At 44.3% G+C, this 72,089-nt stretch overlaps 1 protein-coding gene across 1 annotated transcript; it reads right to left on the bottom strand.

The window, feature by feature from the left end:
* Positions 1 to 36,591: 36,591 nt before the first annotated feature.
* On the bottom strand, positions 36,592 to 67,118 carry LOC143935729 (amine oxidase [copper-containing] 3-like). The gene is made up of 4 exons (XM_077459812.1): positions 65,420 to 67,118; positions 49,341 to 49,626; positions 41,547 to 41,676; positions 36,592 to 36,955 (listed from the first exon to the last, which is right to left on the bottom strand). The coding sequence occupies exons 1-4, from the start codon at positions 67,017 to 67,019 to the stop codon at positions 36,671 to 36,673; spliced, it is 2,301 nt and encodes a 766-aa protein (XP_077315938.1). The 5' UTR covers positions 67,020 to 67,118; the 3' UTR covers positions 36,592 to 36,670.
* Between the last annotated feature and the right edge of the window lie 4,971 nt (positions 67,119 to 72,089).

Genomic DNA, 72,089 nt, shown 5'->3' with positions numbered 1-72,089 from the left:
AGATCCATGCTACTTAAATTTTTGAACTATAAAGATAAAGCAGCTTTGCTCCGTAAGGCCAGAGAAATGGGAAGCATCACTTATAAAGGGGCCAAAATCTCATTTTACTCTGATTTTTCTCCAGATCTGCAGAGGCGCCGAGCAGAGTTTACCGAAACCAAGCGCAGACTTCAGAAACTAGACGTCACATATGCTCTGCTGTATCCAGCCCGGTTACGGGTCGCAGCACTGGGAGATACCTTATTTTTTGATTCTCCAGCTGGTGTGGAAGCTTGGGTGGAGGAAAGGGGGGATCGGTTGATGAGGAAGTGATGGGTTAAAGGGGAAGGAGGAAAACTTCACCTCCCCTGTCTCCTGTTTTTTTCCTTTTTTTTTTTTTCCTCATCTTTCCGCCTCTCTTTTCTCCCCCCTAATCTCCCCTTTTGTAGGGGGGGGGGACATAATGGGTACACTGCACTTGAATTATAAGCACAATGTATATGTTTTGGTGGGCGGTGGGATACACACAGTATAATGGAATATATGAATGAGATTAAGAATGGGTAAAAATAAGATACAGGTTGAGTTTAAGGGGAGAGTGGGGAGGGAGAAGGTACGAGAGTGGGATGGGAGGGGGGGAATGAAGGTATGGGTGGGTATGTTTCGGTCACAGAAGAAGCCCCTAGGGGTAACCTAGAATGGTACAAGAGGGGGGTGGGGGGATGGAACAAGGAACACAGGGGGATACAATGCACAGGAAAAGGACGAAGTTTGTACAGGAATTGAAGATAAATCAAAAATAAGGTTTATAATATATGAAAAGTTAAAAAAAAATTTTTTCACAGATGGGAAGTTCAGGATGGAATGTTATTATAATGTATGGGGATGTACAGAGTTGTTATGATTTTTATTTGAAGCTGATCCCTCTTTTTCCTCCTGTCCTCCTCATGTCTCAGCCTGCTAACTGGGGTGCAGAGAAACGTCCTAACGATGCCAAGGAAGATTAATTATAACCTTGAGATTTCCTCTTCTTCTCTATCTCTTCTGCCCTTCTTTTTTTTTTTCGTCTTTTTCTTCCCTCTCTGTTAAGATATGCAGGCTAGAGTTTTGAATATTGGTTCATGGAACGTGCGGGGGTTGGGTACACCTGTTAAAAAAGCAGCGGTATTTGATGCCCTTGAAAAATGTGATGTAGGGCTGATCTGCCTACAGGAGACACATCTAACTGAGGACTACAAGTTGGAGAACTACAGTAGGAAATTTCAAGCCCAGTTCCATTCAGTGCACACCTCTTATTCAAGAGGGGTGGCCGTGTTGGTAAGAAGAGAAGTTGCGTTTACCTGTCGGCAGATCAGTATTGATAAAGAGGGGCGGTACGTGTTCTTGCACTGTGTAATTGAAAATCGGGAGTATGTTGTTGCAAATATCTATATTCCACCCCCGTTTAAATTAGATGTTTTATACTGCCTAATGGAATTTATAGTGGATAAATCTGGGATCCCAGTTGTAGCAGTGGGTGACTTTAATGAGGTTATTAACAAAAATCAGGATCGGTTTCCACCAGGAATATATATGCAAAGGGAGGGTGAGAGCCGGCTATCTAGGTTTATGCAAGAAGGGGGACTGTCTGACCTGTGGAGAGTTCGGAACCCGGACCTGTTACAATACTCTTGTTTTTCAAGTTCCTACTCCTCACTCTCAAGAATAGATTTAGTGTTGGGGAATGAAGAAGCTAACCAAGTAGTAAGGGAAATAGTATACCAACCTAGGGGGCTGTCAGATCACTCATTGGTGACGGTATCAGTAAATTTAGAGGGGATAAGACCTCAGAAAGTATGGAAAATGAATCCAGTATGGTTTGAGATAATTGGAGATTCAGATAAGGTGCTATCTCAGCTGGAGGAGTTTATAGAGTTTAATAAAGAGACCGCCACAAGAGGAGTGATATGTTATGCACTAAAGGCCTACCTTAGGGGTATCCTTATTCAGCAGGTAGCAAAAATTAAGAAAACATCTAGAGAATGGGAGAACTTAGTTAAAAAGGGAGTTAGCAGAAGCAGAAAGAGAATATGTGGTAAACCCCACCCCAGAGAAACAAAAGATATGGTTGGATAAACAGCAGGAATATAAAGCAGTGATCAGAAACAAGTGGCGTATGGGGAGGGGGAAAGTCGGGAGGATGCTGGCATATTTAGTGAAGACCAATTCCTCATCATCTACCGTCCCCGCGATCAGGACAGAGAAGGGAGAAATCTCAACACAGAGTTCAATGATTATAGATACTTTTAGATCATATTATGCAAAACTGTATAGATCGCAGGGGGCGTTGGGAGACGAGGAAATGGATACATTCTTTAGAAACATTAAAATTCCTTCCCTTACTGAGGAGGAGAGAGAGATAATGAAAGCACTATAAACATTAGAAGAAATTCAATCTGCAGTGGCAGCAATGGCTAATCAGAAATCCCCAGGACCAGATGGTCTCCCATTGGAAACCTATAAACATTATGGGAAAATATTACTTCCAGAGCTTCTTAAAGTATTTAACTGGGCAAAGGAGGAAGGGAGATTGCCCACCTCAATGACAGAAACAACGATAATTGTTCTGCACAAAGAGGGGAAGGACCCATTGGAAACTAAATCTTACCGACCTATCTCCCTTCTGTGTACAGACGCCAAAATATTAGCCAAGGTATTAGCGGACAGATTGAATAAAATTATCTCCAGATTGGTACATCCCGATCAAACGGGATTTATCCCTGGCAGATCCACCAGCGCGAATATTAGAAGGCTCTATCTTAACCTGCAGATACCAACGGAAAATGTAGGCAAAAGGGCAATTATGGCTTTAGATGTAGTCAAAGCCTTTGACAGTCTAGAATGGAGACATATCTGGCGGGTACTGAGCGAATTTGGATTTGGTCCTATATTTATTGCATGGATAAAAACTTTGTATAATGGTCCTAGTGCTAGAATTAGGGTTAACAATGAGTACTCAGATAAGATATTATTAGAGAGAGGGACAAGACAGGGTTGTCCATTGTCACCCCTGATCTTTGCCCTCGCAATGGAACCATTAGCCATCGCAATAAGATCCAATATCAATATGGAAGGCTTTAAAAGAGGGTTGAGGGAAGAGAAGATCGTGTTATACGCGGATGACATTCTCCTTTTTTTGGGGGACTCAGAGCAGTCCTTCAAGCAGGGGATGAAGGTCCTTGGGGAGTTTAGTAGTTTCTCGGGATTAATTATAAACTGGGAAAAATCAGCTCTGATGCCTGTAGATGCATTGGGGAGTCAAGGTACTCTGGCAATCCCGCAGTTGGAAGTGGTGGAACAAATAAAATATCTAGGAATATACATACAAAGAGACCCTAAAAAGTATATAAGTGATAATGTAGCCCCACTATTAGTTAAATTCAAAAATAAAATAGAAATCTGGAAGAGACTCCCATTATCAGTTGCAGGAAGATGCAATCTGATTAAAATGCTGTGGATGCCTCAGTTATTGTATCTGCTGCATAACTCTCCGATATGGATAGATATAAAGTGGTTAAAAAAAAATGGAAACATTATTTCGAGAACTCATATGGAGAGGAGGTATTTCAAGGATTGGTTTACAAATCCTGCAGCTACCAACAAGGAAGGGAGGAATGGCAGTTCCACATCCAAGAAGCTATTTTTTAGCTGCCCAACTGCAGCATCTGGGGACGAGCAAGGAGATTAGTGGAGGAACAAACATGGCATTAATGATTATAGGGACACCTCATAAGACTATAATAGAGGCTCTGGAGGCAAATTCATTTCCCTATAGAATGCCCACAATAAAACTTGCTTTAAAAGTATGGAAGGCAGTAAAGGCGATAAAAGGCTTGGGAGGGATGACTAAAGAAACCCCCCTATGGAATAACTTGAATTTACAGGAAATGGAAATGATTGGAAGACACAAAGACTGGGAAACTAGGGGGATTGACAGACTGGCCCAGTTGTACGAAGGAAACACAATAAAAACATTTAACGCGTTGAGAGAGGAATTTGATCTACCAAAACATTCATTTTATAAATACTTACAAATTAGACATGCCTGATGGAAACAATTTGACACACTAGGGCCAGTTTGGAGTAATTCCTCCGTTTACAGTAGATTAAACCCCCAAGACAGAGTAAGAGGCTTTATAGCAGAAATGTATCCATATATATGTGAAGGGAGCATAGAAAGCCCAGGAAAACTTAAAAGTAGAAGGAAATGGGAGGAGGAATTAGGAACATTTTCAGATGAGCAGTGGATGAGGATACTTGAGGGGGGGCACTCGATATCCGTTTCGCCTGCCCAGAAGGTGTCACATCTGATGCTGATACATAGAGCATATTACACGCCGAAGAGATTATTTAGTTTTGGGCGAAGAGCGGATGATGGGTGCCCAAGATGTCAGGAGACTGGGGATCTGACACATATGTTCTGGTGGTGCCCTAAACTGTTTCGCTACTGGTTAGAAGTTATTGCCGATTTAAATGAAATATTCAGAGTGACGGTTAACAGGAACCCCAGAATGTGTGTGCTGGGCTTAAATGAAGGAATAGGAGGATCGGCTTGTATAAACAAAGCAGTAATGAGGTGTATGTTTCAGGCAAGAAAACTGAGCGCAGAGGTGGCAGGCAGAGAACCCCCCGTCGGTAGTAGAGTGGAGGCAGTTAATTACAGAGACGGTTTGGAAGGAAAAGGTAGTATATGTAAGGAGAGGAAATTTTAAAGAATTTAGAAAAATGTGGAAACCATGGTTGGATAGTTTGGGATATCCAGTGTAAGGGCTTGGAGTGACTGGGGATGGGGAGTAGGAGGGGCAGGAGGGAGAGAGAATTTTTTCCTGAATAGGCGATAAGAAGAGCGAGACATTAGGAGAATCATGATTATAGTCTGTGTGCGAGGGACTTTCTGACTTGTCCGGCCATGTTCTTAAAGGGGAGGGGGAGGGGAATGGGGAGGGAAGGGAAAAGGAAAGGAAATGTTGATTTGTAAAATCGATTATGTAACTGTATAAAGTTTGTCTATTGTAAAATTATTATGAAAACAAATAAAGATTATGAAAAAAAAAAAAAAAAAAAAGAATTAAAAAACAAAAAAAAAAACTAAAAAAATAACAAAAAAACTAAAACAAAGCATGGTGGTGGGAGTGTCATCGTCTGGGGCCACATGAGTGCTGCCAGCACTGGGGAGCTACAGTTCATTGAGGGAACCATGAATGCCAACATGTACTGTGACATACTGAAGCAGAGCATGATCCCCTCCCTTCGGAAACTGGGTCGCAGGGCAGTATTCCAACATGATAACAACCCCAAACACACCTCCAAGACAATCACTGCCTTGCTAAAGAAGCTGAGGGTAAAGGTGATGGACTGGCCAAGCATGTCTCCAGACCTAAACTCTATTGAGCATCTGTGGGGCATCCTCAAACGGAAGGTGGAGGAGTGCAAGCCCTGTGATGTCATCATGGAGGAGTGGAAGAGGACTCCAGTGGCAACATGTGAAGCTCTGGTGATCTCCATGCCCAAAAGGGTTAAGCCCCTGTACACACGGTCGGAGATTCCAACAACCAAATCCGTCAGATTTTGTCTGTCGGATTTTGTCCGACGGATTTTGTCCGAAACTGTTGCATACACACGGTCGGACAAAGTTGTCGGAAAATCCGACGTGATGACGTTATTTCGTTACGACGGGACTATGTTTACGCTAGTAGCCAATAGCTTTGGTGTAGGAATTTGATCTGAGCGGGCGTGGCACTTTGTCCGATTGGAATTCTGTACACATGATCGGAGTATGTCCGATCGGAGCATTTTGTCAGAAAATATTTCCGGCAAGTTGGAAAAGTTGGTCCGACGGATATTCCGACGGAAACAGTCTGATGCAGACCACACACAGTCGGAATATCCGACAATATGCTCCGATCGGATACATTCCAAAGGAATCTCCGATCGTGTGTACAAGGGCTAAGGCAAATCTGGAAAATAATGGTGGCCACACAAAATATTGACACTTTGGGCCCAATTTAGACATTTTAACTTAGGGGTGTACTCACTTTAGTTTTCAGCGGTTTAGACATTAATAGCTGTGTATTAGTGTAAAGTATTCTCGCGCCACAATAAATGGACAACCTAAAACAGAATAGAAACTATGGTTGCAGCAAAACAGACAAGACAAGAAGGGGAAGCTCCAATGGTGAAGTAAGTCGCTAAATTTCTATTTTATTATAAAAAGGACATAGTCCTGGGTACTCACATTTAGTCATATAAGAAAAACACACAGCATACAACAACCGAGCACCGCGCTCGTACTCCGGACGTCACTTCCGGTGTCCTCTCTCTCCTATAGTGTTCCTGTATTCCTACGCGTATCGTCACTAGTCATGTGACTTCATCAGGGAAGTACTTACTTCACCATTGGAGCTTCCCCCTTCTTGTCTTCTATGAAAATTGCCTATGGTTTATGGCTGAGCGCCTAGAGGGAACTACCTACAGTATCTATACCAGCTGATAGCAACACTATACTTGTTGGAATTAACAAATGCTGTTTACCTTACAGCAGTAAGGTAAGGTAGCCATTGCACCTAGTGTGTGAGCACCTTATTATTGAGGATTCACAAGAGCACCGGTGGAATCAGCTCATTTCACGTAGCCTGTTTATTTTATAGCACTGTATGGATTCACAAATTGCATGATCAAATACCTAGTGGTTCTTCCTGATGCTGTAGTTCTGAGGCACATTGGATATTGTTTGGACTTTGATTATTTATTTACTTGGCACTCAATGCACCTTATGGATTAAGACACTTTGGACTTTTATTGCATTGTATTTATTTATTTTGCACATTATTGCACTTTATTTTTATGCTTCTATGCTTGGATTATTAATCATTCACATTGCACTAGATTGGATACTGCTAGCACCGAGAAGGTGCACACTTTTGAATTAATTAATTGTGTGTAGATATACACCATTATTTATAGTTTTGTGCACATATGCATTTACTGGCACTCAGTTTTTTTAATTAGTTTATTTATTTATATATCTATTTATTGGCACTTAGTTATTTTATTCAGTCTATTTGCTTATTCATATATCTATTTATTGATTATTTATTTGGAGCGCAACACCACTTACTAATCTAGTAATGGCTGTGTGTTGAGTTATTTTGAAGGGACAGCAAATTTACACTGTTCTACTTGCTGTACACTCACTACTTTACATTGTAGCAAAGTGTCATTACTTCAGTGTTGTCACATGAAAAGATAGAATAAAATATTTACAAAATGTGAGGTATTGTAAATAACTGTTAACGATTCTTTATATATATATATATATATATATATATAGATATATATATATATATATATATATTGTAAGGGATCTTCCCGGGGTAGGGTGAGTTTGGACACAGTTCACATCAGACTTGGAATTTATAAAGCAGACCTTGGCGTTTATTCGTGGTACAAACAGTCCAACAAACAAAATATACAGCAACACCGTGCTTCTTGTGTATAACAGGAACAAAATAATAACAAAACAAAACAAAACAACCTAGCCCGGCTGGGCGCTTACTAACAGGTTCTTCTCACCTATCTGACACTTATAAACACAGCGTCTTTCGCCTGGACATCGCAGGGTGGGTTTTAGCTCCAGCAGTGGCTGTGCTTGCAGCTTCCTCCAACACACAGACTGTTCATTTCCCTGGCTGAGAGCGAACACCTGCAGGCCCGCAGAGCCTTTACCTTCCCAGGCTAATTAGGATCAAAGCTCACCTGATCCAAAACCCAGAACTGGATCGAGGGATGGGGGGTGTGGAATGACAGGTCCCTCTACCAAACCTACCTGCCATTCCATATAAACCCAGGCCCGGCAAGATTAAATAACAACTTAGCAGCATATTGCTGCTGAGAAACTGATCCATCCTGGACTTACCATCTCACACTGTGTAGCAACCTAGGTGAGATGTACACCCCCTCAACCACTTCTCCAGTGACCTGTCTACATATCCCCCCCCTCTTTTTCAGACCGGAGGGCTGAGCCTTTTGTCCCCACAGACAACTCACCCTCGACAATGCGTCAGCATTTGCCTGTAATTTCCCTGGCCTGTGTTCCACAGTGAAATTAAAGTTTTGTAAGGACAGAAACCATCTAGTCACTCTTGCATTTCTCTCCTTGTTTAACTTCATCCATGTTAGGGGGGCATGGTCTGTCACCAACTTGAATTTCCTGCCTAGCAAGTAATACTTTAAAGATTCTAGGGCCCACTTCACTGCCAAACATTCTCGCTCCACAATGGCATAATTTTTTCTCGGCCGGGGTTAGTTTTCTACTCAAGTACATCACCGGATGCTCCTCACCATTCACTACTTGTGAGAGTACTGCACCTAAGCCTGTTGAAGAGGCATCTGTCTGGACCAGAAATTCTCGCCTGAAATTGGGGGTAACTAACACAGGTGGTTGGCACAAGGCAGACTTAAGGCTTTGGAAAGCCTTCTCGGCCTCTGGGGTCCACGTGACCATTGCTGTCTTTCCGCCCTTTGTCAAGTCAGTTAGTGGAGCAGCAACTGAGGCAAAGTTCGGCACAAATCTACGGTAATAACCCGTAATACCCAGGAAAGCTCTAACCTGTTTCCTTGTCAGGGGTCTAGGCCAATTCTGTATTGCCTCAATTTTATTTAGCTGTGGCTTAATCAACCCTCTCCCAACAATGTAGCCCAGATATTTGGCCTCTTCTAGGGCTAGAGCACACTTCTCGGCATTTATGGTCAACCCTGCATCACTTATGGTATCCAATACGGCCTGTACCTTACAGAGGTGACTTTCCCAATCAGGGCTAAAAATGACCACATCATCGAGGTAGGCGGCTGAGTAATCCCGATGTGGTCGCAGAATCAAGTCCATCAACCTCTGGAAAGTTGCAGGCGCTCCATGTAACCCGAATGGCATCACTACATACTGGAATAGCCCATCAGGGGTGGAGAATGCAGTTTTCTCTTTAGCCTCGCCAGAAAGTGGAATCTGCCAGTAGCCCTTTGTGAGATCGAGGGTGGTTATGTACCTGGCGTTACCTAACTTCTCAATCAACTCATCTACCCTGGGCATAGGATAAGCATCGAACTTGGAGATCTCATTCAACTTTCTGAAATCGTTACAGAACCTCCAAGTTCCATTGGGCTTTGGGATTAGCACAATCGGGCTGGACCATTCACTCTGTGACACCTCAATTACCCCCAGATCAAGCATACGTTTTACCTCGGCAGATACGGCTTTCCTACGTGCCTCCGGTATCCTATAGGGCTTTAGGTTTACTCTGCTTCTAGGCTCAGTTTCAATGTGATGATGGATGAGGTGGGTACGCCCTGGGAGGTCAGAGAACTTGTTTTTGTTTTTCTGTAAAAATTCCAGAGCCTCCTGTTTCTGTGACACTGATAGAGCATCACCTACCTTGACTGGAGGGATTGGTGGTGACAAATTATTAACAGTATTTGTCGCCACCAAGGATTCCCTGTCTTTCCAGGGCTTGATCAAGTTTATGTGATAAACTTGGAAAGGCTTCCTTCTACCTGGTTGGTGCACCTTGTAGTTCACCTCACTGATCTTTTCAACAATTTCATAAGGACCTTGCCACTTTGCTAAGAATTTACTCTCAACAGTGGGGACTAGTATAAGAACCCTATCGCCTGGGTTGAATGTCCTGATTCTTGCGGACCGGTTGTAAATTCTACTTTGGGCCTCTTGAGCTCTCTGGAGGTGTTCCTTTACCAGGGGCATTACAGTGGCTATACGGTCCTGCATTTGTGCTACATGCTCAATAACACTCTTGTATGGGGTGGACTCACTCTCCCATGTCTCTTTTGCAATGTCCAGTAGACCCCTAGGGTGACGACCATAGACCAACTCGAATGGTGAGAACCCTGTGGACGCTTGGGGCACTTCCCTAATAGCAAACATGAGGTAGGGTAATAAATGATCCCAGTCACGACCATCTTTTCCCACCACTTTCTTCAACATATGTTTCAAAGTTTTATTAAATCTCTCCACCAATCCGTCCGTCTGGGGGTGGTATACAGAGGTACGGATGTGTGAGACTTTAAATAGTTTGCATAATTCCTTCATCAGTTTTGACATAAATGGCGTACCTTGGTCAGTTAGGATTTCTTTGGGGATCCCAGTCCTAGAGAACATATAAAACAACTCACGTGCAATTGTTTTAGATGCAGTGTTTCTTAAGGGTACAGCCTCAGGATAGCGGGTCGCATAATCTATGACTACCAAAATATACTGGTGTCCTCTAGCTGACTTTACAACGGGACCCACTAAATCCATGGCAATACGCTCAAAAGGCACCTCTATAATAGGGAGCGAAACCAAAGGACTGCGAAAATGTGACACTGGGGCACTAACCTGACATGTGGGGCACGACTCGCAGTATTTTTTAATGTCATCATATATCGCCGGCCAAAAAAAACCTCTGGAGAACCCTCTCTCGCGTTTTGTCAGTCCCCAAGTGTCCCCCAAGAACATGGTTATGTGCCATGTCAAGCACCTGACGCCGGTACGGCTTAGGTACCAGAAGCTGTTCCACAATCTCATCCTTAATCTTATTGACTCTATAGAAAAGATCATTAGTCACCGAAAAATGTGGAAATCTTTTTTCAGCCTCTGGTTCCTGAGGTACCCCATTCATAACAGCAACCTGCTCTCTCGCATTTTTGAGAGTGGGGTCCTGTAATTGTGCAGCGCCAAAATTATCCCTAGACACCTCTAAGTCTAGTATATTTTGCTCAGTGGGAGGGGCCTCCTCCTCCCCAGCCAGGACCTGCAAAGGAGAACAATCATTTTCATCCTGCACACTTCTATCATTCACAGGGGACAAAGCAACCCCCTTAGAGGTATCCCCACTCCTTTTGGGGATTTTCCTTTTTTCCCAGAGAGCCCAGAATAATGGAAAATCACGCCCCAATATTACATTATGCATGAGGTTTTTCACCACACCCACTTCATATTGTACGGTGCCTTGTTCAGTCCCGACTTTAGCCAGCACTATAGGGTACACTTTTGTATCACCATGTATGCACACAACACTCATATGCTTTTTAGACTCTAAGTCCCCAGCCACCAGGCTAGCATGCACCAAGGTTACGAGGCTTCCCGAGTCCATTAACGCCTCAACGGGAAGGTCATTGATGGTAATATTGCAGATTTGCGGTTCAGTCTCTAGTCCAGGAACTGCAGCACAAGATGGTTCCGCAAACAGCGACTGACGCCGGCTAGCGTCACACTCCATGGGTTCAGTGGTAAGAGGGCAATGGGCAGACACGTGTCCCGCCTCATGGCATCTCCAACACTGGATAGGGCCTGGTCTCTTTGGCAAGGAGTCCTTTTCAGAGCCCCTTAGCCACCCGGGACCATCACCAGTCTTTTGTCCCTGAGACACCACTTGAGCCCTTTTCCCTCCATCAGCACCCCTCCACACTCCCCCAATAGATGGAAGTCTCTTACCAGCTGACGGCACAGATCTGGTGCTCCGGGGAGGTGAAGATGCTGCAGGAACATCAGGGAGGTAGTCCTCAGTCGCCTGGAACCTCTCCACAAGGTTGACAAGTTCGTTTGCATTCTTAGGATCACCTTGTCCCACCCAGCATTGCAGGTCAGTAGGAAGAGCTCGGAGGTAGCGATCCATCACGACCTTCTCTAGGATTTGTGCAGGAGTAGAAGTGTCTGGCTCCAACCACTTTCTTGCCAAATGGATTAGGTCATACATCTGGGACCTCGCTGATTTGTCCAGACTGTAGCTCCAGTTGCGTACCCTCCGGGCACGGACTGCAGTAGTAACTCCTAGTCGGGCAAGTATCTCCTCTTTTAGCCGAGTATAGTCCTTGACCTCTTGCTCACTGAGGTCATAGTAGGCCTTTTGAGGTTCACCTGTTAAATAGGGCGCAATTACCTCTGCCCACTCAGCGGCTGGTAACTTCTCTCGCTCAGCCACGCGCTCAAATACTGTTAGATAGGCCTCAACATCGTCCTCAGCAGTCATCTTTTGCAGCGCTTTCTGCACAGTCCTTCTCCCAAAAAAAATCTCTGGAGCGGCTCCCATCACTGTGGGTGGATTAGCAACCACAGGCGCCTCTCGATTTACTATCAGGTGCTCGATAAGTTGTTGTTGGCTTTGGCGCAAAGCTTGCAACTCTTCCTTATGCATCTGCTGTTGTGCCGCCATGGACTGTTCATGTCGTCTATTGGCCTCTGTCTGAGCCTGCTGTTGTTGCAAACTCACTTGCATAAACTGCTTCAGCATCTCCTCCATGTTGCTGGACTGTTCTTGGAGTGTAGTTGCAGCTTTCACCCAAGACATAAGCAGCTGTAGCCAAGTCTGTCCACACCGTTGCCCCTAGCAACCGTGTTGCCCGAATTCTCCACCAATTGTAAGGGATCTTCCCGGGGTAGAGTGAGTTTGGACACAGTTCACATCAGACTTGGAATTTATAAAGCAGACCTTGGCGTTTATTCGTGGTACAAACAGTCCAACAAACAAAATATACAGCAACACCGTGCTTCTTGTGTATAACAGGAACAAAATAATAACAAAACAAAACAAAACAACCTAGCCCAGCTGGGCGCTTACTAACAGGTTCTTCTCACCTATCTGACACTTATAAACACAGCGTCTTTCGCCTGGACATCGCAGGGTGGGTTTTAGCTCCAGCAGTGGCTGTGCTTGCAGCTTCCTCCAACACACAGACTGTTCATTTCCCTGGCTGAGAGCGAACACCTGCAGGCCCGCAGAGCCTTTACCTTCCCAGGCTAATTAGGATCAAAGCTCACCTGATCCAAAACCCAGAACTGGATCGAGGGATGGGGGGGTGTGGAATGACAGGTCCCTCTACCAAACCTACCTGCCATTCCATATAAACCCAGGCCCGGCAAGATTAAATAACAACTTAGCAGCATATTGCTGCTGAGAAACTGATCCATCCTGGACTTACCATCTCACACTGTGTAGCAACCTAGGTGAGATGTACACCCCCTCAACCACTTCTCCAGTGACCTGTCTACAATATCTATATATATATATATATATATATATATATATATATATATATATATATATATATATATATATATATATATATATATATATATATATATATATATATATATATATATAATTCTACCTGCATTTAAATGCTATTATTAATGTCATTTTTATCTAATTTTTAATTTATTAGTAAATAAAATTTTGTAAACACTGAAATAGGGTTTTACCCATGGCATGATCTATTACAGTTATATGGAGGTTTATCAATTATGAAATATATTTTATTTTAATTTATTAATAAATTCACATTTAAATATATAAGTATATTGTGCAGGGCCATCTTTAATATTGATTGGACCCTGGGCAAATGTTTTCTTGGGCCCCTCCGAAATACAATTTTGCGCTCCACCTGCTCTAAGACATAGAATAAATAGCAGCTAGACTTAGAAATAGGTTTCCTGTATCAGATCAGGCAGCAGTTGCGATTGGTTGCCAGAGGTTACAGTGTATCATTACCACTTACTGACTGGTTCCTAGAGGTTACAGCACACATTACGGCTCACTGATTAGTGGTTAGAATTAGAGATGAATTATTAATTAGAGATTACTGTACAGTAATACTGCTCACTAATTGGTTGCTAGAGATTACAGCACATCATCTGCTCACTGTAGGGGGCATGATATACATATGAATGCCGCCTTTATTTACATATCTATGCCGCCGGATGCCGCTATTTACATATGATTGCCGGTTATTTACATGTAAACACAGGGTTTGCAGGTGAGTCATTTGTACAAAACAACAGGGCAGAGCTGGGCAGCATTAGTAGCAGCACTCCACACTGAGATATCAGGACACAGTACGGGACTGCAACGTCAAGGGGCAAGGGAATTTAAACTGGGATAGTTGGCAAGTATGAGGCAGCTGCTTTGGGCCCCACAACAATGACAGGGCCCAGGGCAGCTGCCCCTTTTGCCCTGCCTTAAAAGCGGCCCTGCGGTCAGCAAGCAGTTAAAGTATGAACATAAATAATTATAGCTCAGGGGGTTTAGTACACGCCCCACACTATATAAGGCCGCCAGCGCGGCGGCCTTGTGTAGTGTGTTGCGGCGTTCATAGAGAGAAGGATAGTCAGGGACAGTGTCAGCTGTGCTTTACTTCTTTAGATAGCTCTGTTACAGTGAGTGTAGTGTTCAGGGAGAGAGCAGGATAGGCAGGGACAGTGTCAGCTTTGCTTTGCTTCCTAACCTAGCGCTGTTACAGTGGATGTATTGTGCCTCCTGCACAGCATACACCTGAATCTACCCCCCCCCCCCCCATTGCTGGTGTTGTGTAGTTCATTTGTGCAACACAGGCATCTGCCTAATAGTCAGTCAGTATAGTGTGCCTCCTGCACAGCATGCACCTGAATCTACCCCCTCGTTTCTGGTGTTGTGTAGTTCATTTGTGCAACACAGGCATCTGCCTAACATTAACATAACATATTTTGGGTGCGGGGTTCCCCTTAATATCCATACAAGACCCAAAGGGGCTGGTAATGGGCTGGGGTAGGGAGGCTGATGGGGTAGCCATGGCATTTTTTTCAAAGATTTTCATCCATATTGCCAGGACAAGACATTACATTAAAGCCGCAAGCAGTTTTAAATGGCTTTTTTTCCTTTACAAATGTCATTTTGTCCAGGGACTGTTCTAAACATGGGAAACACATGCCACTTCACAGGCATACTTTAGACACCCCCCAGGTACGATATTTAAAGGAATATTTCACTTTTTTTTCACTTTATGTATCATTAAAATGACCACTTCAGAAAAAACGTCAGTTTTTGAAACTTCTTTTTGCATTGATACATGTCCCCTGGGGCAGGACCCGGTCCCCAAACCATTTTTAGGACAATAACATACATATTGGCCGTTATAATTAGCACTTTAGATTTTGAACGTTCGCGTCCATTGTAATTAATAGGGTTCTAACATGTCATGCAAACTTTCGGTCTGTTCGCAGGTTCTGGTGCGAACCGAATCGGGTGTGTTCGGCTCATCCCTATTCAGGACTCATTGAATAGACGTGAAGCAGCATAGGCAATGTGTATCAGTATCTTCTGGAGAAGGTAAAGAATACAGGGTAAAATGTTTTGTTTAATTATATTGCATCCGTCCATGAGGAACCTTTCATGGCCCAGGAGCCCAAGTTGTTTCAAAAGGTGGAGATAAGGGGAGCAAAGTTCAGTGCAAAGAGTTGAAACCTCAAATCAAATTAGGTTTGAGCCTGTTAAGGCCCCATGCACACGAGGCTCTGTTAAATGCGCGTTCAGAGGCAGTTGGACACTTTTTTCAACTGCCCCTGAACGCATGCAATGTTATCCTATGTGTCCATGTACACAGTCTCGCTTTTTTCCCCGTTTTTATGCAGTTGCATTTAACCTTGTTTTTTCCAGAAGCAAAATTAATGGGTTTTGCTTTTCCACGTTTCAGATGCAAAACGTGGCTAAACGCGACACCCGTGTTTATAAGCGTTTTTAAAGGAACCCAATTTTTTGGGCCAGAAAACTCAGAAATATGATGGTAAACCATAAAAAAAAAAAAAAATAATGCTAAAAAAATTGGTTTAAAATGTTATTACTTTAGATAGTTCATAGAGCATATATACTCTACTGATGCAATGCCATAAAAAAAAAAAAAAAACACGTTTTTTTTAGGTAGCTTAGACAATGAAGAATGCCTCCACTTCTTTGCCCCAACCCTTCATCCAATTTCTAATCTAATCAGTGACTCCACCTAGTCTGACCAAAGCATAGCAATGTCTTTTTTTCATAAAGAAAAACCTGCATACCAAATGTCTAGTCAGCCCCAACCCCCCACCATGTTTGTGAAACATCGGAAAGGACATTCGCTGTGCCATCAACGGATGGGTCCAATATCGATGAGCTCTGACTCTGGACCTCTCACGCAATTTGCGACGACGTTGCTGCCTCATCAAGAGCAACATCAGGAGCATTTCCTGACATATATTCAATATGGGATCCATTTCCAAAAAAAAAACAAAAAAACACAGAAAGAGAGGCAAATGCAAGTATACAACTGCTCTCTCTGCTGCTGCTCACTCTGATCAAAATGGCAGAAATAGTTATTAATACATGCTTTCTGAGCTTGGGGAGGGTTTATATGATATTATCTTTACAAACGCTTATAGACGCAAACGCGGTATGAAAACGCGGCAAAACACGTGTTTTTAAACGCAGGTTTCTGCTTTTTAAAACATGCGTTCAGCAGAGTTTGCATCGGCGTCTTGTGTACATGGGGCTTTAGAGTTGCTCCTGGGAGGGTCAGGTTCAGCACCTCCAATTTTTCATACTTCATGTGAAAATTGGAGCTTTCCCAATACATTGTGAACTCTGCAATAAAGTTTAGAGTTGTAACATTAACCACTTAATAACTGGCCTATAGCCGAATGACGGCTACAGGTCGGTTTGTTATCTCTGAGAGGCCGTTATATCCCTGAGAATTGTTCTGTGCTCGCTGGGTTCACGGGACCCGGTGCAACACGGATCGCGGTAAAGGGCCAATGGCAGCGGCCCTTTACCATGTGATCGCTCTGTCCAATGACGGAGCAATCACAAATGTAAACAATGCAGCTAGCAGGGGTCATCATAAGTTCATCGCTCTCCTCTCCTCACACCAATGTAGCATGAGAGGAGAGGAGAGCAATCGTGTGTAAAACTGTGAGTGCCCAGCAGTGCCCAATAGTGCCACAACAGTGCCATCTATCATCTGTGCCACCTGTGGCACCTCTGTGCCACACCAGAGCCACTACAGTGCACACCAGTGCCACATCAGTGCCCACCAGTGCCACCAGAGCAAATTGATACATTTTCAGCGATTGGCACCATAGCTTGTAGACCCTATAACTTTCACACAGAATAAATAATATCCACTAATTTGGGTTATTTTTACTAAAGATATTTAGCAGTATACATTTTTGGCCAAATTTATGAAGAAAAATTACTTATTTGCAAAAAATGTTAATAGAAATTAAGAAAAATTCATTTTTTTTTTTTTACAAAATTTTCTGTATTTTTTTAATTTATAGCACAAAAAAATAAAAACCCAGGAGGTGATCAAATGCCACCAAAAGAAAGCTCTATTTGTGTGAAAAAAAGGACAACATTTTCATATGGGTACAGTGTTGCATGACTGAGTCATTCAAATTGTGAGAGCACTAAAAGCTGAAAATTGGTCTGGTTGTTAAGGGTGTTTAAGTGCCCAGTGGTCAAGTGGTTAAGTTCACTAGGGAAGAAGCGTATGTATACCTACTCAAAAATAAGGAGAGAAAGTGGACAACTCTAGCAGGTACTGTTTCTGATGTGGAATGGTGCTGGGAAGCCGATTTATAGATTGTTGGGGGTCCTGTTCAAATTGGGGCCTACAGTATGTGCAAATAAATTATTACTGCAAACGTACGTACTACAATCTTTTGAAGTGTTTTTTTTTTTTTTTTGGAATAAATAGCATTGTAATATTGATTTCTATATTTTACAATGGGTGTTGAAGGTCAAAATAAAAAAAAGGTGCATAGGACATGTATCTTTTTAAATGCAAGGTCTGCACTTACACTGGGTCATAAGCAATTGTTCCTGGGCTCACTTACTTCACCCTCTTTGCCAACTAGACCACAGTGATCCCTGCGTTTGTGTTCAGTGATCTATGGGGAATTCTGTGCTCAGGCATAGTTTTCACTCCTTCTAAAGGCAGACCACAAGTCAAACGTGCCCAGGACCATCTCTTCTAAGTGGTCCTGGACACAGTATGCTTAACCACTCCTGGATATGGTTTGGAGCACTCACACTACACTAACAAACCAGTCCAAGGGGCTTAAAACTGCCAGTGTAAATGCACCCTGGACAACTTGCTTATATTCATGTCATCTGTATATTTAGCTGTTTTCTTTTTTCTTGTTTGGCCACTTCTGGGAACTTAACCACTTGCTTACTGGGCACTTAAACCCCCCTCAGTCCCAGACCAATTTTCAGCTTTCAGTGCTCTCACATTTTGAATGACAATTACTCAGTCATGCAACACTGTAACCAAATGATTTTTTTGTCCTTTTCTTCATACCAATAGAGCTTTCTTTTGGTGGTATTTGATCACCTCTCGGTTTTTTATTTTCTGCGCTATAAATGAAAAAAGACCGAAAATTTTGAAAAAAAATGAATTTTTCTTCGTTTCTGTGACAAAATTTAGCAAATTAGCAATTTTTCTTCATAAATTTTGGCCACAATTTATACTACTACACATCTTTGGTAAAAATAACCCAAATTTTTGCATATTATATGATCTGTGTGAAATTTATAGAGTCTACAAGCTATGGTGCAAATCATAAAGATTTGCAAAAAAAGATCACATCTGATGTACTAAGGCCTATCTCCATTCTTGAGACCCTAACAAGCCAGGAAAGTACAAATGCCCCCCAAATGACCCCTTTTTGGAAAGTAGACATTCCAATGTATTTAGTAAGAGGCATGGTTAGTTATTTTAAGTTGTCATTTTTTCCCATAATTCTTTGCAAAATGACGATTTTTTTTTTTTTTTTTTTTTTTCACAAAATTTTCATTGTAATAGCTTATTTCTCCCACACGGAATGTGCATACCACAAATAACACCCCAAAATACATTCTTCTACTCCTCCTGAGTATAACGATACCACATGTGTGAGACTTTTACACAGCCTGACCACATACAGAGGCCTAATTTTGAAGTAGCACCTTCAGGCATTCTAGGAGCATAAATTACACATTTCATTTCTCAACCACCTATTACAGTTTTGAAGGCCCTGGAACACCAGGGCAATGGAAACGTCCAGAAAATGACCCCATTTTGGAAAGCTAACACCCCAACGTATAATCTATGAGGCATAATGAGTCTTTTCAATGGTTCATTTTTTTCCAGAAGTTTTCGGAAAATGTGGAAAAAAATGAAAACGCATTTTTTTTTACACAAAGTTGTCCGTTTATAAGATATTTCCAACGCATAGCATTTACATAGCAAAAATAACACCCCAAAATACGTTCTACTACTCCTCCTGAGTATAACGATACCAAATGTGTGAGACTTTTACACAGCCTGACCACATACAGAGGCCTAATTTTGAAGTAGCACCTTCAGGCATTCTAAGAGCATAAATTACACATTTCATTTCTCAATCACCTATTACAGTTTTGAAGGCCCTGGAACACCAGGGCAATGGAAACGTCCAGAAAATGACCCCATTTTGGAAAGCTAACACCCCAACGTATAATCTATGAGGCATAATGAGTCTTTTCAATGGTTCATTTTTTTCCAGAAGTTTTCGGAAAATGTGGAAAAAAATGAAAACGCATTTTATTTTTTTTTACACAAAGTTGTCCGTTTATAAGATATTTCCAACGCATAGCATTTACATAGCAAAAATAACACCCCAAAATACGTTCTACTACTCCTCCTGAGTATAACGATACCACATGTGTGAGACTTTTACACAGCCTGACCACATACAGAGGCCTAATTTTGAAGTAGCACCTTCAGGCATTCTAAGAGCATAAATTACACATTTCATTTCTCAATCACCTATTACAGTTTTGAAGGCCCTGGAACACCAGGGCAATGGAAACGTCCAGAAAATGACCCCATTTTGGAAAGCTAACACCCCAACGTATAATCTATGAGGCATAATGAGTCTTTTCAATGGTTCATTTTTTTCCAGAAGTTTTCGGAAAATGTGGAAAAAAATGAAAACGCATTTTTTTTTACACAAAGTTGTCCGTTTATAAGATATTTCCAACGCATAGCATTTACATAGCAAAAATAACACCCCAAAATACGTTCTACTACTCCTCCTGAGTATAACGATACCAAATGTGTGAGACTTTTACACAGCCTGACCACATACAGAGGCCTAATTTTGAAGTAGCACCTTCAGGCATTCTAGGAGCATAAATTACACATTTCATTTCTCAACCACCTATTACAGTTTTGAAGGCCCTGGAACACCAGGGCAATGGAAACGTCCAGAAAATGACCCCATTTTGGAAAGCTAACACCCCAACGTATAATCTATGAGGCATAATGAGTCTTTTCAATGGTTCATTTTTTTCCAGAAGTTTTCGGAAAATGTGGAAAAAAATGAAAACGCATTTTTTTTTACACAAAGTTGTCCGTTTATAAGATATTTCCAACGCATAGCATTTACATAGCAAAAATAACACCCCAAAATACGTTCTACTACTCCTCCTGAGTATAACGATACCACATGTGTGAGACTTTTACACAGCCTGACCAAATACAGAGGCGCAACATGCAAGAAACACCGTCGGCGTTCCAGGGACACATAGCCTGCACATACCAAGAATTACACCCCCAAATACATTATGCTGAGCAAAGGGTAAAGAAAAGATTACCTGTGGTTTTAGAAGCGCAGTTGTCCACAGGAGGATATCACTGGTCCAGGCAGCAGGCAGGGACTTGGTCAGCAACAGCGAACACAGTTTTTCAGGCAGCAGGCAGGGATACTGTCCATATTACAGTCCAGGGTTAGTGCAGAGATGTCAGCAGTGCCAAAAATATTGGTCCTGGTAGTAGGCAGGTCCTTGTGGTGTGGTCAGTGCGGCATGATGGCAGTAAGTCCTACAGGCAGCAGACAAAAGTAGAGCCTCGTTCAGGACAGAATGGGGATAGGGGTAGAGGCTTCTCCCTCCCAAATCTCTTTGAAGCCTCCGAGTCTCCAGACCCTAATCTAGGAATAAGAAAACAAAGAAAATTGTTTTCTTCTTCCAGAAAAACTATACTGGAGCCCCTCACATATGTGAGACCCCGTGTTGAATCCCACTAGTCCAGTTGCAGAATACAAGATCAGTCCAAGAGGCAGGCAAATATCGTGGTCAAACAGTCCAAGGTCAGTTCCAGATCAGGCAGAGATATATACAGAATCGTTAGACAGAAGCATGGTCGAATAACAGTCCAGGGTCAGTTCCAGATGAGGCAGAGGTATGTACAGAATCGTTAGGCAGAAGCGTGGTCGAATAACAGTCCAGGGTCAGTTCCAGATCAGGCAGCGGTATGTACAGAATCGGCAGGCATAAGAGTGGTCAAATAACAAGCCAGGGTCCGTTACAGAGCAGGCAGTGGCATAAGGGGTGTGAAGGTGTATGAAGGCAGGAACTGAGGATTATGTTTACCATACTTCACTAAAAATTTATTGAAGTATGGTAACGCCGAAAACAGTCGCCTATACAGAGGCCTGGTTGGGAAGGACATTGTGCACAATAATAAGATGTGTCTTTTCTGACTCCTGCTTTGGTACACACCTTACATCTTTTTTGGCGTCTTTTGCCTGCTGGTGTGGGGGGAATTTTATCCGGAAAGTGGCGCTCGGAGAGTCGACTTACAACGTCTGATCGGATATTTTCTGGTGGGCCGTTTGGGAATAAAAGGGCTGTGAAAACTTCCTCCTGGTAGCCAAAGAAACGTTTGGGGTTTTGGGTGGCGTTGCTGTAAATTACATATGAATTGTAAATGGCCAATTGAAAAAAATAAATTACTACTTTTTTGTACCAATGATATGTCCGTCTTGAGACCAGATATGGTTCCATCATTTGGTCGTTGAAGTCGACTCCTCCCATGAACAAATTATACTCTGAAATACATTTGGGTTTCTTTACGGGGCCATTCCTTCTGGGGATTTCTACGAAGGTATCGTTGTGGATAGAAGATAACATGTACACATCTCTTCTGTCCCTCCACTTCACTGCCAGAACCTCCTTGTTTCTTAGACTTGCGGTTTCTCCTTTCCGCAGCTTCTTGTTCACCAGACTTTGAGGAAAGCCCTTCCGGTTCTTTTTTACAGTGCCACATGCTGGCGTCTTCTTCCGGTGAAGGTTGTGGAACAGGGGCAGAGATGTGTAGAAGTTGTCTACATAGAGGTGGTAGCCTTTATCCAGTAGGGGGTATATGAGGTCCCAAACAATTTTTCCGCTGGATCCCAAATAATCCGGACAATTAGGGGGCTGTAGCTGGGTGTCCTTCCCTTCGTACACCTTGAAGGAATATGTGTACCCTGTGGCTCGGTCACATAATTTGTAGACCTTCACCCCATAGCGGGCCCTTTTGCTGGGCATAAATTGCTTCATCCTAAGCCTGCCACTAAATTTAATAAGGGACTCATCCACACATATGTGTTGGTCCGGGGTAAACAATTTGGGGAATATTTCTGAAAAATAATTTAGTATTGGTCGAATTTTGTAAAGGCGGTCAAAATTTGGATCATTTCGTGGAAGGCATTGGGAATTGTCACTGAAATGTAAGAACCTCAGGATCATCTGATATCTGTGTCTGGGCATTACCGCGGAGAAGAGCGGTGAGTGGTGGAGGGGGTGGGTTGACCAGTAGGTACGTAATTGGTTTTTTTTGTTGAGTCCCATATTAAATGTGAGGCCTAAAAAAAGCTTGAACTCCTCCACCGTTAGGTCTCTCCATTCGTAGGGACGGGCATAATAGGAGGTTGGATTTTGAAAAATACATTGTTGTGCATACAGGTTGCACTGGGCCACAATTGACGCCAACATGTCCTCCGTAAAAATTAAATTAAAAAAATCGATGGGGCTAAAATTCTCCGTGTCCACCTGGACTCCTGGCTGGGCGGTGAAAGGGGGAACATTGGCCTCTCCTGAATTAGGAGGAAGCCACAAGGGGTTCTGAAGGGCATAGGGAAGGCCAGCATGGCTCCTAACCCTTTGGGGCTGAGATGACACCCCACTGGTACTTGGCCTTTCTTGCTGGGGCACTGCGGTGCTGGTGGACGGCATTGCGGTGCTGGTGGACGGCACTGCGGTGCTGGTGGACGGCACTGCCTCACTAGAACGCCTTCGCTTGATGGGCCGGATATCTTCCTCCTCGGATTCATCAGTCAGTGTTTCACTGCTGAGGACTGGCTCATAAGTTACGTCGGCTTCAGAATCCGAATCCGAAAAGGAATCGGAAGAGGAGAGCTCCCCGTTGCTCTCGTCGGCCGCGGAAATAATTTGGTACGCCTCCTCAGCGGAAAAGACGCGTTTAGCCATTGTAGCACTGATGGGCACTGATGAGGTGGCACAGATGGGCGTTATTGAGGTGGCACAGATGGGCGCTTTTGAGGTGGCACAAATGGACACTGATGGGTCGGCACAGATGTGCACTGATTTATTGCACAGATGTGCAGATTTGTTGCACGGATGTGCACTGATGAGGCGGCAGATGGGCACTGCTGAGGCGGCAGATGGGCACTGCTGAGGCGGCACAGATGGGCACTGCTGAGGCGGCACAGATGGGCACTGCTGAGGCGGCACAGATGGGCACTGCTGAGGCGGCAGATGGGCACTGATGGGTCGGCACAGATGTGCACTGATTTATTGCACGGATGTGCACTGATTTATTGCACGGATGTGCACTGCTGAGGTGGCAGATGGGCACTGCTGAGGTGGCAGATGGGCACTGCTGAGGCGGCAGATGGGCACTGCTGAGGCGGCAGAGATGGGCACTGCTGAGTCGGCACAGATGGGCACTGCTGAGTCGGCAGATGGGCACTGATAGGTCGGCACAGATGTGCACTGATTTATTGCACGGATGTGCACTGATAAGGCAGCAGATGGGCACAGATGGGCACTGCTTAGGCGGCACAGATGGGCACTGCTTAGGCGGCACAGATGGGCACTGCTGAGGCGGCACAGATGGGCACTGCTTAGGCGGCACAGATGGGCACTGCTGAGGCACAGATGGGCACCGATTGGTACAGATGGGCACCGATTGGCACTGGCTGGCACTGGTGGGCACTGGCGGGCACTGGCGGGCACTGGCGGGCACTGGCGGGGCACTGGCGAGCACTGGCGGTGCACAGATGGAGCACTGGCGGTGCACAGGTGGGCACAGGTGGGCACAGGTGGGCACAGGCGGGCACAGGCGGGCACAGGCGGGCACAGGTGGGCACAGGTGGGCACTGGCAGGGTAGATCTGGGCACTGGCAGGGCACTGGCAGGGTAGATCTGGGCACTGGCAGGGCACTGGCAGGGTAGATCTGGGCACAGGTGGGGTTTTTATCTGTTTACTGACAATTTTACACTCACAAGGCACATTCGGTCTCCTCACACGCTATCGCTGTGTGAGGAGACACGTTTGGCAATGGGTGATGATCTCATTTGTTTACATTTGAGATCATCACCCATTGGAGGAGGCGATCGCGCTGTAAACGGCCGCTGTGATTGGCCGTTTACAGCGATCTGTGATTGGCTGTGTCCAGCGGACACGGCCAACACAGATTTTCCCCGATGCGCGCTCCCGGGAGCGCGCGGGGAACTCTTAAAGGGGACGACGTCAATAGACGTAGTCCTGAAAATTGAGATCCGCGCTATACACGTCATTTTACTATAGCGCGGATCTCAAGTGGTTAAAGTGGGAAGAGTGTATGGGCTGTTATCAGCAGTCACAAGATACTTGTGGCCAAAGTATTTTCTTTTGCTGCAGGGAATTAACAGGGAGACTATATTCCAGTAATCATTTTGCTTCCAACATTATTTTCTGTAATCCAGCCTGAAATTCTTCGCAGTGAACAATTTCTTAATCAAAAAATGAAGACACATAATTTTTGGAATGTATGTACATTTTGCCTTACTTTATTTTCAATAACATGTAGCAGCCTGGGGTTTAGTTAGGGAGCTCCTCACAAATGTACTTACCAAGAGTAGTTATCTTGGTCGATTGATAGAGATCTACTGATTTCTCCCTAAGTTTGGCATTATTGCACTTTTCTCTTCTACCACTAGGTGGCCAGGTGCTTGGTGGTACTAGATACGAGAAGGGCAACCCAAGGTCTGGTTATGGGTATATGGGGTATCTTGAATCCCTTGGGTAGGGGTTTTCTTGAATCCCTTGGCCTGCTGGGAGAACCTATATATTTGTGTGAGGTCAAGAGATCTATGTTCTGTGCCACGTGGATGGCTGTCTGGGTGGATGTGTGTCATACACCCCGGGCTGCTGGGCCAGAGATTGGGCCTATCCCTGGGCATCTGGTTGCTAGGCTGTGTGAGGGCCTATCCAGAAGTAAAGAGAGCAGCGCAGGGTTGGGATTGCAGCTTGTGGTCCAACCAAAAGTGACGGTTCTGCCTGCCAGAGAGCCTGTCGTGGTCAGAGGTAGAAGGGAAGCTGTTGCCACAAAGGGACCAACCACCTTTACCAGGAACCCCAGGGAGTAACTGAAGCAAGTACCGGAACCACATTCTCACCGAGCAGGGTGGAGAATCAAGAATCTTCAGGTGGTGATCAAGTCAGAGACCCAACCCACGCAGGAGACGCTTGCAAAGCAGCCTTGTGAGTTAAGCCAGGGACCTCACAGGTTAGCAGGGGTGAAGCTTGAGAAGTATCTGGAGTTCCAAGCTAGGGATCCCGCAGGGAAGCGTAGGTGACGCTTGAGGGGATACCACTGCAAACCTTGGAGGAGCTCAAAGGATTCAGAGTCAGTGAATCAGAGGGTCTAGTGACCGGGAACTCACTGTTTAGGAACTACAAGAGGCAGTTGTAGTGGAACTGAAAGGACTGTTACGTTTGAGTTAGGAACTGTTAAATACTGTTACCATAGGAGACAGCATTCCTGCATGTGCAGAAGTTGCGCCTTGCTGGGGCCTTTCCCCGAAGTCTTGGAGTCTGTCAATTGAATCTATAACTACTTAAGGGTGTCCTAGCCCTAACCCTCTTTCCCCCCAAAATACAAAAAGGACTGTCAAAATAAATAAAACCTCTTTTACAGACACATCCAAGAAGTGTCTGGGGCCCCAATGACTTTCACCATCTTTGCACCCTCAAAGTTAATAATGTATCATATATGTCTGATTACATCTGGTTTCAGTGCATTGTATCCCAGCCATTTCCAATTTGTTTGCCTGAACCTACCAATATAAAAAAGACAGAATCTGCATGAAACTGAGCAGTGAAAGTCAGAGTTGCTAACAGCAGTCAGTAGTTCTGTAGATGCTATGAGAATAGCCATATTACAGAACTAACTTTGCTCTATGATTTCGCTAACTGGAATTGCATGGATATGAATGGCAATCATTGCACTTAAAGGGTACTTTAACTTTCGTGGGAATAAAAAATAATAATATAGCGTATACAGGGCCGGACTAAAATCTAGCCCCACAGCATTATTATACCAGCACAACAGTATAACGTCAGTATTTTCTTGCTCATAAAAAGGGAAAAAGATAGATAGGTAGAATGATATATGCAAATTCCAGTTAAAAGTGGTCAATCATCAAGGGGGACCCCAGGAACTCAGAACATAGGGGGGAACCACCTTCCGCAGAAAGAATACACAAAGGTAAGGGGGGGGGTTACTGATATAAGGGGGAAACCCTTTATATCAGTGCCATTATCGTATTCAGTCCCCCCCTTACATCAGTGACCCCCGTTCAGACTGGCCTGGCAGTGCTGTCACTGACAACCTCTCAGGTGTACCGTGCAAGGCTCAGTCAGTTGGCTCCAGCTTGGTTGGCTCTGGTTTTAGCCTATAGTCTCCTCTCCACAGTCCACACAAGTCTGACTTCTCCCATGACCCCCATGCTGGTGGCGCTCCCACTCTTGACTCCTCTCCAGACTCCCTCAGAGACTACAGACATGATACAGGAGATGGTCAGAGATTGCAGACATGATACAAGAGCTCAATGCAGCCTCACCAGTGCCCCTCAAATGCAGTCTCACTGTGCCCATCAAATGCAGTCTCACTGTGCCCATCAAATGCAGTCTCACTGTGCCCATAATTTCAGCCTCTCCTGTGCCCCATGTCTCAGTCTGCCGTCCCTGTCTATGGGAAGGTGTGCTGTTGATGCTCGGTACGGTACCTTGCCTGCCAGTAGGATATCCATGTTGGCCAGCAGCAGGCAGAGTCTGTTCTCAATTTGGATGGGGATGGTGCTCCTTCCAGAGGATCTGTTTGCTTTGAGATGGAGTAGTCCTTGGCCACCTGCACCTTCAGCCTCCTCATTTTCCGGCCCCAGTCAGCCTGTCCTCTGGTCCTGGGGAAGTGGAGAGCACTGGGTGGGAGCTAGAGAGAAGGGGGAGCAGAGAGTACTGGTGGGGTTGGAGAGCACATGGGTAGGGGCAAAGAGCGGGGGGGGAGTGGAGATCACAGGGGTGGGGAACTTGAGAGCAATGGTGGGGGCCAAAAAGAACAGGGGTGGAGAGCACGGAAGGCTGAGAGCACTGGGGGGGCTAAGAGTGTGGGGTGGCAATGGGGGGACCTTAAGAGCACCAATGGGGGCCAGAAAGAACAGGGGTGGAAAGCACTGGGGACTGGAGAGCACTATGGGGGGCGGAGTGCACTGGCAGGGTTGGAGAGCACATGGGTGGGGGCAAAATGCAGGGGGGAGTGGGGAATACAGGGGTGGGGAGCGGAGAGTGCTGGGGGGAGCTTGAGAGAGAGCACTGGAGGGGGAGCAATGGGTGGAGCTTGAGAGCGCCGGGGGCAGAAAGAACAGGGGTGGGGGAGCATGGGGGGCTGGAGAGCACTGGGGTGGAAAAAGAACAGGGAGGAGAGCACTGGGATGGTGACTAGAGAAGGATGGGGAGAGCTGGAGGGGGGGGGGGTCAGAAAGAACAGGGGTTGAGAAAACTGTGGGGGGGGGGGGGCTGGAGAGTGTGGTGGGGGGAGGAGAGCACTGGGGGGGCAGGGAGCACAAGGAGAACTGGGGGGGGGGCAGTAAAAGTAGTTGGATTGGATAAGAGGAGAAGCAGGGCATATAGAGGAAATTAGCTTTCTATATTCCTCCATGCAGCCGCTGAATGCTTGATTCACCTCCTCTCCCTCCTGCAAGCATTCAGCGGCTGCATGGAGGAATATAGAAAGCTCATCTTCTCTATATACCCTGCTTCTCCTATCCAGGCACACAGGGCGGCATCTCTTAATATGTATCATAGCGCTGGCTGGCTCTGTGTTCGGCGACCGCGCTGTAACAAGGTCCCGCCCCCCCCAGACCTGCTTGTGTGATAGGCGGAACACTGATTCTCTCTACTATCACACCAGCTGGCCTAGAGGGGCAGGACCGTGTTACAATGTGGTCGCCGAACACAGAGCCAGCCAGCGCTATGATGCACAGGAGCAGGAGAGAGTAGCAGTGCAACCACAAAACGGCCCCAGGTCAGGCGGTCTACCGGGAAATCTCCCAGTAGGCCAGTCTGGCCCTGAGCTTATACAACTGCGACACAAGTCATATTGTAATTTAACGTTATTAAAAATGACCTTTCCCTTTTAACCTGCAGCTGCTGTAATTGGCTGTAACATGTAATGCAATATGACTGCTGTAAAAGTGTGAACGTGAAAACGTGAACAATTATTAATAAATTCAATGATCAAAACTAATATATATATATATAAATGAAACGTGATAACAATAGTCCCAATGATTCTCTTCACAAGCTGATTGTTTGAATCCCACGTGCACAAATTCACATCCGTGATTAGGAAACTTTTCACCGTTCTTCCTGATGACGCATGATTGTATGCGAAACGCGTAAAGGCCGAAGTCACTTCCTGACCTAACCCACATCAGATCGAGGCTTGGACCAAGCGCTGATCCCGAGAGATGGAGCAACAGTAGTTAGCCCAAAAAATTCACCGCTGGAACGACTTGTAAACAAACCTCTCCCCATGCTTCCTACTGTGGCTGTCACCGATTGTCTTTCCCTAATAAAAGGGAACAGACGATCAGTGTTGTCACATGCCAGGCCACCTACACTGTCCCCCTAGTGGTTAACTCCTTTATTGCCAGTGTCAGTTACACAGGAATCAGTGCGTTTAAATAGCACTGATTGTTGTATAAATGACAATGGTCCCAAAAATGTCCGATGTGTCCGCCATAATGTCGCAGTCACAAAAAAAAAAAAAAAAGAGCTGAACGCCGACATTACTAGTAAAAAAAAAAAAAATGTATAAAAATGCTATAAAACTATCCCCTATTTTGTAAACGCTATAACTTTTGCGGAAACCAATCAATAATCGCTAATTGCAATCTTTTTTACCAAAAACATGTAGAAGAATACGTAGCGGCCTAAACTGAGGGAAAAAAATGTTTTTTTATATATTTTTGGGGGATATTTATTATATCAAAAAGTAAAAAATAATGCATTTTTTTCAAAATTGTCGCTCTATTTTTGTTTATAGCGCAAAAAATAAAAACCGCAGAGGTGATCAAATCCCGCCAAAAGAAAGCTCTATTTGTGGGGAAAAAACGCCAATTTTGTCTGAGCACTGACTTCTCTTCCTGGCATGTTTATGAACCCAGCCCACAGGTGTGAAATTAGTATTCCTGACAAAATCAGGCATATACAGCTTATATGCACCTGTGACATGGGGTCGCATCTCCACAATATATATATAGTTTTGGTCATTGAATTTATTAATAATTGTTTATAATTCACAGATAAAAATTGTCCACGTTTTTGTGGTAAGATATATAATCACTTTTGGATCAGGGTAGCTACACTTTTACTGCAATACTACTCACCCCCCCAATATTGGTAGGGGATTTATAACTGCAGCAGACCTGATATTTCTGATATTTTTTATATAATATCTTTCATCAAGTCACTCACTATATACTTGTTTTCTTTGTGCCGGTGACACGCCTTTTTTCTATTGCAATATGACTACCTGAAGGCAATCTGCACATATATGGTGTATAAACAGATGCAGACATTGCCACTTTCTTCATTAGAACCCTGCAAGAGCAGCAGCAGATTTATAATTATAAAACCACTCCCATAGAAATTCACTGTGCACATGGAGACAAAAAACAAACAAAAAACAGCTATTTCTTCAGAATAACAAAATGTAACAATCTGCAAAACGATTGTTAAAATCTTTGCACTCTACATAGATCACCCAGGTGGGAATGTTTTTCTTTTTCTCAACAAAAGTAGAGTTTCTCGTTAAACTACATGAACTTAAAGCTGAATTTCAGTCAGCCATTACATTTCACTAGCTTGTGTCCCCTACCATCACCACCTTGGATAGTAAGAGTTAAACACTGCTTTAAAGAGGAAGTAAGCCCTGATGGGTTTACTTCCTCTTTCATTCCCTGCAAAGGAAAAGCATAATGGACTACTATGCATCGCATAGTAGCCCATTATGTGTCACTTACCTGACACAGGAGCAGGGGCGGACTGACCAGTCGGTCACTCGGGCGCCGCCCGAGGGCCCGCGGCCATATGAGGGGCCACTTGCAGCGGCTGAATTACATGCCGCGATGCAGATGCTAACTGTGCGCTGATCCCCGCCGGCCCCTCCTTCCCCCGTCCATCCCAGCCAGGTGCTTGTACTGTATGCATCGTGACATCACCTGACCTGGGACCGACAAAAAGAGTGGAGGGGCCGGCGGGGAGCAGCGCGCTGTTAGAAGTGTCTCAGGACTCAGGCTCAGCATCCAGTGACTCGGTGAGTAAAGCCGAGACACCAGGGGGCCGCCACACGTGATGGGGGGGTACAGACAGATGCATGGGCCCCGGGTCCCTCCATCCCACAGTGTCCTCCTGGCTGTCCCCCTGTGCTGTGTGCATGTCCCCCTGTGCTGTGTGCATGTCCCCCTGTGCTGTGTGCATGTCCTGTGTGCATGTCCCCCTATGTGCATGTCCACCTGTGCTGTGTGCATGTCCCCCTGTGTGCATGTCATCCTGTGTGCATGTCCCTCTGTGTGCATGTCCCCCTGTGTGCTGTGTAAGTGTGTGTCCTGTGTGCATGTCCTCCCGTGTGCGTGTCCTCCCGTGTGCGTGTCCTCCCGTGTGCGTGTCCTCCTGTGTGCATGTCCCCCTGTGTGCATGTCCTGTGCTGTGTGCGATTCCCCCTGTGTGCTGTGTAAGTGTCCTGTGTGCATGTCCTGTGCTGTGTAAGTGTGTGTCCTGTGTGCATGTCCCCCTGTGCTGTGTAAGTGTCCTCCTGTGCTGTGTGCATGTCCCCCTGTGTGCTGTGTAAGTGTCCTGTGTGCATGTCCTGTGTGCGTGTCCCCCTGTGTGCATGTGTCCCCCTGTGTGCGCGTCATCCTGTGTGCGTGTCCTCCTGTGCTGTGTGCGTGTCCCTCCTGTGTGCGTGTCCCTCCTGTGTGCGTGTCCGTCTGTGCTGTGTGAGTGTCCCCCTGTGTGCATGTCCCCCTGTGCTGTGTGCGTGTCCCCGTGTGCATGTCCCCCTGTGCTGTGTGCATGTGTCCCCCTGTGTGCATGTCCCTCCTGTGTGCATGTCCCCCTGTGCTGTGTGCACATCCTCCTGTGTACATGTCCCCCTGTGCTGTGTAAGTGTCCTGTGTGCATGTCCCCCTGTGCTGTGTGCATGTCCCCCTGTGCTGTGTGCATGTCCTCCTGTGCTGTGTGCATGTCCCCCTATGTGCATATCCCCCTGTGCTGTGTGCATGTCCCCGTGTGCTGTGTGCATGTCCTGTGTGCATGTCCCTCTGTGTGCATGTCCCCCTGTGTGCTGTGTAAGTGTCCTGTGTGCATGTCCTGTGCTGTGTAAGTGTGTGTACTGTGTGCGTGTCCCCCTGTGTGCGTGTCCTCCTGTGTGCATGTCCTCCTGTGCTGTGTGCGTGTCCTCCTGTGTGCGTGTCCTCCTGTGTGCGTGTCCCTCCTGTGCTGTGTAAGTGTCCCCCTGTGCTGTGTGCGTGTCCCCGTGTGCATGTCCCCCTGTGCTGTGTGCATGTGTCCCCCTGTGTGCATGTCCCTCCTGTGTGCATGTCCCCCTGTGCTGTGTGCATGTCCCCCCTGTGTGCGTGTCCTTCCGTGTGCATGTCCCCCCTGTGTGCGTGTCCTTCCGTGTGCATGTCCCCCTGTGTGCATGTCCTCCTGTGTGCGATTCCCCCTGTGTGCTGTGTAAGTGTCCTGTGTGCATGTCCTGTGCTGTGTAAGTGTGTGTCCTGTGTGCGTGTCCTCCTGTGTGCGTGTCCTCCTGTGCTGTGTGCATGTCCCCCTGTGTGCTGTGTAAGTGTCCTGTGTGCATGTCCCCCTGTGTGCGTGTCCCCCTGTGTGCGTGTCCTGTGTGCATGTCCTCCTGTGCTGTGTGCATGTCCTCCTGTATGCGTGTCCCTCCTGTGTGCGTGTCCGTCTGTGCTGTGTGAGTGTCCCCCTGTGTGCATGTCCCCCTGTGCTATGTGCGTGTCCCCGTGTGCATGTCCCCCTGTGCTGTGTGCATGTGTCCCCCTGTGTGCATGTCCCTCCTGTGTGCATATCCCCCTGTGCGGTGTGCACGTCCTCCTGTGTACATGTCCCACTGTGCTGTGTAAGTGTCCTGTGTGCGTGTCCCCCTGTGTGCATGTCCCCCTGTGCTGTGTAAGTGTCCTGTGTGCATGTCCTCCTGTGCTGTGTGTGTCCCCCTGTGTGCATGTCCCCCTGTGCTGTGTGCATGTCCCCCTGTGCTGTGTGCATGTCCTGTGTGCATGTCCCCCTGTGCTGTGTGCATGTCCCCCTGTGCTGTGTGCATGTCCCCCTATGTGCATGTCCCCCTGTGCTGTGTGCATGTCCCCATGTGCATGTCCCCCTGTGCTGTGTGCATGTGTCCCCCTGTGTGCATGTCCCTCCTGTGTGCATGTCCCCCTGTGCTGTGTGCACGTCCTCCTGTGTACATATCCCCCTGTGCTGTGTAAGTGTCCTGTGTGCGTGTCCCCCTGTGTGCATGCCCCCCTGTGCTGTGTGCATGCCCCCCTGTGCTGTGTGCATGTCCTGTGTGCATGTCCCCCTGTGCTGTGTGCATGTCCCCCTGTGCTGTGTGCATGTCCCCCTGTGCTGTGTGCATGTCCCCCTGTGTGCTGTGTGCATGTCCTGTGTGCATGTCCCCCTGTGTGCTGTGTAAGTGTCCTGTGTACATTCTCCCTCCAGTGTCCCCCCCCTGTGTGTGTGTGTGCGTTCTCCCTCTGGTGTCCCCCTGTGTGTATGTTCTCTCTCCAGTGTCTCCCTGTGCAGGTTTGGCTTGAGTGTGGAGACCAAGGGGGCCCCATGATCTTCTATTGCCCGGGGGCCCCATGAGTTATCAGTCCGCCCCTGCACAGGAGCCAGCCAAGTCACCGATGTCCCCTGTAGTCCGCCGCATCCATCTTCTCAGTGGGTCTCGCAGCTCCGCCGCTGTCATTCGGCGAAGCCGCAATGACGTCACTCTTGCGCACGGGAGCCGAGACACGCGGCATTGCGCGGCATCTTCGTTATCGAGGATGCCACGCTCAGTGGGCCTTATATGGTTCTGTTTTTGATGGTATTCTCAGACATAGGTACAGGGCTTTCTCATTATTTCTATCCACTACTTCCCCCACACCCCCCTCCCTATCCCCCGATACTATGCATTTATTACTGAACCTTTTAATATCTGGTTGAAATCCAAGTTACTGATTAGAATTGGTATGTTCCTGGTCCCTTGTGGATCAGGCCCATGTTTCCTACCTTCTGATAATGATTAAAGCGGGAGTAAAACCGTTGACTTTTTTTTTTTGTTTTTTTGTTTTTTTTTGTTTTTACACCTGTAAGGGAAAAGGCATATTGAGCTAGTATGCACCGCATACTATCTCATTATGAAATACTTACCTTAGAACGAGGCGCTGGCATCTCACATAGTCCACGCCGAGGGAGCTGACATATTCCCTCGGTGTGTCTTCCAGGTATCGCGGCTCCGGCGCTGTGAGTGGCCAGAGCCGCGATGTCGTCACTCCCACACGCGTGCGGAAGTTTTCTTCCCGGCAGGGTCTGGCATCTGCTAGAATTTCAGCCGAGAATCCCCGGTGCGCATGCCCCACTGAAGTCAGCGGCGCATTGCGAGGGGAATATCTCCTAAACTGTACAGGTTTAGGAGATATTCTTTTTACCTACAGGTAAGCCTTATTATAGGCTTACCTGTAGGTCAAAGTTACAAATTTACCTATACAACCACTTTAATACTCCTTTTTTATATCAAAATACTTACCTCAGAACATCCCATTGCTAATGTTTGTTTCTTTGATGATGGTCTATATTATCTTTGTTTTCCTGTATGGACTTACAGTATCTCAAAAAAGTGAGCACGCCCCTCACATTTTTGTAACTATTTTATTATATCTTTTCATGCGACAACACTGAAGAAATAACACTTTGCTACAATGTAGTGAGTGTACAGCTTGTATAACAGTGTAAATTTGCTGTCCCCTCAAAATAACTCAACACACAGTCATTAATGTCTAAACCGCTGGCAACAAAAGTGAGTACACCCCTAAGGGAAAATGTCCAAAATTGGGACCAATTAGCCATTTTTCCTCCCCGGTGTCTTGTGACTCGTTAGTGTTACAAGGTCTCAGGTGTGAATGGGGAGCAGGTGTGCTCAATTTGGTGTTATCGCTCTCACTCTCATACTGGTCACTGGAAGTTCAACATGGCACCTCATGGCAAAGAACTTATGTCATGTACACACGATCAGAATTTCGGCCAGCAAAAGACAAATGAGAGCTTTTCATCGGAAAATGTGACCATGTGCTCCATCACAGTTTAGCTGGCCGAATTCCCGCCAGCAAAACTTTGCGAGCATGTTGCCAATTTTTCAGATGGAACAACTTTCTAACGGAAATTCTGATTGTGTGTATGCAATTCCGGCGCGCAAAAACTCACGCATGCTCAGGTTCAACTACGAGATGGAAGCTATTGGCTACTGGGTATTGAACTTCCTTTTTCTAGTCCTATCGTACATGTTGTACGTCACCGCATTCTTGAAATGCGGTGACGTACAACATGTACGATAGGAATTGGATAGGATAGGATAGGAATTGTCGGAATTTAGTGTGACTGCGTGTATGCAAGACAGCTTGAGTGAAATCCCGTCGGGAAAACCATCAGAGCTTTTTTCTGACCAAAATTCAGATCGTGTGTATGCGGCATAACACTGAGAACCAAGCGATCAAACATAGCCGATCGCTCGGTTCTCAGAGCACCCTGAGCAGAGATCTGGTGACTGTCACTCACCACTCTCTGCTCCCCCCCCCCATGCACTAACAGAAGCACTTGGCTGTTGAGGGGGTGGGAGCGGCCGGTTTAGGCTCCCAGTGATCAAGGCATGTGGGTGGATCCCAACGTCAACCAACTGCAGGCTTCAGGCTTCTGTCTGGTGAAAATGGGTCACAGGAGTGCAGAATGAACTACACTCCTGTTATCCACAGGAGATGTACAGCCAAACGAGCTTTGGCTGTACTTCTCCTTTAAGTCTAAGGGAAGAGGAATTAGGTGTAATACTTACCTTTTTCCTTGTTCCAGTACTCCCCACCACACTCTCACACTTTTCAGGTTGTGACCAGGTCCTTATGTACATTGCAGGATCATTGGTCCAGCATTATACTTGATGACATCAGAATGCGACAGCTGGCTGGAGAACCTTTCAGAAGAGATTTTGGGGAACCACTTGCACAGGTTGGAGGAAGACTGTTGGTGTAAAGAATAAGGTGAAGCAGTACAGCTATTTCTTCTAACCTTTCACCTAAAGCACACTCCTAAAATCCCCCCCCCCCCCCCCCTCCAAATGTGAAAAGATAATTTTTTGGGGCTTTTTTAAATATGATTTTTAAAAATGTTCCTACCCCAGCCCCACCATCCACAATGGAACATCGGGGAGGTTGCAAGAACCAGAAGGGACAACTGGCTTCCGATGGCATCAAGGAAGAAGACTGCGACATGGGGCTGGGCTATGGCAGTGGGGCAACATATTGAAGCAGAACAAAGCTTGATTCGCTGGGCAGGTGAGTATGTTAATTGAGGACAACTTAGCATAACAGGTTAATAAAAAGAATGGGGGTGATGTTCCACTTTAACATGCATTTAACCCAGTTTGGAAGAGGCACACTACAAGGGTAAATTATCTGTATTTCCTATAAGTCCAGCTTTAAGTACCCCAAAGCAGTGGGAATGACAGTAACCATAAACAGAGCTTTCCCAAAATGTTAAAACATCTCTGTGATTGATTGCTAATCTCAGCCACTCCAAGCATCAATTCATCAAACAAATGGAACCAAAGTTTGTGGGGCATCATTGTTGTATAGCAATTCAAACACAAAATGGTAATTTTCCCACTTTCTTAGAGCAAGATCTGCTCTTGAAGGCCCCTCTTACGCATTTGTACTTGTTTGTTACTTAAAGTAGAACTATAGGCTAAACTTTATTTTTTCCGTTTCAGCCAAAGCAAGGGAGGGTTATAACCCCTGTCAGATTTTTTTTCGCCATCTGTGTCCCATTGGGGAGACTTCCTTTCACTTGCAGTCCCATAGCCAAGCAGGAAGTGAAAGGAAATCCCTGTAAATTAAGAGAATTCCTTGGGGACCCCGAGGTCAACAGAGCGAATGTCCCCATTGGAAGATTTCCCTTCTATTACTTTTATGAGTAATTTAGGATTTTCTTTTACTTTCACTTTTAATATTAATGGTAAACAGGACAAATAGAGAGGGTGAATCTCTTTAATGGGAACAATAAAAACAGGTGTTCTAACCCCTCTCCACACTACCCAAAACTAAAACAAAAAAAGTGTTGCCTTTAGTTATACTTTAATATGTGCAGCAGATCATACATCCACTAGTTGTCACAGAACACATGTATATGCTTTGGTTTATAAATTCACAAGATTCTTAAAGCCTTCATAAGTGAAAGGAGGGATCTTGGGAACACAAGACCCTGTTTTGGACATACAAGCCATTTGGTTAACTTCACATGAACTGTAATCCTGTTCACTCTGAAAATAAACACTATCTGGAGAGTAGACAGAGGGGTCAATGTCAAAATAGTTGTAGGGCCTGAGGAAGAACCCAACACCATTTCCTGGAGTGGCAGTGTTTGGAAGGTCCTCCGAATGGGGTATATGAAGAAATCCAACTGTAATCCAAGCCACCAAATCCTGTGGAAGAGACATGTCAGTGAGAATTGTACTATACTGATAAATTCTTCATAAGATAGTGAGCAGAACCAGACTAAGGAAGTTACTGGTACTAACATTGTAGTCTTTTAGCCATTTGTATTCAAATCCATCCCGGTAAATCTCATGTTTCTCATTAAAACATAACGAATGTCTTAATGAAAACAGTATTGATTTAAAATGGAAAATTGTTAAATCTTATAGATATTTATTCCTTTAATATTCCCTCTTTCGGAACTAAAATATTAACATGTTAAAACGGAGCTTGTGGTGGTGTGGTGAGGTCCATATATACTGTCGTCCACCCCCCAACTACTTTTCTAAATTGCCTGCTAACAGTTGGTCCATAAGATACCAATTAAAAAAAATTGATAGAATTTTTTACCTACCTTACCCAAATCTTTCATGTATGGTGCCTAGGTGACCATGGCGTTAAGCTTCTTCTTCCAGCGATATCATGGAGAATACAGAGCAATCCAAATATCGTGTGAAGACATCTTTGCAATAGAATTGAGTGTCTACTCATGAGATTTAGGTTACTCATCTTTCCTTAGTGCAGAGCATGTTTTTTTTTTCTTCTTTTTTTTGCATGACCTCTTCCACAGTTATTGTACTTTTGATGGGTTTTGGATAAAGTAGAGAAGGGATAAACTCTTATCAGGTTATTTTGCCTATGTCCCATCAGGGAGGTTTCCCTTTGCCTTTACATATACTTTAGTTTATCCTGAGATATTCACTACCTTAACGGTTAAAGAGAATTTCCAGAGTGGTTAAGTCACCAGCCTGTAGTCCAATATTAGCACACATTTGGCAGTACAGTGGAACCTCGGATTGCGAGTAACGCAGTTTACGAGTGTTTCGCAATACCAGCTATTTTTATTTTAATTATGACTTGGAGCGTCTCCGAATGTTTCCATGTGTCTCTGGCGCCCCCGCATCTCTGGCCACATCTGGTACTGCATAGACAAGCAGTGGCCATGGAACGGATTATCTGAGTTTCCATTATTTCCTATGGGGAAGCTTTGGATTACAAGCCTTCTTCTGTTACAAACTATGCTCATAATCCAAGGTATTGCTGTACAGGCAATTCCCGAGTTACAAACATCCAATTTACATACCACTCATATTGACAAACAGAGGGAGACAACAGGAAGCGAGAGGAAATCTACCCGTAGGAAGGTAAATTCACTGTTGTACAAGTTATCATGGGAAAAAAAGGTCTCCACTGAAGCTTTATTACCAATTATTGTTTCTATGACAACCCAAAATGTTCTAAATCCAATTGTCACAGGGACAGAAGGGAAGTGAAATCTTCTAAACAGTGGCACAGACAGCAAAACAAACCTTACAGGGGTGTAACTGTTGGCCTTGCTAGGGGCTCTTTTTTAAAGTGATCTCTCAGAAAAATAAAGCATGAATGGATTGAGGGGGTGGGGGGTTGCTTTTAATGTTAAAAATAAATGAAATGGTGTTTTTGGTTTGTGGTGCTCAAATGCAGTGTAGTTCTGTTTAAGCCCCCGTTCACACTGGTGCGACTTAGCAAATCGCATGACAACCCTATTGCCAGCAATGGAACCGTCCATATTTAACAGTCAAGGAAGCCATGATGGTCTCTGCCAACTTGAAACTCAGTGAGAAGATGGATGTGAAAAGAAAGCTGGTTAATAAGATTTGGACAGCCAGGAGTATTCTTGAATACTGGTGCCAAACTGTCTGAGTGGTCACTGACACCTAGGCTTGTCTAAACGACTAAGTGTTAATTAGCCTACTGTTTAATGAGCTTTCTGTTTATGTTTAACCACTTGCTGAGTGCACACCGATATACGTCGGCACAATGGCAGCGGTGGGCAAATGGGCGTACCTGTACGTCCCCCTTTAATTGGCGCCACATACAGCGTGACCGTGCCTGCGGGACTGGCGGACTCGATATCCGCCGTTCTCCCGGCGATCGTGTCACAGAGCCGCAGAACAGGGAAGTACCTATGTAAACAAGGCATTTCCCCGTTCTACCTTGTGACATGACAGTGATCACTGCCCCCTTTCATCGGGAGCAGTGATCGCTGTCATGTGAGTTGTAGCCCACCCCCACAGTTAGGCTCGGTTCACACAGGGGCGACTCAGATCCGACTTGAGGTCGCCCCTAGTCGCCTCAGGTCGGACAACATTTAAAAATCAATGTAAGTGAATGAGAGCCGTCTTAATGCACGCTACTGAAGTCGCTCCGACTTCAAAAGAAGTTCCTGTACTACTTCTATCCGACTTGTAGGCGACTTGTACCCATTGATTTCAATGGAGGTCGCTTTCAAGTCGGATCTCTGTCTATACGGAGGCGACTTTGACAGAATTATTAGCTCTGAAGGGGGAACTCCATGCCAAATTTACGAAAAAAAATTGGCGTGGGTTCCCCCTCCGAGAGCATACCAGGCCCTTAGGTCTGGTATGGATTCCAAGGGGAACCCCCCTACGCCGAAAAAACGGCGTGGGGATCCCCCCCAGATCCACACCAGACCCTTATCCAAGCACGCTACCCGGCCGGCCAGGAAAGGGGGTGGGGACGAGCGGGCGGCCGAGTACTGAGCTGTACCAGGCCACGTGCCCTCAACATGGGGGTGCCTTGGGGGAGGGGGGCGTGCACCCCCCCCACCCCAAAGCACCTTGTCCCCATGTTGATGAGGACAAGGGCCTCTTCCCGACAACCCTGGCCGTTGGTTGTCGGGGTCTGCGGGCGGGGGGCTTATCGGAATCCAGGAGCCCCCTTTAATAAGGGGGCCCCCGGATACCGGCCCCCCACCCTATGTGAATGAGTATGGGGTACACTGTACCCCTACCCATTCACCTGTAAAAAAAGTAAAAAAAAAACACAACACAGGGTTAAAATAGTTTATTGCACAGCTCCGGGGGTCTTCAGTCTTCGGGGATCTTCTCGCCGGACTCCTCCGCTATCTTCTGCTAGCTCTTTTGCTAGCGGAGGAGCCCAGCTTTCTTCCTCGCCGCCGGCCTCTTCTTCCGACTTCGGGGGTCTTGTCCCCCTCTTTGGTTCTTCTGCCGGGCCACCGCTTCTTCTTATAGCTCTTTTACAGGCGGTGGCCCGGTCTTTCGTCGTCGCCACCACCGCCGCCACCTTCCGTTCTTCTCCTTCTTCTTCTTCTCCTGGAGATGTTGACTCGACGTTCTCTCCGGCCGCAATGCCAGGGACGCGCTGCGCGGCGACTTATATAGGGACAAGGGGCGGGGTCATCGGTTGATGTCACATGGGTTGATGTCATATGGTGACAGTCCCAGCATCCTCCGGAACTGTGACATCGTAAGTGGGCGGTGGCCCGGCAGAAGAACCGAAGAGGCCGACGGCGAGAAGAAAGCCGGCTCCTCCGCTAGAAAAAGAGCTAGCAGAAGATAGCGGAGGAGTCCGGCGAGAAGACCCCCGAAGACGGAAGACCCCCGAAACTGTGCAATAAACTATTTTAACCCTGTGTTGTGTACAAGTCGCCTACAAGTCGGATTGAAGTAGTACAGGAACTTCTTTTGAAGTCGGAGTGACTTCAGTAGCGTGCATTAAGACGGCTCTCATTCACTTACATTGATTTTTAAATGTTGTCCGACCTGAGGCGACTAGGGGCGACCTGAAGTCGGATCTGAGTCGCCCTTGTGTGAACCGAGCCTTAGAATCACTCCCTAGGACACACTTAACCCCTTCATAGCCCCCTAGTGTTTAGCCCCTTCCCTACCAGTGTCATTTACACAGTAATCAGTGCATTTTTTATAGCACTGATAGCTGTATAAATGACAATGGTCCCAAAATAGTGTCAAAAGTGTCCGATGTGTCTGGCATAATGTCGCAGTCATGATAAAAATCGCAGATTATCGCCATTACTAATAAAAAAAATTATAATTAAAATGCCATAAGTCTATTCCCTATTCAGCATTTGCGCAAACCAATCAATATACGCTTATTGCGATGTTTTTTTTTTTTACCAAAAATATGTAGAAGAATACATATCGGCCTAAGCTGAGGAAAAAAAGAGTTTTTTTTATATTTTTGAGGGATATTTATTATAGCAAAAAGTTAAAAATATAGCTTTTTTTTTTACAAAATTGTCACTCTTTTTTTTTGCGAAAAAAATAAAAACCGCAGAGGTGATCAAATACCACCAAAAGGACGTCAATTTTGTTTGGGATCCACGTCGCACGACCGCACAATTGTCAGTTATAGTGACACAGTGCCAAATCGCAAAAAGTGCTCTGGTCAGGAAGGGGGTAAAATCTTCCGGGGCTGAAGCGGTTAAGTTAGCTGTTCATTAAATGTACTGACATTACTGTTTACAGTTTGCATTGTTTAGGATAATGTGATTAAGCTCCTACCTGATTTTCTGTATGAATTTACAATAAAGTCAGTTCCAGTTTGCACCTAAGCTAGTGTTGTCTAGTTCTGGTGTGCAATTCTCAGCTATAATACTTGGTTCTTGGTTCCAGAGTGGAGGAAGCTGTATCTTGGTGGAGGCAGCCAGGCTAGGTGCCAGACAGTCCATCACAATCTACTTGGATAAAGTCAGCCTTTCAAATAACTTAAACTCACCTGATCTTGAATATTCTCATCATTTATGAATTCGGAGAAAGCTACACTAGGAGTCCAAGGGTCATTTTGATTGAAGATGGAACTGCTCTCAGATTCTTCTTCTTTACGCTTGGTCACTGCTAGCTTGTACCTTATTGGAAATAAACGTTTTTTTTAACATGCTTGACAATTGTTTTACAATTTTATTCAAAGTGGTTTTCAGCACTGTTTTGTAATTACTGTGCTTTTAGTCTTCACTGAATGGGCCTAGAGCAGGAAAAAATCATTGCATTACCTGTATGCTTGCATCATTTGTTCACGATGCAGATCTTGAACCTATCTAGCAGATCACTCACTATCAGTCAAGGCGTACTGTGTCATCCTAGTTTGCCGTGCTCATTGAACATCCAAGTGTAGCGCCCTTGCACTATACACTATATTACCAAAAGTATTGGGACACCTGCCTTTACACGCACATGAACTTTAACCACTTGACCACTGGGCACTTAAACACCCTTAATAACCAGACCAATTTTCAGCTTTCGGTGCTCTCACATTTTGAATGACAATTACTCAGTCATGCAACACTGGACCTATATGAAATTTTTGTCCTTTTTTTCACACAAATAGAGCTTTCTTTTGGTGGTATTTAATCACCGCTGGGTTTTTTATTTTTTGTGCTATAAAAGAAAAAATACAGAAAATTCTGTAAAAAAATGAATTTTTCTTCGTTTCTGTTATAAAATTTAGCAGATTAGTAATTTTTTCTTCATAAATTTTGGCCAAAATTTATACTACTACATATCTTTGGTAAAAATAAGTACAAATTGGTGGATATTATTTGGTCTTTGTGAAAGTTATAGAGTCCACAAGCTATGGTGCCAATATCTGAAAATTGATCACACCTGAAGTACTGACGGCCTATTTCAATTCTTGAGACCCTAACATGCCAGAAAAGTACAACTACCCCCCAAATGACCCCTTTTTGGAAAGAAGACATTCCAAGGTATTTAGTAAGAGGCATGATGAGTTTTTTGAAGTTGTCATTTTTTCCCACAATTCTTTGCAAAATCAAGATTTTTTTTACTTTTTTTTTTTTTTTTTTCACAAAATTGTCATATTATCAGTTTATTTCTCACACAGCATATGCATACCACAAATTACACCCTAAAACACATTCTGCTATTACTCCCGAGTACGGTGATACGACATGTGTGAGACTTTTACACAGTGTGGCCACATACAGAGGCCTAACATGCAGGGAGCGCCATCAGGCATTCTGGAGCACCCAGGACAATTCTGACATTTCTCTCCTACATGTAAAAATCATCATTTATTTGCTAGAAAATTACATAGAATCCCAAAACATTATATATGTTTTTTTAGCAAACACCCTGGAGAATACAATGGTGGTCGTTGCAACTTTTTATCTCGCACGGTATTTGCGCAACAATTTTTCGAATGCTTTTTTTTTTGGGAAAAAAAACTGTTTTGTGCTTAAAAAAAAAAAAACACAGTAAAGTTAGCCCAATTTTTGCATAATGTGAAAGATGAAGTTACACCGAGTAAATCGATACCTAACATGTCACTCTTCAAAATTGCACACGCTCGTGGAATGGCGCCAAACGTCGCTACTTAAAAATCCCCATAGGCGACGATTTAATTTTTTTTTTTTTTACAGAGGAGGTCTAGGGCTAGAATTATTGCTCTCGCTCTAACGTTCGCAGCGATACCTCACATGTGTGGTTTGAACACCGTTTTCATATGTGGGCGGGACTTACGTATGCGTTCGCTTGTGCATGCGAGCACATGGGGACAGGGGCACTTTAAAAAAATATATATATATTTTATTGTTCATTTTACTTTATTTATTTTAGTTTGACATTTTTTTCCCCAAAAATAAATTTTTTGATCACTTTTATTCCTATTACAAGGAATGTAAACATCCCTTGTAATAGGAATATGGCATGACAGGTCCTCTTTACAGTGAGATATGGGGTCAATAAGACCCCGCATCTCACCTCTAAGCTGGGAAGCCTGAAAAAAAAAAAAGATTCTGGATTTGATCGTATTGGCGAGTCGGTAGAAGCACCGGGGGGCGGCGGGAGGGGGGGTGTCTATGGCTGGGTATTGCAGGGTATCACCGACTATGGCTGGGTATCTCAGAGTATGGCTGGGTATCTCAGAGTATGGCGTTGCAGAGCATTGCAGGATATTGGAGGGTGTTGCAGAGCATTGCAGAGTGTTGCACGGTATTGGCAGGTGTTGCAGAGCATTGCAGAGTGTTGCAGGGTATTGGTGGGTGTTGCAGAGCATTGCAGAGTGTTGCAGGGTATTGGTGGGTGTTGCAGAGCATTGCAGAGTGTTGCAGGGTATTGGCGGGTGTTGCAGAGCGTTGCAGGGTATTGCAGAGTAATGCAGAGTAATGCAGAGTATTGCAGGGTATTGCAGGGTATTGCAGAGTATTGCAGAGCATTGCAGAGTAATGCAGAGTAATGCAGAGTATTGCAGTGTAATGTAGAGTATTGCAGAGTATTGCAGAGTATTGCAGGGTATTGCAGGGTATTGCAGAGTATTGCAGAGTATTGCAGAGTATTGCAGGGTATTGCAGAGTAATGCAGAGTAATGCAGAGTATTTCAGGGTATTGCAGAGTAATGCAGAGTAATGCAGAGTAATACAGGGTATTGCAGGGTATTGCAGAGTAATGCAGAGTAATGCAGAGTAATGCAGAGTAATGCAGGGTATTGCAGAGTATTTCAGGGTATTGCAGAGTAATGCAGAGTAATGCAGAGTAATGCAGGGTATTGCAGAGTATTTCAGGGTATTGCAGAGTAATGCAGAGTAATGGCAGGGTATTGCAGAGTATTTGCAGGGAATTCAGGGGTTAATTTTCGGTGAGCAGCGATGTGGGCACTGCAGATGCAGCCCACATCGCTGCTGACACCGATCTCTTCCCCCTCCGCTGTTCCGATCGGTACAGAGAGGGGGAGGGAGGAACCGGCGTCATAACATGACGCCGGTTTGTTTACAAGTGATCACTCCGTCATTTGACGGAGCGATCACGTGGTAAACGGCCGCTATGATTGCCCGTTTACCGTGATCCGTGATGCGCCGGGTCCTGTGGACCCGGCGGTCACGGATGCTCTCGAGTGCGCGCCCCAGGGGGCGCGCGAGAGCGGAATTCTGGGAGGACGTCATATGACGGCCTCCCAGAGTTAAAAAACCGCCCTGTAGCCGTCATTTGGCTATAGGGCGGTTATTAAGTGGTTAATGGCATCCCAGTCTTAGTCCGTAGGGTTCAATATTGAGTTGGCCCACCCTTTGCAGCTATAACAGCTTCAACTCTTCTGGGAAGGCTGCCCACAAGGTTTAGGAGTGTATCTACAGAATGTTTGACCATTCTTCCAGAAGCGCATTTGTGAGGTTAGGCACTGATGTGGACGAGAAGGCCTGGCACGCAGTCTCTGCTCTAATTCATCCCAAAGGTGTTCTATCAAGTTGAGATCAGGACTATGTACGGGCCAATTAAGTTCCTCCACCCCAAACATACTCATCCATGTCTTTATGGACCTTGCTTTGTGCACTGGTGTGCACTCATGTTTGAACAGGAAGGGGACATCCCCAAACTGATCTTACACAGTAGAGAGCATGAAATTGTCCAAAATATCTTGGTATGCTGATGCCTTAAGGCTATTTTCCATCTGAGCACCTGTGCCGTTAGTGCTAAAGCACTGCTCATTTTAGCGGAGCTTTCGCAGCATTTTTGGGGAGTTTTTTACCCAAACAAATTGTGTTTTGCAGCGCTTTCAAATTACTTTTTGGTGCTTTGAGAGCTCTGCCCATTCATTGCAATGGGCAGGGCATTTTGGGAGCACTATTTACAGAGCTCCCAAATCGCCCCAAAGATGCTGCTTGCAGGACTTTTTGTAATGTCACACAAGCGCACCGCCCCAGTGTGAAAAGACACTGAATTGGAGGTGGTTTTCAGGTGCTTTCAGAGGCTATTTCTAGTGCGAAAATGCCTTAAAACTGCCTCAGTGTGAAAGTAGCCAAAGAGTTCCCTTCACTGAAACTAAGGGGCCAAACCCAACCCCTGAAAAACAACCCCACACCATATTCTCCCCTCCACCAAATGATTTGGACCAGTGTACACAGCAAGGTGCATAAAGACATAAAGAAGTGAGTTTGGGGTGGAGGAACTTGAGTGGCCTGCGGAGTCCTGCCCTTAACCTGATCAAACACCTTTGGTATGAATAAGAACTAAGATTGCGAGCCAGGCCTTCTTGTCCAACATAAGTGCCTGACCTCACAAATGCGTTTTCTGGAAGAATGGTCAAACATTCCCATAGACACACTCCTAAACCTTGTGGACAGCCTTCCTAGAGAAGTGCTAATATAGCTGCAAAGGGTGGGCCAACTCAATATTGAACCCTACTTCTTGTTGAGAAGGGTATCATTACTGTTATAAAGAGTATCTTGATATATTTTGTTGTATGTATACAATTGCAATAAAGTATATTATCTATTATATACGGACTAAGACTGGGATGCCAACACTTTTGGTAATATATTGTACCAATGTATTGAAACTCCTGCACTGGCTATTGTTTAAACTACTATGTATTCATAGTACCAATGTCTATTGCCTAAACATCTGTGCAACAGTAAGATAATCCTATGTGAACAGTTCACTAAGGATTTTTACAAAAACGTTATTAAAGTGGCCTTAAATGATAAGAGTTAGGCTTTTCGGTACAGGCTAAACTTGGCCCATTCCTTCTGTAATAATTATTTATGTAGGGTCTCACAGGACAGATAAAGTATTCCAATAATGTGTATTGTTTTCAACATGAAGACGTGACTTGTCTTGTGGCCTGTGGGAAAACAGGTTTCAGAGAGAGCCATGCAGATGCGCACGTGGGATATCACTGCAGGATACTCTGACTGTCATTGGATGCTTTCCTTTAAAAAAAAAAAAAAAAAAAAAAGTCCAAGTATAAAGATAATGAAAAATATTACAAATATTAAAATGTTATAGTAGAATCTTACCGAGAAATAAAAAAAATAAAAAAAAGTGATTTTTACCAAGATGCAAGTTACTTTTATAAGTATAAAAATAAATATAAAAAAAATATAAAAAAAAAAGTATTTAGCCCACAGCCCCCTCCAAAAGACACAGCGACAGTGGGTTCTGTCACAACGCACTTTTAGGGCAATAAAATATTTTTTATGCTCCTTAGTGAGCAGCTTATTGTAAAAATGTTCATTATAAATATTATGAACCTAAAGTTTTTTACAAACTTCTGGTAACCGGAAGCTCCGGAAGTTTATTTGAGGTTAGGTATAAAATAATTAGTCAAAATTAAAGCTCAAACTTTATATTGCTGAACTAAGATGAATTGGTCTATCCTATAGCTCCATGTCGGTAAGATAGTCAATCAAAATCAGAATTCTGAAGTTGAGGCCCTAAGGTGTTATTCTGTGTTATAGGTGTTATAGAATTTGGATTCTGTTCGGGACACACTGTTTTATATAATTACCACCTCTGGGGTTTCCTTGTAATATTTGAAGTGAAGGGAAATTGGTACCACTTTTCTTATGAACTTGTCTGTAGTGATCATAAAATGGGTGTTTTTTTTTTCTTCCGTTTCATAACCCCATATATGTGTTTTCTCCTTTTCGTGATGCCACATATGTGCATTCTCATTTTTTTTTAACACCCTTTATGTTCTACCCACATTGTTTTTTTTTTTTTTTAAACCTCCTTTTAAATCCATCATAGTACCATCTTGTGTTCTTATCTTCTCTTTAATAGTAGGGCTTGCTGGTAAAGTCTGTGTAAATTTATTGGAGCCTGTGCGCAGCCGTCAACGTGCATCGCAAACTCATAGGAACTTCTATAGAATATGATATTCTTTAGTAAATCAGCTCCAATTCCTTATAATATACATTATTATTGTGTCACACAATGGCTTTGGAATGTTTCAACATCCTGAAGTGGTTAGGGTTGTCTGATCCATAAGTTTAAATAATTTTGCTAAAATATTGTAACTATCAAAAGATACATTTAGAAAAATGTAAGACCAAGGGGTCTATTTATCAATGTTTTTATCACTAAATCACCCAACTTTCACCCAATATTCACATTTTTTTTTATATAGGCTTTGATTAAAAAATGTGTGATCCATGGATGAAAGATGTGTGAACTTTGGGTGAAAACATTGCTAAATAGACCCCTATGTGCCCTTTCATAGGGGATACACCCTACCACTCCTCCAGCCCTAGCAGTCTTTCTTCATACTGTATATTACAGATAGGTGTAAACACACTAAAATGTAACAGCTAAGGCATGTGGCAATCCATGGCTTTATATACATTCTTTCAGGGCCAAATAAAGAGCATTGTGTTAAGAAAAATACATTATCTTTGAATGGGTTGCCAATCTATAAATGGATGCGAGTTATTGTCTTCAACAAAGCATACCAGGCATGTGCGTTTCTAGTGTCCTGTAGTGTTGGTGCATCATTAGCAACTTTATTAGTGCATTGGGATGGCATTTAAAATGATTGTAAAGTGCTGCACAAACTGTCAGAGCTATATAAATCCTGTATAATAATAATAATTGACATTGTACCACAGTGTACGGCAGGTGCAGTCTTCACAGACAATACAACTTGACATAAGTGTGGATTTCAATTAAAAGAGAGAACTTTCTGTAACCAGAATTAATGTGGGGATAAACGGTGCTAAGGTAAGCTACACGTTAGGCTTCCCACAGATGGGCACACATGAGAGAGAAATGAGAAACACTGGATAAGGGGGCCTGAATGCCAGTGACCCTTTAAAGTCATATGACTAATTTCTCTAGCTAGGGGGTGGTTTTTGGGGCTATAGCCCCGAATCTGGGGCCCGCAGAGACGGCTGCACCGAAGAGTGGGCAGGCAGCATGGGAGAGCCGGGCAGGGGAGAGAGCAGAGAGATTACATCATCTCTCACTGTCCACCCTGCATCACTGCTGTTCTGCTTTCCCTGCGCAGCCGCAGGGAGCAGAGAGATGACATCATCTCTCACTACCCGCCCTCTCTCTGGTGAACCTGAGGTAAGGAGGGGCTCTCTGGGAACCCTGATGTAAGTGGGGGGCTCTCTGGGGACCCTGATGTAAAGGGGGCTCTCTGGGGACCCTGGCTTAATGGGCGGCTCTCTGGGGACCCTGATTTAATGGAGGTGACTCTCTGGGGACCCTAATGTAATTGGGAGGGGGCTCTCTGCGGACCCTGATGTAAGTGGGGGGCTCTCTGGGGACCCTGATGTAAGGGGGGCTCTCTGGGGACCCTGATTTAATAGGGGGCTCTCTGGGGACCCTGATGTAAGGGGGCTCTCTGGGGACCCGGATGTGATAATAATATATGTCATTTTATATATATATATATATATATATATATATATATATATATATATATATATATATATATTTTACACACACGTATATTATATACATGTGTATGCCCGCCCAAGCGTATGACTTTCTTTACTTCGCTGCTATGTGCTCTAGCCCCAGATCTTTTGTAGACCTAGCAACACCCCTTGCTGATTCCCTAATTTTTCTGATCTAGGGAGATAAGTTATTCAGGCTGGACACATCTACATGCATATATTCAGGCAAAAATCTTAAATAGATCGACTCCTCTTGAACAGTACATGGAGTGAAATTGGTCCGGTTCCTGCTGAACCAGCTGAACTTTGATCCACGCAAGGCCAGCTTTAGGTTGATCATATCTGATTTCATCATTGATTTGCTCACCACTATTCCTTACCTGGCCCATCCTATTGCATTTTCCACAGGACTTTCTTTTGGCAAAGGTTCCCCGGCAAAGCTCACTATCTGGATTCTGTAGGAACGAGGGTGACCCCATTTGTTTGTGGAATTACTGGCAATATGGATATACCGGGGCATCTTGGCATCCTGCTCAAATGCAGCTTTATTTTCAGTCTCCAGAGTATTCCGCACCACCTTTGGCCTCTGTATCTTGACATCTGTCTGCCACGGAATGTTTAAGGGATTAAACTGCATATCTTGGGTCATAACAGAATTAGCGATGCCTATAAAAAAACATATTGTATACATTATAGAAACAGAAAGGTGCTTATTTACTGTATGAACCTATGCACTGTATATGTATTTATTTGTCCGAAGTTCAATTGAACCCTCTTAATTTACTGTAATGCAACCAGGCTGTTTATACATGTAGCAGAAAAAATTTGGAGAAATTACTGCGCTAAACCAAAATGTGGCAAAAAAAAAAAGCTGCTAACGCGAAACAGACAAAGTTCAAACAAAATAATAAAAATAGTAATAAACTGCAATAATAAATCGTGCCAAAACATAAAAATATGTTGTAAATATGTAAATTGAAAGCCCAATGTTCACACGTGTGAACAAGAGAACGTGAAAGCTCAAATATAAAGAAAACGACTGAAAAAATGTGTCCATCTAATACGTGACTTGTGAGTCCTCGATAAAAGTGATAGTGGTATAAATAATCTGTGACTGGCTGTGAAACTGTTGAAACAAGGAAATCATCTATCAAAGGAGTATGGGTGGGTACTCTTACTGAATAAGGTGGACCCACTTAACAGTGGTAGTGGTCAATCAGGCTTGTGTAGGCCGTATGCCTCAGGGTTAAGAGTTGTCAGAAAGTAGGTCACTCCACATGGGATGGTCCCACTCCTTGACAGTAGTAATCCAGCCGAAGTTCCTGAAAGCAAATGGCTCTCAAAGAAGCATGGAACCTCCACCCAATAGGGGAGCTGTCTGGAGGTCAATGGTGTATACAAGATAGGCTCAATCAAACCGAGGTGGAGATAAAAATGGAGAAGCTCCATATGCAATGTGGGGAACAAGCGACGCAAGCCCAACGGACTTCAACTGGGGCTTCAACGGAGTGAATACAAAGAAGGGCAGCAAAGCTAATAAAGGGTCTGGAGGATATTAGTTATGAGGAAAGGTTGCGATCACTGAACTTATTCTCTCTGGGAAGAGACGCTTGAGAGGGGATATGATTTCAATTTACAAATACCATACTGGTGACCCCACAATAGGGATACAACTTTTTCGCAGAAAGGAAAAAGACATGTGGCCACTCATTAAAATTTGAATAAAAGAGGCTTAACCTTAAACTACGTAGAGGGCTCTTCACTGTAAGAGCAGCAAGGATGTGGAATTCCCTTCCACAGGCGCTGGTCTCAGTGGGGTTTCTAAAACTATTAGATAAGCACCTGAACGACCACAACATATAGGGATATACAATGTAATACTGACATATAATCACACACATAGGTTGAACTTGATGGACTTGTGTCTTTTTTTCAACCTCATCTACTATGTAACTATGTAAGACAAGGGCAAAACAAGGACAGATTAGGAGTATATGGGGTATCTCAGCCAATGGGCGGGGTTTTCTTGAATCCCTTGGCCTGCTGGGAGAACCTATATATTTGAGTGGAGTCAGGTGATTGCTGTTCTGTGCCACCTGGACGACTGTCTGAGTGGAACTGTGTTGTACTGCCCGGGCTGTAAGGCCAGAGTTTGCCCCCACCCCACAGAACCCTGCACCCCTCACTGTGTACCCTGCCCTTGCCTCGCAGAACCCTGCACCCCTCACTATGCACCCACCCCACAGAACCCTGCACCCCTCACTGTGCACCCTGCCCCCACCTCACAGAACCCTGCAACCCTCACTATGCACCCTGCACCCACCCCACAGAACCCTGCACCACTCACTATGCACCCTGCCCCCACCCCACAGAACCCAGCACCCCTCACTATTTACCCTGCACCCACCTCATAGAACACTGTGCCCCTGTCAGACTTAGGCTCTAGCTCTGTAAGGTGGAGGGAGCTTTGTCAGGTAGACTGTATCAGGCCCATGATTTCTGACAGTGGCCCTGTCGCTCTGTGTGCTGGCGGGGTAATGGGAAAGCTCTCTCTCTCTTCTCTTACACTATGCAGGTGGGGAGATGATATAGAGATATATATTCACACCCACACGCGTTTCAGCTTTGGGGTGCACACCCTAATGTAATAGGCTGGGCACGCCTATGATCATGTGAATGAGCCAGAAGCCCTTCAGCATACAGTAGGTATGTATAGACATATTTCGTTTACAGAGTAGTTGGAATAGGCTTAGAATGGGAATAGGAGCAGGTTAAAAGGAGAAGTAGGGCCAAAGCTTTTTTGGCCCTACTTCTCCTATGGATCACAGGAATGCAGTGCGTTCTGCACTCCTGTGACCCGTATTCAGCTGACAGCATGATAAAGCATGCTATCGGTTGACGTAACTCAGCCAGCCCAAGCTCTGGAAAGATCCCGACGTTAAAGTCAGGATCCACTTAGCTCATCCTCTCGACAAGCTGCTGGCGGTCTGAGCCAGCCCCTCATGTCCCCTCCACAGGCCAGCGTGGGTGAGTACTTTTTTTTTACCCCCATAGTTCTCTTTCAACCACTTACCCCGGAAAATTTGTCCCCTTTCATGACCAGGCCATTTTTTGCAATACGGCACTGCATTCTTTTAACTGACAATTGCGCAGTCGTGTGACGCTTTACACAAATAAAAGGTATGCAAATTTCTTCCCACAAATAGAGCTTTATTTTGGTGGTATTTGATCACATCTGCAGTTTTTACTTTTAAATTTTGAAAAAAAAAATATTTTTTACTTTCTTTTATAAACATGTGCAATAACAAAATGTAAACATTTCTTCATCAGTTTAGTCCAAAATGTATTCTGCTACATGTTTTCAGTAAAAAAAATCCCAGTAAGCCTATATTGATTGGTTTTTACATTTTTACTAGTAATGGTGGTGATCAGCGACTTATAGCTGGACTGCGATATTGTGGCAGACAAATCATGCGCTAACTGACACTTTTTGGGGACCAGTGACACTAAAGCCCCATACACACTATCAGATTTTCTGCTGATTTTTGTCTTCAGATTTACCAAAACCATGTAGTGCAAGGGCCTGCCTGATTGCATATACACTGAAACTCCTAAGGTTTGACCTCATATTATGGTTTTGGTAAATCCGAAGGAAAAAATCTGCATATAATCTGATAGTGTGTATGGGGCTTTATACAGTGATCAGTGCTAAAAAAAATATGCACTGTCACTGTACTAATGGCATTGGCTGGGAAGGGGTTAAAATCAGGGTTGATCAAAGAGTTAACTGTGTGCCTAGCCTATGTTTTCTTATGGTGGGGGAGGGGCTTGTACTACAGGAATGCATGGATTCGTGTCCTTGCTTTGCAGGCACACAGGATCCTTGCCATCTTGCACTGACAAAACTGCTGTTCTCTCTCTGTACAGAAGGATCGGCGGGTGCCAACAGACAAGTCTGCAGTATAATCACATACGTGATCCGGCACAGCCATGCCACTTTGCCGCCGTATATCTAAGGTATACGGTCGGCAAGTGGTTAAGTATAGTTAGGATTTGACTTGACTTCTAATTTAACAAAATAAGTAATCGGTCAAATGACCAGACAGGGAGTAACTGTTACTTGCAGTTGATTAAACAGGTGCAAGGTTAGAAGCAATAATGCAAAATAGGTTCAGGATGGCAAAAAGCACTGCAGAATAATGCAAAACAGGTTATGAAACCCACACAAACATGAACTCTTCACAGTAATGTCTCTGTGGTTCAATCAGGGTAATGAGTGTCTGCGTAAGAGTGTATAACAGAGTCTAACTGAGAAAAACTACTTTAATTAGACATTTCAGAACACAAATAGATACTTGTCCTCCATAGAAAGCATCCTTCTTAGTAACCAGAGTATCTCTCGTGACACAGGCAAACAGCTGGAGGGATCCATGACCAAAAGACAAAGAGTCACACCACTGGAACTTGAAAACTCTGGAACCAATTTGTGAGGTGCTCCATACAGTAGCTGTGTGCTATTTGGCTCTGGCCAGATTACCCAATCACTGGTTCTGACAGTAAGGGGCCACTCCCTTGACTGCAGATCACTTGCCCAGCTATCTCCACCTAATAAGGTGTTGTCCCTGAGTTGCAGAGGGAGGGAAGCTAAGGAACTTATCCTCCCTGAGAGTGTCAAGGGACCCTGGGAGTTTTGTGAGATGGAGTTAAAGGGGCCTCTGAGGTGGCTTGCGATTGGCTGTGTGTTAAAACCAAACCAAGCCTGTCCCCACCCCACCTCTTCTTGGATAGGACAGCTACACCCCTGATGGTAGATGAATCCCTTCACCATATTGTGTCAAACTCGTGGCCATAGGCCCACTCATGACATCCTTGGTCGTAGACCTTACTATTCAACAATAAAGGGATTTAAAGATAATCCTAACCTCAAACTGACATACTGGAAGAATGCTTCGAATGCCATACACAGGAGCATACATTCTGCAGTTGTCATTTAGTGTGTTATCTAAGAACATGCCCAGCTGGGCTATAGACTGGAAGATTGGTAAAGACTGGTATACTAATGAGGGCACATTGATCGTACTTGGTGATGTAAGCTGTATGCTATTCCAATTCTGTGGTGTTTCTAAGGAGAGAGGAGGTGAAAATCAAGATGGCTTACAAAGTATGGCATTCTGCGTGTAAGGGCCCTTTCTCACTGAGGAGTTTTCCAAGCGCTTTGGTGTTAAAAAAAAGCATCTGAAAATCGAAAGGAAAATGCTTCCCTTTGAAAATCAATGAATGTTTTCACACTGAGTGGTGTGCCTTCGTAGAGGTGAAAAAAACATGCTACTTGCAGCATCTTTGGAGCATGTTTTAGGGAGCTAAAAAAAAACTCACCAAAAATACTCTCCATTGAAATGAATGGGATTTTCCTCAAAAACATTTCAAACGCCCCCAGTAGGATCTGAACAGGAGGGATGGTGGGGGTGGCATAGAGAGAAACCAGATATCCAAACAAGAAGACTCGCTGCTCTAGGTGAGGTTCTGAAAGCCTGATGATCTGGACAGGTGCCCATCTCCTCTGCAAATAATCAAAAGAAGAAATGGCCGCATTCTGTACTCAATCAAAATTGTTTTATTCAGAACATCCCAAAGTGTTGACAGAAAGCTGGTAGATACATTTCACACACTCCAACACTTAGGCCGCGTACACACGCGCGGACTGTTCGCCCAACTTTGTCCGTCCAACAGTTTCAGCAAACAGTCCGCTCAAAATTAGCATGGACGGACATGCCCACACACGACGAACGAACAGTTTGCTGAAACCGTGCGCGATGACGTGAACAGCACGTACGACGGGACGAAAAATATGACGTCCTATACACTGCATTATAGCTTTCGGCGTGAAAATCCTTTCTGAGCATTTGCGCAACTTTGTTTGACGAACAAGCCTACACACGAGCGGGCTGTTCGCTGAAACAAGGTTTCAGCGGACAGTTTTTCGGAAATTCCGAAAAACCTTGTCCGTCCAACTGTCCGCTGAAACTGTCCGCTGAAAGCCCACACACGAGCGGACTGTCCGCCCAAACACTGTTCAGCGGACAAAGTTGGGCGAACAGTCCGCCCGTGTGTACGCGGCCTCAATCATTACACAGAAAGAGCAGCATAAATTTCCTTATAAAGCCCCACCTAGTTGCATAGCAGGTGACACTAATCATTGAATTGCATGTTTCCTGTTATATGATACACATAGAAATCAAAAAAAAAGAAAAACGCATCGCATATATATTAATGTAAAGTAGAACAATTGTATATAGTGAAATGAGATTTCTAAAAATGTGTAGATATATTAGTAAATAGAGATAAACATACTCAAGAATATACACCATAAAACCATTGTAATCACCATATTGTATTAAAACAAATAGTATGCACACGCGCATCACACACACATATATATGGATGTGTAAACTCATAGACACCCACCCATAGAATATCTCCCTCCATTATAAAAACATTAAACAGCATATATCACTATATATGGTACAGTACTCTAGGGAGATAATTTGAGAAATCTTTCTCCATAGCCCCCAAAAGGAACAATGGAGAAAGGGTGTGCATTGCTATAGGTTGCTGTAGGTTTTCTGTTTCCTTGGTTTCTACATGTATATGTAGCGCCGGTACTCGTGACGAGTACACGCTTTGTCTGTAAATTTAGTTTTTCCTAAGACTATAGTTGAGTCTTGAGGTTAATTGCACTAAATTGTAGTTTTGGCATCAGTTTGGCTGGGCTGTACTATGTTCTGCCTGGTCATAGGTGTAGGTAGCACCTTTGACAGGCATTGGAACACAGTCTGGTTGGATGAATTGGGTACCAATCTCTCTCTCTCTGAGCCAATCAGTGGGTGCATTGTCTCGCTGTGTATTCCAGGAGTGGATACTTAAGGTGCTGAAGTCACGTGGTCCTGGGTTCCGGTCCAGAAGTATGTTCTGACTCCATGGTCCTGGTCCTCCTGACCAGCCCCCAGAGGCCCTCATGGCTAGTCCGAGGCACAGTAACTGGAAGGAGGATTCTAAAGTGGTCCGGTGCCGTCTCAGGTTTTGGAAAGGCCCAGCAACTCAACATGCAACCAGGGGAGGACTCTTCGGAATAGGGCCACGCACGAGGCTGGCTGCTCGGTAAGAGCCTGGAGGCTGAGCTGTATGGACACTAATTGAATCTGCATTTCTTACAGTATTGCCGGAACGGCTGCAAAATACTGGAACTGTAAGAAAGTTCCTGATTTCATCCTTCGGTTACAACTAAGTTCCTGTGAGAGACTTTCTGTGTTCATCTAAAGTTTGCAACCAAGTCTGTGGCAGAGACTTTGCTAAGTTTGAATTATTTGTTGGCTGCTAAATCCATAAACCAGGATTTATCTGACGGTTGAGTGGCTATTCCCTGGATTACCTAAAGAGTGTCAGTAGTTTCCAAAGTGCCTGAGCTTCCATACCTATACCCTCTATTCCCAACTGAGAGACCGTGTTTCTGTTCAAGGTTTTAAGCAAATAAAAATTCCTAAAGGAATTCAAGTGCCGGTCTCTGCAGTTATTGGGATATCAACCTCGGGAACCCCTAGACAAGAATGACGATCTATGAGGTGGAGAAGGTAAACGGTAAGCCCAAGAAAACCAGCCGCTTCTTCGGGGGTTAGTGCTACACATATAACAGGAAGCATACAATTCAATGATTAGTGTCACCTGCTATGCAACTAGGTGGGGCATTATAAGGAAATCTATGCTGCTCTTTATGTGTAATGATTAAGCGCAGTTGGAGTTTGTGAAATGCATCTACCAGCTTTCTGTCAACACTTTTGGATGTTCTGAATAAAAGAATTTTGATTGAGTACAGAGTGCGATCATTTCTTCTTTTGATATAGAGAAACCAGTCTCTGAAGAAGGAAAATTGAGGGGATTGGTTCCTCTATATGCCACCCCCGGCAACCCTCCTATCCAGGTGTACAGGGTGCAGTCGTAGATGAATGCACCTTGCAACCAATTGTTGTAGATTCCCCAGTGAAATTTTGTGGTTCTTTGAGACCTCTTTTCGTATCAAATATTTAGCTCTTTGGCTGAATTTGCTTGGTCAGCTGGTCCTGGAGAAATTCAAGCTCATATAAAATCTATGTCATTCCCCTACAGTTGAATGATTCATTTAAAATCATTTTTGTTGCTCTCTTTAAATGCCTTGCCAGACTCATAGGCATCCACAACCTCCTCTCAGAGGGTTTCTGAAGAATAAAAAAAGGCAAGTTCTACTTGCTTACTGCCTAAAGAGGTTCTAATAATTGAGACATAATCTAGAATACCTAAATCTAAATGTATATATTTGAAATTATTGAGAATGTTTGTGTGTATTCACTGTACAGGAGGTCAAGGTTGACTCCTGGGTGGGTGCTATGTCTCACTCATTTTTGGGTTGTGGTCCTTTTAAGGTTTAATATACAGTTCTATTCCCCAAAATTTAAAGTCGGTGAGATTTTTTATTGTGGCATAGAAGAAAATGTTTTGATACAGTATGCTTGTCATATCCATTAAGAATATTTTGAACATGCTCCTTGATATGCACCTTCAAGGGTCCGATGTACTGTAAACCACAGCTACATTCAAGGGCATATACAGCCCCTTTAGTATCACAGCTTATAAAGTCTTTGATCTTTTAAGTATTCTCTGTACTTGTGGACATGAAATTATGTTTCTTTTCGTTTGGACGTTTGGTTTTTGTACACAGGAAGCATTGTTTGCAAGGATAAAAACCCTTTCCCGTAAAGCATGTAAAACCTCTAGTTGGTGGGTCTAATACACTCTTTATCACTTTGTCTCGGATGGTGGGTGCTGATTAGTCGGTAATACATCTTGTAGCTGTTTATCAGCCAAAAGTATATGCCAGTGTCGTTTGATAATTTTTTTCTACCTTTTTATGTTGTACATTGTAATCAAGGACAATTGGTGCTACCTACATTGATGATTCCTGTTTCTTTCTATCTTTGATTAGATCATTTCTGCAACCTCCATTATTTTCCTTTTTATAAATTGGTTATCATAACCTTTCCTGATTAATCTATGTCCCATATTTTCAGCCTGGGCCAGAAGCACACCTTTATTGCAATTGCATCTCAGGTGCATTAGAGCCAATTTCTTTGACAGCTTTCCACTGGAAGGTAGCTATTCCTATCTAGTCAAGAAATTATATATTATTCTCACTAATGTCCCAATACAATTTAATAGTCCTATCATTTTTGTTTATATTTTGTAAAAATAGGGTTAACTGGTTCACATCACCTTTCCATAGGATAAAAATATCATCAATACATCTTTTGTATATCGCTAATTCACAAGGTATGTTTTTAAAAACATTTTTCTCTTCCTACTGGGCCATAAATAGGCCTACCACACTAGGGGCAAATTTTGCCCCCATAGCAACTCCGGTTTGTTGATGGTAATAGTTCTGATTATACCAAAAATAATAATTCTTCAGACAAAAGTCCAAACATTTTATTAGATATTTCCTTTGAACGCAAGGTAACATAGTGTGTGCCCTTAGGCCCCATTTAGCCGCTTCACAGGCTTGATGGTGGAATATTATTATAGTGTATAAAGATGATACATCCACTGTGGCCATAATCCAAATTCCATTTTCTCTGGGAATATCTTCAACAATCTGTAACATATGTTTTGTGTCTCTTAAATAGGCTCTGGCATTTTGTATGGCTAGTTGGAGATAATGATCTATATATTGGCCCATGCTGGATGTGAGTGAATCTATTCCTTTCACTATTGGCCTTGGGGGTGGGTTTGTATTGTCCTTGTGGATTTTTGCTAGGGAGTATGTGAGTACGGCAGGAATCCAGTGTTAGAAATCTGGCTTCTTTTTTTTATTAAGTATGTTCTTCTTTAGCCCCAGATGTACTACTTGTTCTAGTGCATTTCTGTACTTGAACATAGGATTACGTAATAATCTACTCTATGTGCTTTCATCTTCCAGCAGATTCTTCATACTTCCATTGTATTGATCTTTCGAAAGGATCACAATCCCACCTCCTTTGTCTGCGGGTCGAATAACAAGATCTTTTCTCTTTGCGAGTTTACGAATGCGACTTTTGATGTAGCTAGGTTCTGCCTTCTTCTTTATCTTCAAATCTTTAAGTTCCTGTAAGACCACTTTTTTAAAAACCTCAATATATTTATTGTCTTTGATGGGGGGAATTGAAAATAAATTTTTTTCTCAGTGTACTATGTAAATTATCCTAATTTCCTGTTGCTGGTGCTCTAGATTTAATTGGGTTTCCTGCAATATATTTTTTGATGTTTAACTTTCTCATATATTTCTGAATGCCTATGTAGGTTTGAAACTTATCTAAATTTTTTGTAGGTGCGTATTTCACACCTTTAACCCGGTACCCCGATCTCATCATGTGTGAGTGGTTGACCACTCAGATTAAAAATGCCCTCCCTTTTATTCTCTTTTTCTTCTGTTCTCTCTTCCCGACTTTGCATCCTCTCTTCTTTCTGGGCTTCTTCTTGTGCCCCTGGTTTTGTCTGCATACTGTAGCTGCTGACTTTTAACCTTAGGACACCTACATGTCCTGGAGTCCAGAGATGTCGGCACTGCAGGTGATGTTACAACGGCTGGTCGGGAGATGCCATCACCATTGCGGATAAGGGAACCCCACAGTGTAGCCTTCCCGCTTCACGGCTAGGTCCCTACTGCGCATGCACGAAGCACGGTGTGCTCTCTTACTGGGGAGGATGGAGGGAGGAAGAGGGGGCTGATGTAATTCCCCGTGGTCTAGTCTCCCGGAAGTGGGGACAGGATACCTGTAAAAAACAGGTACCTGCGCCCCCCTCACCCCTGAAAGGTGCCAAATGTGGCACCAGAGGGGGGTAGGATGAATCTGAAAAGTGGAAGTTCCCCTTTTGGGTGGAACTCTGCTTTAAGTTTAGGAGCTTTTTTTTTTTTTTTTGCCAAAGCTCTTAAACTCAACTCCATAAACGTCTATGTGTTACTGTACATTGCAAATCATTGTTAAGTCATCGTATCCCTCTCATCTCTTTGGGAGCACCACTTTATTGGAGCCTTAATTTCTCTCTCACTCCCCAGGGTCATCAGTATGCACTCAAAGTGCTCTGATTTGCCCATTAGGCTTTGTGCATACAGCTCATAACTCCCTTAATTTCATTCCAGGGACAGGGCTGCTGCAGCAGCACCTCCAGGTCCACAGTTTACCCAGGTGTCACTAGAAGTCCTAACGGTATTAGTACTAATGACAGAGAACTCTTAACCTGGCCTAAAATGCCTTTTTCACTCCAGTCTAGTTAGACCATATTCCCAGTCCACTTAGACCAAGAATAGTGAGACAGGACGACTACAGCAGGCTCTTTTGGGTATTGGACTATTTCATCCTGGGATGAACTAACCAATGCAGGGCCTCTGCAGTAGCTGACTACATCTTCATGCTGGTGGGATGTTTGGCTCCTATGCCTTGACTGCCTAAGGCTCCTTCCCTCCTGGCTTTTGTATGAACACTGACTACACCCATGACATCACTACAGGAAGGCTCAGTATAAAAGGGACTCTAACACTTACTTACATGGTTTCCTATTACCCCACTATTCTGGGACAGAGCTACCTAGTGGCAGACTAGCTAAGTGCACCTGGTTACACCTCCAATCACAGCTTTTGCCAACAAAAAGTCTTCAAGCACTAACTTGTAACTGATTGCCAAGAGCGTAAAAGAAAACTGATGCTGGAATGTGTGAATAGGTGTGACACAATAAACCATGTTGTTTAGGAGTACTTACTTTTTACTATGCCCACCAATGCTAGTTGCACCATGGCACACTTTCATTACCCCAGAAAACATCTCAACCATCAAAGAGCCCCTTGGTTATGTTTGTCCTGCAGGCTAAAGGTTCCCAGTCCACCCCCAAATCACTTGCTCCAACAGAAACTGAACAGATGCAGGTTCAGGATCAAATTACAGGATGAGCTGCAGATCAAACAGCAAGAGTGTATTCTGAGGAGGCCCCTTTAAAGGATCATTGGGCGCCAAAGCTGCATCCCTGTGCACAAGTGCCCGTGTGCACATTGGCGTGGGTGTGCATTGGTGTGGGTGTGCATTGGTGCGGGTGTGCACGATGTGTGTGTGCGCATGCACATTGGTGCATGTCTATTAGCCACTGGATGCCTGTGAGCTAGAACACCCATGCGCCTGTGACCTGTTGCGGCATCATGCGGAATGCGTCCATGACAGAATGTTGTTTTATGCCCAAGATAGAACATGATTATCTTCTTTTTGGGCTGCACGACCCCCCCGTGGCATTGTCGGATTGAATCCTGACAGAACAATACCGTAGCCTGAGCGTCCAAGATTCTAGGGCCAGATGTACTGCCCAAATCTCCAAAATGTGGATAGGCAAGGTCCTTCTGACTTGGACCATCTCTCCTGGACAGAATCTTCTTCCAGGACTGCTCCTCAGCCTAGAAGGCTGGCATCTGTTGTCACCACTTTCCAGGATACTGGCAGAAAAGATTTCCCCTTTTGGAGGTTGCTGAATATCAACCATCAATTTAGGCTCTGACGTATGTCGGGAGACAAGCGTATTGGAAAATCTAAACCCTGAACCTTCTTGTTCCAGACTGACAGGATGGTTGTAGCAGTCTCGAGTGAAACTGAGCGTAAGGGACTGCCTCGAAGGAGGCCACCATTTTCCCAAACAATCTCATGCACAGCCGAATGGAAGGATTTTTCTTTGTTTTGACAAGTTGAATTAGTCCTATAATGGAACTGATTCTTGTCTGGGGTAAGAATACCTTCTTCTGTACGGTATCTATGACCAGCCCCAAGTACTGTAATCTCCTTGATGGTTTTAAGGAGGATTTTTCTAGGTTGAGTATCCAACCCAGAGATTCCAGGTAGTTTACAGCTGTGACCAGACCTTGGTATAGACTGAATGATTTATTAAAAATAGATCGTCTAAAGGAGGTGCCAGAATCTTTGAGAACACCCACAGTGCTGTGGCTAGACCGAATGGCAGGGTCACAAACTGAAAATTATCATTTTCTATCTTGAAGCGTAGAAATTTCTGGTGAGCGGGAAATATTGGCATGTGGAGATATGTATGCTTGATATCGATTGATGCCAAAAACTCCCCTCCTTTAAGGATGGAAACAATTGATCAGATTGATTCCATGCGAAAGGACCGGATATTTAAGTGCGGATTCAGATCTTTAAGATCTAGAATGGGTCTTACCTCTCCGTTTGGTTTGGAACCATGAAAAAGGTTTGAATAAAAACCTGTGCCCTGTTCCTCTAAGGGAACCTCTGATATCACCAGCTGGGATAAGTGATGATCCAGAGCTAGAAAGAGAGACTTATTTTTCTCTGGATCCCTGGAAACATTTAGAAAATGAGGAGACGGAAACTCTCGGAACTCTAGTTTGTAACCTAGAGAAATTGAGGAAGCCACCCATCTGTCTTGACATTATTCCTGTCAGATCTTTGAAAATTGCAGGAGCCTTCCCCCCACCCGGCACCCCTTCATAAGGAGGCTTTAGCATTCTGCTTTGCAGGCTTTCTGCCCCAAGACCTCTTTGACACAGGTGCCCCTGGAACCTGACGGTGGAGGCCATCAAAACTGCCTAGAGGCTGATACCCCTGGCACAGGTGAGGAAGCACGCTTAAAGGAGAAATGCTTAAACTTCTTCTTTACTGCTAAAAGAGAGCTTTTCTCATAAGAGAGCCTTTTGGATGTATTTATCCAGATCGTCCCAAAATAGCCGTTCACCATGAAAGGGGAAACTGGGCAAGAGTTTCTTACATGGTGCTTCAGCTGACCAATAGTTCAGCCACAGAACTCTGCGAGAATGCACTAATCCTAGCATAAGCTGTGAGGCTTGAATGATAAAAATTTTCATAGCATCTACTGTGAAACATAGTGCATCTGATACGCCAGCCCATTGCTGGGCCTGCTGATCAGGTAGAATCTTAAGTATCTCCACAAACTGTTCCTTAATGGAGTGAGATACACCAATTGCCACAAGAACCGGCTGCGCTACAGAACTTGCTAAAGACCTATTGCTTTTAGATAGAAGCTCCAACTTTTTATCTGTTGTATCCTTTTACATTAGCGCATTATCTACCGGATATGTGAGACTCTAGTTCACTGAGGTGATTGCGGCATCAATTTCTGGAACCCCCCCATTTCTTATAGAAATCTTCTTCCATAGGATAAAGTGTGGATAATATTGTTTATCTGGATGTTCCCATTCAGAATATATAAGCTTTTTTAGCCATTAATGAATAGGAAAGGAACTCCCAGATGGGGGAGGTTTTAGTGATCCCAAACCAGAGGTGGGTTCATCAAGAACCTGCGGCAAAAAGTTTAAACAAACTAATTTAGTAAGAGAGTGTACAAGCAACCTGTCCTGTGGTACTACTCCCTCTATCGTAGGATCCTCAGAAGAGGATGTATTAGTATCTTCCAAATTTCTTGGAAGATCTTCCTGATCCCCTGCCTCTTGCACCTCAAATGGAGGGTCCTGAGCACTAGATGAGGATCTACTATGTTTAGACCCCACTATGGAGAATGATCATAGCATCAATCTTCTTTTCCAAATAAAAAATTGTAGAAGAGAAAACCTCCTGTGTGATATATATATATATATGCACTGAAGTGTCCAGCGTAGCTGCAATAACAGTTTCCCTTGACGGCTCAATCTGACCGGCTGCATCACTCTCAGAGGAGGATGACATTCTGTTGGAAATGTACACTGCTAGGTTATAGTCCAGTGCTATAAGCTGCTATTGATACCTAGCCTGTTAAAGCAATAATGTGTCAAAGGGAAATGCTTGTGTCACCAACCTGAAATAAGCCATTTCTGCTCATGTGTCCCTCCACAGCCAGCATCAGCCACACACACAGTGCTTTTAAAAACTTCTGCAGCCGACGTCTGAGGCCGTTAGCCCCCCCCCTGCGCTGATTACGCCCCCGTTTTTAAAAGAAAGCGTTTTCCCACATAAGCGGTGGACTTCAGGTGCCCAGCAAATAGCTGACATGGCGGCGGGGGGGGTAAAAACCACCACTGAGCGGCAGCGCGGCTTGTTGTTGTTTTTTTTTTGTCTTATTTTTTTTTTTTGAAAAGAATGCTTTTGCCATACAATTCCCAAGAAGGGGTTAATTTCAACATGGGGGGCGCAGGAGAAGAGACCAGTCCCCCCTTTCTTACCAAAGGATCTGCCTGCTTTGGCCGGAGGAGAAGGAGGAAATGATGGCTCCTGACAGCGCTGTTTCCAGCATAAGGCGGTGAGTGCTCAATACAGCCCCCAGTGGTTGACACATAGGCATGATAACATTATAAACTTAAAGGAGAAATTCATAGGAAAATCCAAAGATATTTCTTAGAAATCTCCACTTACCTTCCCGCCGCAGGGTTATCTTAGATAAACCCAATCTTCACCCTTCACAGTGGACTCCGAAACCTTCAGGAACAGGGGAACCTAGAGGTTACCCACAATCCTGAACCTGCAACAGCAATCTGCCAGTAAAAACTTTATGGCCTTACTACCAAAAAGTACTGGATCCCCAGGTCCAGCTCTCTAAAAAGAGAAGCATTCGCAAGCAAAACCTTGTTTCTTCGGAAAGAGGCCCAGGTACCATTCCTTAGGCCCATTAAAGGACACTCTGAACGGATCCGGCCAGCATGGCTAACCCCAGCAATGATTGCTTCCAGTGGAGCTCAGCACAGCACATCTTTACTCGTGACCAACACCTTAGACACTGGCGAAAAAACTGAGGCACTCCTGGTAATGGTAGGGGTTATATAGGGAGTGCACTTCTGATCTCAGGGCTTGCCAGTGTCCATCACCTATTGGTGGCCTATTAACCCACATAGTAACTACTATGGCTCTCTGTCCTCTGATGTATGAAAATAAATACATTTTTTTTTATAAACCATACACATATTTCCTTTTTTTATAAACCATACACAAGTAAAGTCTATATACACAGTTTTGTTCTATCATATCCGTGATTAGTAGAACGCTGTGTACGCATGATTTATCAACTTTCCTGACAACAAAAGGAAAGAAAATTAATTAGATCACCTGAAAATATTTTAATTTTTTTTTTAAGGATTCGTAACATATGTGCTACCTTAAACTTTTTCCATTTACCGTTTTTATAGCATGCAGAACAATCACAGACTACATAGAAAATGTTTGCAGTTATGATCATAACTGACTGCATTTGAAAGGAACCAGCAAATGTACAACCATTTAAAATAAAATGCTTCCAAATGCCACAAAAAAAAAGACTATGCAAAATTGTGTGTGCATGGAAAGCATTTCACTTTATATTTCATAGTATTTCACTTTATATTATAAAATATAACTTTCCCAGTAATCCTTTGTTTGTATAATCAGATGATTATAAATCTTACCTCCAACATCAATATCCACTTTGTAATTGATAAAATGCGTATGAAGTGTTCCCAATGTATGTTCACCAACTCTTGAGCCATAATCTTTACCATCGGCAAAGTAGAATGAGGAACTGATATATCCAGTGGCATATATCTTGGCTTCAATAACTCCATTTTGATAGAATATAAAATCCCATACATAATCATAATTAATAAGAGTTGACACAGCTCGGACAACCAGAACACTGTTGGTCAGTCCTCCATAATACATAGAGTGCATATTAGAATAGTGTCGGCGAAGAGGCATTCCAGTATTATGTTCAAAAATGCATATGGAATTTTTGGTCGTTTCAGGAGTCTCAGATTCCATTAGATAGTGAGTGTCAACATAAGTAGCCAGATAAGGGCAATCAATACCTCTTACCAACTCAAAGGAGAACCTTCCAATACCAAAACTGCCATCAAGGTATCTTGTGATCATTCCACCTGGTGCATTAGAGCCATAGACTGCAATTGCCTCTTGAGTGCTAATTTCATAAACAATACGTTTATTATTAAATCTGATGTCAAAAAGACGTAGACCAGTGTTCACATTTAGACCAAATGAAAAGTCCCAAGATTGGAAGGTTACCCGGCTGTCTTTAACAGTATATCGCTTGCCAGCTGGGTCAAACTGCAAAGGTGTTCCAGGTGTTGGATTTGTTTTAGGATTCATAGATCCAATGTCATTGTCTGGAGTTACATTTTCAATCTTAATCACATTAATTCTTCCAGCATTGTACTGTTTTTCCAAATCAGCCATGTTAGAGAAGTAAACACCATTGTAAAAGACTTTGGTGACTTTCCATTTAGTGACATCCAGACTCTTATGGTCAAGAAGAATTTCAAGTCCAACTGGCTGGACGGAAAAACAACTTTCTTTCATTTTAAGAAACATAACAAACCATGTACTTCTGTCTCCAGATTTGAAGCCCCTTGGAACAGTTGTAAGAGCAGCAAAATTATCTCCATTATACCCCAGCGCTTGTATAAAGTTAGGGGCTTTAGAAAATTCACTTTCATAAACCATACTGTAAGCATCAGCGTACTCTTTTCCAATAACGGGTCGACGATGGTAAGGCAGTTTGTCTTTGTATTTCTCCAATGTAATATCTTTATGATATGATGGGTTTGGAAGTGGACCTACCACATATTCTGTAATGTTGGGTTCTTCTTGATCACCAAAGAAAACCACAGCAAGTGCCTCCCGGTTAGGCTTTTCAGCTCCATTGTCTAAATAATCTAGGACTTTCTGCTTTGGAGGATATTTAACATCAATATAGTAAATACAATTTTCTGTAGGCTTTGCATTGTCTGCACTGACCAAGTTCTTACCAAGTGTTTTCTTTAGGTAGTCAACTGTTGCAGAAAACTCTTCTGGTTTAAGGTCTGAAAATATTACGTTTTGGTTGCTTATCTTTTTCTTCTGTGCAGCATTGAGGTTGGTATTGCCATGATAGTGTGATTGAGTGTCACAGCTTTGGCTTGACTTTCCTGTTCCTGACAGTAAAACAACAACCAGTGCCAATATAGTGGCCATTGACAGAACCAGCAGAATGATGACAGCCTTCATGTTCATTATGGCAAAGATAGAATGTATATCAAGGGAAAGAAAAAGCCTTTACAAGTTCTCAGAGTGAATTTCTTGTTTAAAAGAGTGAAGGGATGTCTGAAAACAGCAGATGATCATTTGTAAATTTGGCTTAGTTCCTAGTCGGAAGAGGATACACTATATGATTCTAATTGAAAGCATTCTTGGAAACTATTCTGGCAGAAAATATAAAACATTTTTTATTCCAACCGTCTGGAAAGAGCTCTTTTGCAAAAGTAAGGAATCCATTGAATTCTTTTTTTTCTGAATGTATAACTTTGTGACAGTGTTTTGACGCTCCTAAAAGAATAAGGTAAAGCAGGAGCTTCATTTCACTCACAAAAACACTATACAAAAAAGGTTTCAAATAAATGAATGTACGTGACTTGTTTTTGTTGCAGAGTATGATCAGTTTAAGAATATTATTAACCAGCAAAACAGCTTTATGCCATTTAATGTCTCCTAGATTGTAATCTCTAATGAGCAGGGCCCTCTGATTCGTCCTGTATTAAATTGTATTGTAACTGCACTGTCTGCCCTCATGTTGTAAAGTGCTGCGCAAACTGTTGGCGCTATATAAATCCTGTATAATAATAATAATAATAATGCAGCAATTACTGATGATATGCAAAGTAGCAATACAAAGCAACTGATCAGATTTCAGTTTTCTCAAAATGGAACTAAACCCTCCTATCTAGGGATGAGCCGAACACCCCCTGGTTCGGTTCGCACCAGAACCTGCGAAGGAACCAAAAGTCTGCACAAACTTTAGAACCCCGTTAAAGTCTATGGAACTTGAACGTTCAAAATCAAAAGTGCTAATTTTAAAGGCTAATCTGTAAGTTATTAAAAAGGGTTTGGGGACCCGGGTCCGCCCCAGGGGACATGTACAATGCAAAAAAAAAGTAGTTTTTTCAGGAGCAGTGGTTTTAATGATGCTTAAAGTGAAAAAAAAATAAGTGAAATATTCCTTTAAATAATGTACCTGGAGGGTGTCTGGAGGGTGTCTATAGTATGCCTGTGAAATGGCACGTGTTTCCCGTGTTTAGGACTGTCCCTGCACAAAATGACATTTCTAAAGTATAAAAAGTATTTTAAAACTGCTTGCGGCTTTAATGTAATGTCTGGTCCTGGCAAATCATTGAGAAAAATGGCATGGGTGCCCCCCCAGCCCATTACCAGCCTCTTTGGGTCTTGTATGGATATTAAGGGGAACCCTGCACCCAAATTAAACAAAGGAAAGGCGTGGGGCCCCCAGGTCCTATATACTCTGAATATCAGTATACAGGAGGTGCAAACAAGACAGGGACTGTAGGTTTGTTTTAAGTAGAATCTGTTTGTAATTTTGAACTGGTACATTTTTAAAGTGAAGCTCCAACCAAAAAATCTATTTTTAAGCTTTTTGGAAAACATAGGGAAGGGTTATCTCCCCTGTAACATTTGTTTTGCTGTCTTGTGCACCTCTTCAGAAGATTTCACCTCACTTTCTGTCCCAATGACAAATGTTGTTTGAAAATTTGGGGTTTTTAGTGAAACAAGGATTGGTGATAAAGCATCAGTGGAGAGGAGACATGTTTTTTCCCATATTACCTCTTACAGGAGAGAATTTCCCTCCCTAGGGGTAGATTTCATCTCACTTCCTGTTGTCTCCTTCCGTTTGCAAGTAGGAGTTGTTTGTAAGTTGGATGTTTTAAAGTAGGGGCCTGCCCTATATACTCTGCAGAAATTTGGGCCTTAGGTGTTGGTGTTGCCACAACACTGTAAGCCCTCACAGTTACTCTTGGTGGGTGCTGGAACGCCCTGCTGTGAACTATTATATCAAGAATTGTAATTACATGCTATTGTTGAACAGGGGCAGAAAAATTGGGCCTTTGGTGGTGGTGGTGTTGTTGCCACAAAACTGTAAGCCCTCACAGCTACTCTTGGTGGGCGTAGGAATGGGCCCTGTTGTGAAATATTAGATAAAGAATCGTAATTATATGTCCCTGTTGAACAGGGGCAGAAAAATTGGGCCTTAGGCACTGGTGCCACAACACTGCAACCCCTCACAGATACTCTAGTTGGAGTGCAGGAATGCTGCAAAGTCCTGGTGCAAAGTATTGCATCATAAATTGTAATTACATGCCCCTGTTAAACAGGGGCAGAAAAATTGGGCCTTAGGCACTGGTGCTGGTGCCACAACACTGTAAGCCCTCACAGTTACTCTTGGTGGGTGCTGAAACGCCCTGCTGTGAACTATTATATTAAGAATTGTAATTACATGCTATTGTTGAACAGGAGCAGAAAAATTGGGCTTTTGGTGGTGGTGGTGGTGGTGGTGTTGCCACAACACTGTAAGCCCTCACAGTTACTCTTGGTGGGAGCAGGAATGGGCCCTGTTGTGAAATATTAGATCAAGAATTGTAATTACATGTCCCTGTTGAACAGGGGCAGAAATATTGGGCCTTATGCACTCGTGCCACAACACTGCAACCCCTCACAGATACTCTATTTGGAGCGCAGCAACAAACCCTCCTGCAAAATATTGCATCACCTGTTAAACACGGGCTGAAAAATTGGGCCTTAGCCACTGGTGGCGGCACCAATAACCAAAAATGATCAGCATGATCATTAAAGAGGAAGAGGATAGTCACTCAACATAACAGGATAGTCACTCAGCATCAGCATAGGCAGTCTTGAAGGGATCTGATATTTCCCCAAAAAATTATTTGGTTACATCAGCATCAGGTGCTTGGTAGCTTGTGGTGATCCAAGACTGATTAATTTTTATAAAGATCAGCCAATCGACCGAGTCGGTGGACAGGCGCACCCTGTGATTGGTTACAAAGCCTCCAGCAGCACTGAATGTGTGTTCCGAAAGAACGCAGGATGCAGGACAGGCCAGTAGCTTAATTGCATACTGTGTGCAAGCTCTGGCCAGTGATCCATCCTCAAGACCCAGTAACCCAGAGGATTTTCGGTGGGAAAGGTGTCCAAGTCTGATCTTGCCCCTAGGTATTCTTGCACCATGTAAATCAGACGCTGGCGATGGTTGCTGGAACCGATCATACCTTGGAGCTGCGGACTAAAAAATTGTCTGAACGCATCGGTCAGATGGCCACTAGGGATGAGCTTTGTGTTCGAGTCGAACATACGGCTGTTCGCCCGTTCGGCAAATTCCGAACGTTATGGGCCGTTCGCGCCAAATTCATGTGACGCTCACGGCCCACAATGCACTGCGATGGCGCAGTGCATTTCTGGCTCATGATTGGCCAAGCATGCACTGTGACCCCGCATGCTTGGCCAATCACAGCGCCGGCAGCGAGGAGAGCCATAATTGGCCACAGGCAGGATGCCTGTGGCCAATCATAGCTCAGGCTGTGTAGTACACGCCCCACACTATATAAGGCCGCCAGCGCGACGGCCTTGTGTAGTGTGTTGGCGTCTGAAGCAGTTAGTGGGTGTTCTGTGTACCTTCAACACAGTATACACCGATCGTTATCGGCCGATTTTTCGATCTTGCTCTTCTGTAGTGGTTGTTGTCTGCGTGCCCTGACCGCAGTATACACCGCTATATTCACCTCATCTATATAGCTAGCGATATATCTATCTTTTATAATAGAGCTTGCAGTCAGTGTTAGGAGCTTGTGCGTGCTGTCTGCGTGCTCTGTACCCAGTACACACCGCTATATCCACCTACATAGCTCTTCTCTATTTGAGCCATCTGCCATCTGCAGGAGTTAATGGAAGTTGTGTGTGCCTCCAGCACAGCACAGTATACATCTGTATTTACCCTTTATTGCTGGTGTTCTATAATAAAGGCATCTGCAGGAGTTAGTGGGTGTTGTGTGCCTCCACCTGTATCTACCCTTTATTGCTGTTCTCTAATAGAGCCATCTGCAGGGCTTAGTGGGTGTTGTGTGCCTCCAGTACAGTATACCCCTTTATCTACCCTTTATTGCTGGTGTTCTATAATAAAGGCATCTGCAGGAGTTAGTGGGTGTTGTGTGCCTCCAGCACAATATACACTGCCCAATTGCTGTTTTACCCAACTCCCTTCAGGCCATTACCATGTCTGGAAGGCCAGCAAGGAGAGGCAGACAGGCGTGAGCCGGTAAAAGAGGGCAAGCAGGCTCTGTGTCTAGAGACAACAGTGCTGGTCGTGGACGCGGTGCATCGTCATCATCAGCACGTGGCCATGGGACACGCTTGTCCTTCTTTTCGGCAGCTGGACATGTTGAGCCGCAACATGCCAACGACTTGGTAGAGTGGATGACCAAGCCCTCTTCATCCTCCTCATCCTCTCTCACCCAGTCTCAGGGTACTAGCAAAGCAGCTGCCAACGCATCGTCTTCCCTCGTCTCAATGTCATCATCAGTGACTCCTTCCCTAGACCCACCACTTCCTCCTGAGGAGTCTCCTGAACTCTTTGAGCACAGTGTTGGGTACATGCTCCAGGAGGATGCCCAGTGTTTTGTAGGCTCTGATGATGATACTCAGCTAGAGGAAGGCAGTAGCGTGAATGCAGAGAGAGGGGATGCTCAAGAAGGACAGAAATCTGGCAGTCATGTTCCACAAGCTGCAGCATACTGCCAGGTTTGCTACAGTGATGAAGAGGGAGGGGATGATGAGGGCACTGACTCCACGTGGGTGCCTGGTAGGAGAGAGGAGGAGGAGGCACATGTCCAACGAGGCAGGATGCCCTCCGGGGGCCAGCTTAGGGGCAGCACACCGACTGAATCACACCGCAGAGCTCCGCCTGTGCAGGGCGCTGACTCTGCGCGTTATTCTAAAAGTTCTTTGGTGTGGGCCTTTTTTGAGACGAGTGCATCAGATCGCACCGCTGCTATTTGCAACATATGTCTCAAGCGTATCTCGCGTGGCCAAAACATCAGCCGCTTGGGCACCACATGCTTGACCAGACATATGTTGACCTGCCATGCAGCTCGTTGGCAAGCGTACCTCAAAGACCCACACCAAAGAACAAAGCGGACCTCTCCTTGCTCCTCATCAGCTGGCATCTCTAACCCCACTAGACCTTCAGTCCTCTCTGAAACCTGCTCTGAGAGGAATGAAGGT

Source organism: Lithobates pipiens, unplaced genomic scaffold (assembly GCF_037356315.1).
Source record: "Lithobates pipiens isolate NorthernLeopardFrog02 unplaced genomic scaffold, aLitPip1_a1.2 Scaffold_28, whole genome shotgun sequence".
Taxonomy (NCBI): Eukaryota; Metazoa; Chordata; class Amphibia; order Anura; family Ranidae; genus Lithobates; species Lithobates pipiens.
The sequence above is the reverse complement of the archived record's forward strand: the minus strand, read 5'-3'. Positions and strand labels throughout refer to the sequence as shown.

Excerpts from the sequence above, each read along its gene's own strand:
- LOC143935729 (XM_077459812.1), bottom strand. The coding sequence starts at position 67,019 with ATGAACATGAAGGCTGTCATCATTCTGCTGGTTCTGTCAATGGCCACT. Across the intron at positions 49,627-65,419 it reads AGTGGATATTGATGTTGGAG|GCATCGCTAATTCTGTTATG; the intron begins GTAAGATTTATA and ends GTTTTTTTATAG. Across the intron at positions 41,677-49,340 it reads AATGCAATAGGATGGGCCAG|GTACAAGCTAGCAGTGACCA; the intron begins GTAAGGAATAGT and ends ATTTCCAATAAG.